Below are 72089 nucleotides of genomic sequence, written 5' to 3' on the forward strand. Positions count from 1 at the left end.
GTTTGATTTAACTAAGAGAATTGATTTTTTAAAGTTATCTTTTTATTGACATCCTTTGTTTTTACATTGCTTACAATTCCTGATTTATCTCTTCAGTGAATTCCTTCCAGAGAACAATGCCTTATTACAGAGAATAAAAAAGGGTGGTGGTAGAAATCAGTTCAATAAAACTTAGCAGTATATAAATACTGTCTGAACATATATGCAATGTAGACCTGGGGCCTGGAAGACCTAAGTTTAAATACAGTCTTGGACACTTACTAGCTGTGTGACCTTGGGCAAGTCATTAAACCCTGGTTGCTTCAATTTCCTTATCTATAAAATGAGCTAGAGAAGGAAATGCAAACCACTCCAATATATTTTCCATGAATATCCCAAATGGTGCCATGAAAAGTTAGATACTATAGAAATGACTAAATAAAAACCACCATACCTATAATCTAATCCCCTACAAAAAAAAAAAAAACAGACATGTCTTCTCATGTCTCTTCTTAGAGTTTAGTTATAAAGTCAAAGCAAAAAGTATCATTACTTTAATTTTGGGAGTTCCTTCTGTACTGGGAGACTTACCCCCTCTCATCCTGAGCCTATATGAAGTAAAGATCATGTGCCAAGTACAATACTGGCCAATGCACCCAATTTTTATGATTGGGTACAGAATTCTAGGCTGATACAATTATGTAGACATGGAGCTTAAGTAGACATTCTATAACTGGCTCTGATTTACTAATCACAAAGAGAATAGGATTCTCTTTGGATGCAACTGTATAAATGGTACTGGGGACATATTCAAAAGTAGTCTTCATCCTTTGTCTTCAGCTCACTTCCTGAATTCTGGTGAAAGAATAAAGAAACCTATATAGGGAAAAACCTTAATCCCTCCTCACCAAAGGGTAACTTGTGGTCCATAAATATGGACTTCATTTCTTTGTTTTAGTGCCTGTTCTGTATTTTTAGAGGAAGGATATTGGAATATACAGCCTTTTGAAAGTTCAAGAGAGTAAGCCAGGCAAGGTTTGGGAATGGAATCCATATTGGGCTTTGCAGCCAGGCAAGTACCAAAAATTGAGTAGCAACCAATAATAGAAATATTGACTTTTTCCTCCTTTTACTTTAGATAGTAATTTATGGTTATTTTCTTTCCTTTTTTATTTTTCCCCAATTATATGTAAAAACAATTTTCAACATTTAAAAAAAAATTTGAGTCTCAAATTCTCTCCCTTATTCCCTTCTCCCTAGTCATTCTAACATAGTAAGCAATTTGATATGGATTTTACATATATAATCACATAAAACACTTTCCCATATTAAACCTTTTGGATAGAAAAACTCAAAAAATTGTAATTTATTTTAATTTGTTTGCTCTGAATTCAGAATATACCAGTTCTTTCTCTAGAAGCATATGACATTTTCTTATCATGAGTCCTTTGGGACTGTTTTGGATTATTGTATTGCTGACAATAGCTCAGTTATTTTACAATTGTTCATTATACAATATTACTGTCACTGTATACAGTGTTCTCCTTGGTTCTCCTTACTTCACTCTGCTTCATTTTATGTAAATTTTTACAGGTTTTTCTGACTGCCTCCTGCTCATCATTTCTTATAGAACAATAATATTCTAATACAATAATATACTATATCTCCCTCATCCATTTCACAATTGAGGGGTATCCTCTCTCTTTCCATTTCTTTACCCTCTTAAAAAGAACTATTTTAAATATATATATATATATATATATGTGTGTGTGTGTATGTGTGTGTGTGTGTGTGTGTGTGTGTGTCCTCCCTATGTTTTGTTTTTTATCGCCTTGGGATACAAACCTAGTAAAATGGTATTGCTAGGTAAAAAGATATATACTGCTTTATAGCCCTTTTGTTATAAGTTCAAATTGGTCTCCATGATTGAATCAGTTCACACCTTTCCTAACAGTGTATTAGTGTTTCAAATTCCCACATTCCCTCTAAGTTTTTTTAAACCCTTACCTTCCATCTTGGAGCCAATTCTCATGAGAGTAAGATTCAAGCTCCCCTCCTCACCTCTCCCATCTTCTTTTCCACTGTAAAAAAAACAGTTTTTCAGTTCTATTAGGTGAAATAATTTACACTGTTCTTTTTCTCCATTCCCCCTTCACCCAATGCATTCCTTTTTCACGCACCTTAATTTTATTTATATCATTGCATTTTATTCAACTCACATCCTATCTCTGAATATGTATACTATTTCTTACTGTCCTGATAATTATGTTCTTAGAAGTTACAGAAATCATTTTCCCATGTATATTAACAGTTTAATTTTACTGAATGTCTTTTGATTTCTCTTTCCTGTTTACCTTTTTATGCTTCCCTTGAGAATTATATTTGAGAGGTAAATTTTTCAATTCCACCCTGGTCTTATAAACATGAATGTATGAATGTCTTCTATTTCATTGAAAACTAAATTTTACCCTAAATGATTATGTTCAATTTTGTTAGATAAATGATCCTTGGTTGAATCCCTAGATACTTTGCCCTCTGCAATATCATATTCCATGCCCTCCAATCCTTTAATGTAGAAGCTACTAAATATTGTGTTATTTGGCTGTGGCTTCATGATATTTGGTTTATTTCCTTTTGGCTACTTGCAATATTTTCTCTTTGACCTAGGACTTTTGGAATTTGGTTATAATAGTCCTCAGAGTCATCCTCTCAAAATTTCTTTCAAGAGGTGATCAGTGGATTCCTTCAAATTCTGTTTTGCCCTCTGGTTCTAGAATATAAGGGCATTTTTTCTTGATAATTTTTGAAAGATGATGTCAAAATTCCTCCCTTGATTATGACCTCCAGGTAGTTCATTAATTCTTAGATTATCTCTCCTGTATTATTTTCCACATCTGTTATTTTTTCAACAAGTTATTTCACATTTTCTACTATTTTTTTTAATTCTTGGATTGACTTTCATTGTTTTTTAATGTTTCGTGGTCTCATTAGCTTCCCCTTGCCCAATTCTAATTTTTGAAGCATTATTTTCTTCAACAAGTTTTCGTATCTTCTTTCCCATTAGGCCAAATTTACATTTCAAAGAGTTTCCCCTCTCCCCCATTGAATTTTTGTACTTCTTTTTCCACATGGCTGATTCTACTTTTTAATGAACTCTTCTCTTCAGTGCATTTTTTGAATATTTTCCCCCATTTGGACAATTCTGCTTTTTAAGAATTATTTTCAGTAAGTTTTTGTGCCTCTTTTACCAATTGGCCTATTCCTTTTACCAATTTTTGTTGTTGATTAAAAGATTTTTTATTTTCCCAATTGCATGTAACAATAATTTTCAACATTTTTTTTCCAAAATTATAAGATCCAAAGCATCTCCAACCCTTTTCTTTTCTCCCCCCACTCAGAGATGGTAGGCAATTTTTTTCTGGGCCACGTATTATCTTATAAACCATATGTCCATATTGGTCAGTGTTGTAAGAATATACTCATACAAAACTAAAATCCCAAAATAAAACCATAAATATACTTATGTTAAAGATGAGTAAGTTTTGATTTGCATCTACTTCCAACTGTTTTTTCCCTATTTTCCAATTTTCCCAGCAGTTTTTGTCAAATAATGAGTTCTTGTCCCAAAAGCAAGGGTCTTTGGGTTTATTGAATACTAGCTTACTGAGGTGATTTACCCATAGTCTATTCCCTTGATCCATCCTTCTATCTCTTAGCCAGTACCATATTGTTTTGATAACCACTGCTTTGTAGTACAGTTTAAGATCTGGTACTGCTAAGTTCCCATCCTTCACATTATTTTTCATTATTTTCCTTGATATTTTTGATCCCTTGCTCTTCCAGATGAACTTTGTTATAATTTTTTTCTAATTATATAAAATTTTTTTGGTAGTTTGATAGGTATGACACTGAATAAGTAAATTAATTTGGGTAGGATTGTGATTTTTATTATGTTAGCTTGTCCTACCTATGTAAAAATTAAATTATATATATAATAATAACAATATTATATTTTATGAGGTTTATTAAGGATCATTAAAAGTCAAGGAATAAAGAAGATACAGAATAAAAACCACATGCCCATGGCTGATTAGCCCATTCAAAACCCCCTGCTTAGCTTACCACTATACTTGCTACATCATTGCAATGGAAGAGAGGAGGGTGTGGGAGGCATTACTGCCACTTAAATACAAATTGTGATCTCACCAACATGGGGATTTAGGTGAGATTATAGGGAATTCTGGGAAATACCAAGGACTTCTGGGGATTGAAGTCTAGGGTTCAAAATCGCCATTTTTATACCTATAAGCAATTAATGTTTTTCCAGGTATTTAGATCTAGTTTTAATTGTGTGAAAAGTGTTTTGTAGTTGGGTTCACATATTTCCTGTGTAGATAGATAACTAAATATTTTATATTATTTAGAGTGATTTTAAATGGAATTTTTCTAACTCCTGCTGCTGAGTTTTGTTGGAAATATATAGAAATGCTGATGATTTATGTGGGTTCATTTTGTATTCCGCAAATGACTAAAGTTGTTAATTATTTCCAAATAGCTTTTTACTTGACTATCTAGGATTCTCTAAGTATATCATCATATCATCTGCAAAGAGTGACAGTTTAGTTACCTCATTGCCTGCTTTAATTTCTTCAATTTCTTTTTCTTCTCTGACTGCTCAATCTAGCATTTCTAATACATTGTTAAATAATAGTTGTGATAATCCTTGCTTCACCTCTGATCTTATTGGGGAGCTCTCAACTTATCCCCATTGAAGATGATACTTGCTGATGGTTTTAGGTAGATACTACTTATCATTTTGAGGAAAGGCCCATTTATTCGTATGTTTTCTAGTGTTTTTAACAGGAATGGGTTTTAATTTTGTTGATGGCTTTTTCTGCATATATTGAGGTTATCATGTGATTTCTGTCAGTGTGGTTATTGATATGGTCAATTATACTGATATTTTTCCTAATATTAAACTAGCTTTGTATTCCTGGTATAAATGCCACCTGGTCATAGTGAATGATCTTTGTAATATATTGTCATAGTCTCCTTGCTTATATTATTTTTAAAATGTTTGCATCTGTATTCATTAATGAAAATGGCCTATAATATTCTCCCTCTATTTTTGTTCTTCCTGATTTAGGTAACAGTACCATATTTGTGTCATAAAAAGAATTTGGTAGTATTCATTCTCTGCTTATTTTCCCAAATAATTCATAAAGTACTGGGATTAATTGTACTTTAAATGTTTGGTAGAATTCACTTGTGAATCCATCTGTTTCTGGGAACTTTTTCTTAGGGAGTTCTTGATGACTTGTTCAATTTCTTTTTTTGAGATGGGATTTTTTTTAAGTATTCTATTTCCTCTTTTGTTAATCTGAGCAACTTATATTTTTTGTAAATATTCTTTCATTTCACTTAGATTGTCAGATCTTATAACTGGGCAAAATAGCTCCTAATGATTGCTTTAATTTCCTCTTCATTGTTGATGAGTACACCATTTTCATTTTTGATTCTGATTTTCCTTTTCTCCATTTTGAATCAAATTAACCAATGTTCTATTTTTTATAAAACTGACTCCTATTCTTATTTATTAGTTCAATGGTTCTCTAGCTTTTAATTTTTGTCAATTTCTCCTTTAGTTTTTAGAATTTCCAATTTGATTTTTAATTAGGGATTTTTAATTTGTTCTTTTTCTATTATTTTTTAGATGCATGCTCAATTCATTGTTCTGCTTTCTATTTTATTGATATAAGTGTTTAGAGATATAAATTTTCTCTAAGTACTGTAATTCCTTCCTTATCTCTTATAATTAGGTCTATTTTCACTTTAACTTTGTTTTAGCAAATTATGCATAATAATTTCTGCTTCAGCCCCTTGCCTTTACTCTGTATGTGTCTCCCTGCCTCAGATGTGTTTCTTATAAAAACATATTAAAATTATCATAGGAATCTGGTTTTTAATGCACTCTACTAATCACTTCTGTTTTATGAATAAGTTCATCCCATTCATGTTCACAGTTATGATTATCAACTGTTGATCCTGCTCTTTTTCTTTTTACCCTGTTTCTCTTCAGAAATGTTTTATTTTTATTCATCAACCTCTAATTACTCCTCCCTTCTATTACTCCTTGTCTTATTCCCCTCCTACTTCTTTATAGAGTAAGGTAGGATTATATACCCAAATGAGTATGGTTGTTATTCCCTCTCTAACCAAATTACAATGAGAGTAAGATTTAAACAATGCTGGTCACCACTCTCATCCTTCCTTCCACTGTAATACTTTTTCATCCCATTTCAGGTGAGACAATTCACCCCATTCCACCTCTCCATTCTCTTTTTCTCTCAGTGCAATCCTCTTTTTCACTCCCCCCTCCAGATTCTTTTTTGCATATCATATCATACTAATCAGCTTACTCCCTCACCTTCTATCTACGTATACTTCCTCTAACTATTCTAACACTGATAAAAATTCTCATTACAAATTCCACAAAGGAATAAAGCAGGAGTGACAGCTGATGTTTAGGGTTGGCTCAGAGAGAGGAGAGGGGGTTTGAAGATTTTCCCCCTTCACCCTTCCTTCTTTAGCTATGGTTGCTCTCCCAGATTTGCCTCTTGTCCCCCCCCCCTCTACTAGAGACTAAGATGTTTCTTCTTAAGATGTCTATTCCCCTTGAAGCTGTTCACTCACACCTGATTCAAACTTTTGAGGAAAAGATAACTACTTTAATGTCAATTAACTCAATCAGGCTAATACAAAGGAATAACTGGCAGGGAAAGAATGGGACTGAAAAGGGATCCCTTTCTCTAGCTAAATCCCTTTTCCCTCCCTCCTCAAATGTGGGGGGAAGTCAGGATTTGGCAGCCTGAGTCCCCTGAGAGATAGTCAAGTTGACTAACCCTGGGTTTGGCCCCTTGGCCACATTTCAGACCCAGGGCAACAGAAGCTGAGGTAAACTCTGACAGAGAGCACAATGTCTTTCCTCAAGTTTCTCTTCAGTCATCTTTTCCAATTGGGAAATGTTGGGGGGAAGGATTTTCGGTCACAAGCAGGAAATGGTGGGTAACCATCAGGAGAAAATCATTTCCAGCCCTCCCTCTTCAGCTTCTCCAAACTGAGAGACCAACTGCTCTTCAGAAGGAACTTTCTGCTTCCTCAAGATTCTAGCCTCCTGGGGCCCCTCCTCCGACAAGGAGAAAGATCTATCCTCATTAGCTGGGCACTTTTCTCCTAGTGCCAGCCTCTATCATAAGAACCTGTAACAGTAGATGTGGTGACAGGAAGCTTGCTCTTGGCTTGCCCATACTCCTTGGAGTAGTCTTCTGCTGGCTGTGCCCCCTCTCTCATCCCAGTGAGCCAGACCCTGTCTGCCTACCTTTCAAGTTGTTCTCTGCATAAAAGTTACTTCACTCCATCTCCTTGTTGGTCCTTTCACTCTAGCTTTTGTTTTGAAGCATTATTTTAAGGTTGTTGGAGAGGACTCTCATGGTGGTTTAAAACTTTCCCTGCTTCTACTCTACCATCTTGACTCCATACACTATTCTGGTTTATAAGAAATTATTTTCTTCAGTATTTTTGTCTCCTTTAACAAGCTATTGGCTCTTTTTTCATGATTTTCCTGCAACATTTTCATTTATTTTCCCAATTTTTCTTCTATCTCTCTTATGTGATTTTTTAAATTCTTTTTGAGGTTCTCCATTGATTTTTTGGTGGTTTGAGGCCAATTCCCATTTTTCTTGGAGGCTTTGGATGCAACATTATTGACTTTCTGTTCTAAGTTTCTGTTTTGATCTTCCCTGTTCCCAAAATAATTTGCTATGTTGTTTTGTTGTTGTTATTTGCTCATTTTTAAGGCTTTTTTCCTTTCTTTCAATTAAAAATCTGTTAAAGTTAGGCTTTATTCCTGTGATGAAAGAAGCACTGTTCTAAACTTCAGATTCTTTGTGGATCTGTCTTTAGAGTCAGTTCTGATGATCTGTATGTTTTCAGTTATTCCAAGAGAGATATTTAAAATCCTCCCAACTTATGCTCTGGTCTATAAGCAACCATAAGTATACTTTTCTATATTAGAACTGTGACAAGGGTCTCCCTGTTCCTCTGCAGCCACAAATGCTGGTGCATGCCGGTGTTCCTCCTCACGCTGAGACAGTAAACCAGGACTAAAACTCAAATCTGCATGCACGCAATGCAAGAAGAGTCTTGCACTTCAAGCCAACAAAGGGTCTGGTGTAATCTCCTTCTAAGTAGTTGCCTAAATCGCCTTGTCATCAGTGCCCAAGCCTTCAAGAAACCTTTGCTGTTGATTCAGCCACCTCCAAGGCCTGTTGCCATGGTATGACCTGCATTAGTGTGTTGTTTTGTACTCCACTTCCACCCTGGTACAATAGATCTTTCCTTTTGGCCTTCTAAGTTGTTTGGGGCTGAAAAATTATTTCACCCTATCTTTCTGTGGGTTAAACTGCTCTAGAATTCATCTTGAGGCACTATAGTTGTTTTGAGGGTAATTTGGTAGAGATCAAGTGGGTCTGGGTACCTTCTCTGCCATCTTGGATCTATCTCTTTGTACAGTCATTTTCAAGTAAGTTTCCCTTAGTAGTCTTTCCTTTTGATATGTTATTTACAAATTTGTACAAGTGTTGTTCTTTTATGTTCTAATTCTCTAAGTCTAAGTATTGCTTATCATTTCTCAATTGTTGAACATTTATTTCATTATTAGATATATGCTATGACAAAACATGCTTCTATTAATGTTTTTGTGCAGGGGGAATCCTTCTTTTAGTGCTCAACCTTGTTGTATATGAACAGATTCTTTTTAATGACCCAACTTCTTGTTTGCTATTATTTTAGAAATTAAACAAGCAACAAACATTTAAAAATAAATTGGATTTATTTATTAAACAGATTCAAGAGCTAGTCTACATGGAAACACTGAATTAGCACGTAGATAGTTAAAAGCACTATAACTTCATTTACTATAAACCAATAAGATTTGACCAGTAGTGGAATGGTCATAATTGGGTAGAAGATAGTAAGTTCTGTTTCCTTAGAGTTCTTCATTCAAAGACTGGATGAGGAATTGTTGTATATTGTAGAAGATATATGTATTCAAGAATAAATTAGACTGGATTTCCTAAGAGGATTCTTCTCTCTGCCATTCTGCAATTCTTGCCAGACTCTTCCAAGAAGATCAGGAGTTCTCTTATAGTACTAATGTTTATGATGTGAAAGTCACTGATCTCATCCTTTATTTCCTGGATATATTAATATATTACTTAAGATATTGAAAAATCATTATTATGGATAATTTATGTATGTAGAGAACAATAACCTAATAAATCATTCTAGAGGGCTATTTTTTTTCATCTTATTATGCAGTCAGTTATTTAGTCCTTTGTTTGCTCGCTTGCTTATACAGCAAATAGGCAAATTGGATGATTTTCTATACCTATTGCCTTGCTGGTATAATATGAGCAGAGAAAATGAAAACACTATTGCCCTAAAGAGATTTGAGTTTTCTTCTTTGGAAAAAGTATGAGGAAGGAGAAGTGTGTTCCTATTTGAAGGAAAAAATAAGATAGTCAATTTTCACTCACTTGGGCTTGTGGAAGGAAAATTGAATTATAAATATCTATTGGTAGAGAATAATCCTTTCCCCCTTCTCATTCTGTGAGATTCTTATCCATCTTTGCCCATAAAGCCTCCATGGGGAGACTACTCAATATGTTCATAGCCCTTTTCTGTGTCTTTGAACAATCTGGATACCAATGTGACCCTCAGACTATTTATTACCTTTATTGCTATATGAACTCCCCACATACAATATCCTTTTCTAAATATATATTTTAATGAAACCTTTTATATCCCTTTTTAAATACAAATAAGCATTTTAATATGGTACGGTCTATATATTCTAACAAGACATCTTTCTATTGCCCTTGGAATATCCAATAATTTTGGAATTTATGATCCCCCATAAATCATTGCCATAGAGCATCATCAGGAGATATAGATAGATATATATAGATATATATATTTATCTTCATGCTAAAGAATAGCTTGGTATTGTGAATAGTCATTCATAGTTTTCTAAATAAAATGCATCCTGATCTTTCCTCTGTATTCAATTTAGAATGGCTTAAAATTATCATTCTGTCCACATTAATTCTTGATGGAATTATAGGGGGAAAGTAGCTGTATAGAGTGGTCCTATAAAGAATAAATTTCCTAGAGGACCTAAAATTCACCCTTGCAATTAGCAATGGCAGGAAGACTTCTCAGTTTCTAGAGGGATCACTTTAAGAAGAAAGTGATTTTTCACTCCTCCTGCTTAAGGGGCACACTGGGGCAATCCTATACTCTTCTATTCACTAATGCTTGCATATTTGTTCCTTTCTTGTAGGTTTTGGAGGCTCGGAGAAGAAAATAAACAGCAGAGAGAGAGATTCTGCTTTTGACTAATGATGTTGTTGAATAAGGTGGCCAACAGTAAGAATATAATTTGTAACTACCCAACAAGAGGAAGGTAATTGGCTCAGATGGAGATGGAGCTTCTAACAATGACCTAGTTAGAATCACTTTTTAACCACCGGCGCCACCCAATGGAAGGACATGTGAACTCTTTTATGTTGTGTATTGGAAAGAGCCCTGGCTCTGGGGTCAGAATACTGAGGTTCCAATTGCACCTTTGATGCTCACTATTTGGATGATCTTCAGCAAATTAGTTAACTCCTTGGGCCTCAGTTTCCTCATATGTAAAATGAGGGGCTTGGATTAGAATGCCTTTGACTCCTCTTCCAATATAGAGATTATGAATTTAACAAATGAACAGCAGAGGCAGAGACCCTATTATTTCTAGATATTTTCTAACATCTTCAGTAAAGGGATATAATAAGGAAGGAGCTTGCTGTGACTTTTACTCAGCTCTCATTTGTCTTACAGAATAATTATTACTTAATTGTTTTCTTCTATTTTCAGATTCACATACCTACCTAAATAGAATGGGTACATGAAGTTTACCAAGTGTTTACTTTTATAATTACTGAGTTAGATTTCTCTAAATACCTCTTAAAATGTTCACATTATTAAAATGGTTTATTTTTTAACATAAAACAGTATCCCTTTATTCCTGGAAATCATTAGTTGCCAAAATGTCATTTTGGATTTATAATAAGTAATAAGGCGTAAGGACAAGAGAGTCAGTAGATTGGTGAGAATGGGGGAGTAGAATGACGCACAGCCCCTTGGAGTGAAGGTTAGATCTAGAATCAGGCTCCCATTTAGTCACATCCTCTAAAGGTACAGGGTCACCCACTGACAATTTCAGAATTGGAAATGACTGCTGGGTCATCCAGTCCAAACCCTATCTGAACAATCATCCCTAGTAGAACATAATTTACAAGTGATCAGCTAGTCTTTTGCTTTACGACTTCCATTTCAGGCAAAGCATTCCACCATTTATTAACTTGAATGATTTGAAAATTCAGGTTTATATTTGTTTCCTTGACACATTTACCCATTTCAGCCTCCTTTCTTCTGGTTGTGTACTAGAGGTTGTGTACTGACTAGAGGAAATGCAACATGTTTTTCCCAACTCCATGAACCATGATTGTAAGTGGGCATGGATTCATCAAATATTCTGAAACTGGAAGAATTCTTTGGGAGGGGGCATGATTTATGAGAGGGACATGCTACAAGTGACACAGGAATAAAAAATTAGATAAATGGAAGACAAAATAAATGCCCCATTTATTAATAATGTCACCTTGTGTTTGTTGTTCCTGCTGAAATTGTGGCCTTTTCTACAGACATGATAAAGAAAGACTGAATAAAAAACACATACAACTTTCTGTTGTGTTTTTTAACCTTATTTTAGACTATAATATATAATCCATATATATATATAGTTTAGTAAGAGTATGATTTATGACTTTAAAAGTAGGCCCCGGTGACTTCCTGTGTCCAAAGAAGACCCCAGCATGCCTCACAATTAAAGTTTCTTCTCTTGTGATCTGGGAAATATTTTTTAAAATTATTTTGATCATTAAATTTCTGTACAGTTGGTTTACTTTCATATCATAGGTGTCTTATTTGAGACATTTAAAAACAAAAGGGTCCAGAAAGTGTCACCAGACTGTCAAACACATACACACACACACACACATGCTCACGCATGCACACACACACAGATGCCTAAGGTGAAGGAATCCTTCTCTAATTCCATTCTTCCTCTAAATTTCAGTTTCTATTGATAGAAATGTTTATGTTGCTGAGAGTATATCACATAGCAAGCAAACCACTTCACCTTTTTCATGAAATGAGTGTCTCAGTATGGAAAGAACACAATGTCTATGCACATTTGTCTTTGGTTCTATATTTATTCATTTACATACACACATATGTATATATGCATTCTACAGCCAGAGATTTTTTTTTTAAAAAAGGGTTCCCTTAGGGAGATGGCACATGAGTTGAGCTTTGACAAAACCTAGGAATACTAGGAGTACAAGCATCGCAGGTAGGACCACTTTGGATGGGGTGTCCAAATGAAGGAATATAGAATAAATCTGGAAGTGTATGCAGGAAGGATTGGGAAGGTTCTTTAATGCCTAGTTGCCAGGTTCATATTTTAACCTACAGTCAATGGGGAGCCAATTAATTTTCAGATTGAGTATAGTTTTGACATCTGCTTAGAGAATGAATGAGAGGAGAAGGGAGATTAGGAATGGCCTTGGTGATTGCCAGTCGGAACTCATGGTCAGAGTTGGCTGGACATAGATAAAGGCAGATTTACACTATTTAAAATGGAAGTTGGCCTTCATTTCCATGCCTTGAACTAAGTAATGTGCCCATATATTGCCAAGTGGATATATATAATGGTGTAATGGGCTGCCCATACCCTTGTATTAGAGAGGCCTGAGGACAATAACTAGCTTAACCTTATATAGCATGTGGGAGAGACATAGAATTATTAAATACTTTGGAATGCCCGTGGACTTTAATCTACCCTGCAGCTTCAAAAATAATGCAGATGTTAACATTTTTATCAAGTTTCAGTTCTAGAGCCATTCTAATTTGAGGTTGGCTTTAATAATTAATATGACTGCATGAATCTCACACATTAATAAAAAGCATTGCCAAATAACTCTCTAAACCAATTCATTTTTAAATCTACCCTTTTCTTCTCTTCAATATAACAAAAATAGCATAAATCTGTTACACGCCAGACATTGGGTAACACATTGCAGAATGAAAAAGACATAAAGAAGCAGGTTTTGCCTTCAAGAAGCTTATAGTTCGTGGGTCGATGGGGATATGATTGGGAATGTAGACTCTAAATGGTCACCCTAGCACAAATATCAATAATATGGAAATAGGTCTTGATCAATGACACATGTAAAACCCAATGGAATTGTGTCAGCTATGGGAGGGGGTTGGGGGGAGCAGAGGGAAAGAACATGAATCATTTAACCATTGAAAAATATTCTAAATTAACTAGATAAATAAAATCCCCCCAAAAAAGAAGCTTATAATTCAGTCGATTGAAGAAATATATTGTAGATATAACTATTTTTTATGTACCTATAGATCTCCCTATCTATATCTGTCTGTAGTTTGAGTTCTATATTTCTTTGTCTCTCTGTTTATATACATATATATGTATAACCTATATCTACTTATAGATTATATATTATATATATAATATCTAGATTTAGTTTGCAGCATACCAGGAATGCTAACATCTTGGAAGTATGATTGATGTATTGGTACTGTATCCTGTACATTCATTTGCCAGACACATGGTCAGATGGCTTGATGTTCATTGTATGGAAAGGGACAGTCCAAAGGACTATCTGTAGCCTATTATGTCCCTCATGTCTTCCTGAGTTACGCAGCGCAGCTGCCCCATACATCTCCCATTAATCTCTTGGCCGTGTGGCCCATGGGGGATGTCCCAGAGTTCTCAGCTCCATGCAGGTTCTCTTGGTCCTCATACTTATAATTTCTCCACTTGCTTTCTCTTTCTAGAGAGGTAATTATGGAGCTCGCATCTCCCCAGGTGTTTTAACTTGTGGTCTCAGGCTTTATTCCTGTGTCTCTTCCTCTGACAGCCTTATCTATTTTACATCCATATTCCTCTCACCTCCAATTTCCTTTTCAGGTCACCCACCCACAGATAAATAATATAGGACTCTGTAGTGGGTCTCTATATAGTTTTATATATGCATATATCTAGAGATCAGTAGATAGAGCTAGCTGGCAAGTTAGATAGGCAGACAAATAGATAGATGAAGTAGACATACAAAGCAATCACAGAGGAAAGAACACTTGAAGAATCAAGAAAGACCCCTTATAGGAGATACTATTGTAATGATGGGGAGTAGAAAAAAAAACCATTGGGGGAAATGGAATGTTGAAAACACTACAGTTGCATGAGGCACGAACAACAGTTAGAAACTGGACCAGGACTTCTGGGAAATTCTCCTGAGTAGGGGTTCTTGAGTGCTGAGAAACAGAAGGGAGTGGAAGGAGGATTTGTTTCTCTGGGATATTTCAAGACACCTTTGGGGATTTCTGTCACTGACAGAAATCTTAACATCACTGGTTCCTGTGAATCAACCAAATTTCTCTGAAGACTTTCATTTGATGAACTTTGAGATACTGGGCTCAATTTGGTGAGCAGTGCTCTCTCCCCTTTTCTATCTCTCCCCTGCATACAAGAATCACCTTTTACTTCAATAATTAGCTTATTTAGCAGAAGAATTAGGATGACCTACAAACTCTCTAACCTTCACCCACTTCTTCCTTTACTCCAATTACAATTAAATTTAATTTAACTAAATTTAATTTAATTGTACTTAGGGTGATTTCAACTTGTTTATCTGATTTAAGGGAATAAGTTCATTGGCAGACTCCATCTTTCTGCCAGTTTTCAATAAGACACTATGGTGAGGCTTGTGACTGCCCTAAAGTAGCTTAAAGTATGTGGGGTCTGACATACCTTTTCATGTAGAGAAGACTTCCCCACTGCCTTTGAGGGTCAGCACGGCCATCAAGGGGCAATCCTTCACTGAGGGGACATCTCCATTTTGTCTTCCTCGTGTAATTAAGGGACTCCGGGAGGGAGTAGTGAGGGAAGCCATTTCATCAACCCTTTCCTCACTGCCTTCAATGCATATTTCTTTATCTAAGGAGTGAGAGTCCCCACAAAATTACACTATCCAAGCGATTAGGGGCAGCTAGGTGGCACAATAGTATGCCAGGCCTACAATCAAGAAGACCACTCTTCATCATTTCAAATCTACCCTTAGAAACTTACTAACTGTGTAATCTTGACCAAGTCACTTAACCTTTTGCCTCAGTTTTCTTATCTGGAAAAAATCTGTAGAAAAACAGTAAACCACTCCAGTATCTTTGCCAAGAAAACACAAAGTGGGAGGTGGAGTCATGATGGCAGCTTAGAGGCAGTGAAAGTTCAGACCTCTGAAGACCCTTCCATACTGATTAATAAATAAATGCCCCTAGGGAACTGAAAACCAGACCTAACAACAGGACACACAAGGGACCCTCCTGCTAGACTCAATTTAAAAGGTATGCCCCCAAAAATGCTGAATTCAAGAACACTCTGGGTTAAAGGGTAGGAAGAAGAAAGGTCCCAGGACCCCTCCCGAACCTAGAGCAGTAATCCTCCAGCAGTGGCTGGAACCTCTGGGTGGGAAAGGATGCTGGTCTGGAGGGAGTACCTTGTGGGCAAAGCTGTGCGAGGCTCAGAGCATCGAACACAAGCAGTGGAGAAGCACTTGGAGAAGAAGTATAGAGCAAGAAGCCTAGTTGCTGCAGCAGAGACACTCCATATTTCTCCCCCCTCCCCTTCCTAAGGTTTTGGCCTCAGAACACATCCAGCTCTGCAACTTAGCTGGGCTTAATCTTATCAAAGCCCGCAGAGGGCTGGGAAACTCAAGCTCCAACACCCCTTCCTTACAGACTGCGCTGAAAGATTTGCCAATTAAGCTCCAAGGGTGAAGGCTGACAGAAAACCCCCAAACCACAGATCCAACACAAAATGAGAGGAGCAAAAGTGCAGGCAACTACAGGGAGTAAGAAGGGGTAAATATGAGCAAACAACAGAAAAAGAAAATAGAAATTACAATAAACAGCTTCTATCCAGGCAATGAACAAAGAGCAAATGGAACAGAGAAGGAGGAAGGAACACCAATCAAAAAAACAGAAACTCCAGCGAATTGCACACAGGCTTTGGAAAAACTCAAAATACAATTCAAAACACAACTAAGAGAGGCTGAAGACATCAGGGAAAAGAACTTAAAAAGTAAGATAAGTCATCTGGAAACAGAAAATAGCATCTTGAAAGCCAAAATTAATCAGCTGGAAAAGGAGGCTAAGAAAATGAAAGATGAGGGAAAGAAGATGAAAGTTGACCTCCAAAGAAAATCAGACTGGAAGGAGAAGGATGACCAAGAAGCCAGGGATGAAATCCAGTCTTTAAAAACCAGAACAAAACAATTAGAAGCAAGCGACTTCACAAGGCAGCAGGACACTATAAAACAAAATAAAAAGAATGAAAAAATTGAGGAAAATATGAAGCATCTCATTCACAAAAAAGAAGATTTAGAAAATCGTTCCAGGAGAGACAACTTAAGAATCATTGGTCTACCAGAAGACCATGACAAAAGAAAAAGCATGGACACCATACTACAGGAAATTATCCAAGAAAATTGCCTCGATATTCTAGAACAAGAAGGAAAAGTGCAGATTGAAAGAATCCACAGATCAACCCCTGTACTTAATCCCCAACTGACAACACCCAGGAATGTTATAGCCAAATTCAAGAACTATCAGACCAAGGGAACAAATATTACATACTGCTAAGAAAAAGTCATTCAGATAACATGGAACCACGGTGAGGATAACACTGGATCTGGCTGCATCTACACTGAAGGACCAAATGGCATGGAATATGATATTTCAGAAAGCAAGGGAACTAGGTCTACAACCAAAAATCAATTACCCAGCAAAACTGACTATATTCTTATAGGAGGAAGTATGGGCATTTAACAAAATAGAAGAATTCCAAGCATTTGTATAGAAAACACCAGACATGAACATAAAATTTGATGCCCAAACACAAAAGTCAAGAGAATCATCAAAAGGTAATTAAGAAAGAGGGAATAAAGAAAAACAAAACAATAAAAACTTTTTAAGAGATCCAATAAGTTAAAATATATGTATCCCTATAAAAAAAGAGGTCACTGGTAACTTAAAAATTGTTATTATCACCTGGGTAGCTAGAAGAACTATACTTAGAGGGAACAGTGACAAACTGTATAGGATGAAATGCCAAGACATAAATATGTATATAGATATATGTATGCATAAATACATATATATGTGTGTATATATATAACTAGAGTTTTTTTAAAAGAGGTTAATGCTAAGAGAAATGGGAAAAGAAACAAAATGGGGTAAATTTATATGCAACAAAGAAGTCCATGGTGGGAGGGGGCAAGAATATCAATATACTGGCAGGGTAAGGAGGTTGGAGATAAGAAATACTCAACTCTTACACGCATTGAAATTGACTCAAAGAGGGAAGAACAATCAAATACATTGGGGCAGAGAATTGATTTACACCCTATAGGGAAGTGGAAGGGTAACAAAAAGATGGTGGGGAGGGAAGCAATACAAGGGAGGGAGAGGGTGGGAGGTGGTTTAAAAAGACTGTAAAAAATAAGAGGGGGATAAGAAGTGAGGGGGTAGAAAGGGAAGTAAAATAATGGTGGGAATTAGGGGGACTGATTAAAAACAAAACAATGGTATAGAAGGAAAGAGTGAAAGTAGAGAGGGCAGGACTAGGAGTGGAAATCAAAATGCTGGGAAATGCACACCTGGTAATCATGACTCTGAATGTGAATGGAATGAAATCACCCATAAACACAAGCGAATAGCAGAGTGGATTAGAAACCAAAACCCTAACATATGCTGTATACAAGAAACACACATGAGGAAGGTAGACACACATAGGGTAAGAGTAAGAGGATGGAGCCAAATCAATTGAGCATCAATTGATAAAAAGAATGCAAGAGTCTCAATCATGATATCTGGCAAAACCAAAGTAAAATAGATCTAGTCAAAAAAGATAGGGAAGGTACATACATTCTGATCAATACATTCTGATAAAAGGCAGTATAGACAACGAGGAAATATCAGTATTCAACATGTGTGGACCAAATGGCATAGCATCCAAATTCCTAAAGGAGAAATTAGGGGAACTCAAGGATGAAATGGATAGATAATCTCTACTAGTGGGAGCCTGAATCTTCCTCTTTCAGAACTAGATAAATCAAAACAAAAAATAAATAACAAAGGTAATAGAAGTGAATGAAATCTTAGAAAAATTAGAGTTAGTAGATATGTGGAGAAAAATAAATAGGGACAAAAGGAATACATCTTCTTTTCAGTAGCACATGGTACATTCGCAAAGATTGATGATGTATTAGGGAATAAAAACATAGCAAACAAGTGCAAAAGAGCAGAAATAATAAATGCAACCTTCTCAGACCACAATGCAATGAAGATAATAATTAGTAAGGGTACATGGAGAGGCAAATCAAAAATTAATTGGAAATTAAACAGTACGATTCTCCAAAATCAGTTAGTTGAAGAACAAATCATAGAAACAATTAATAATTTCATTGAAGATAATGACAATGATGAGACATCCTTTCAAAATCTATGGGATGCATTCAAAGCAGTATTCAGGGGTAAATTTATATCCTTGAGTTCATATGTTAACAAATTCGGGAGGGCAGAGGTCAACAAATTGGGCATGCAAATTAAAAAAGTAGAAAGTGAACAAATTAAAAATCTTCAGATGAAGACTAAATTAGAGATCCTAAAAATCAAAAGAAAAATTAATAAAATTGAAAGTCAAAGAACTATTGATTTAATAAATAAGACTAGAAGCTGGTACTTTGAAAAAAAACAAACAAAATAGACAAAATACTGGTCAATCTAATTAAAAAAAAGGAAAGAAGAAAACCAAATTGACAGTATCCAAGATGAAAAGGGAGACCTCACCTCTAATGAAGAGGAAATTAAGGCAATCATTAAAAACTATTATGCCCAATTATATGGCAATAAATATGGAAAACTTGGTAAAATGGATGAATATTTTAAAAAATAAAATTGCCTAGACTAACAGAGGAAGAAATAGAATACTTAAACAACCACATATCTAAAAAGGAAATTGAACAAGCCATCAAAGAACTCTCTAAGAAAAAATACCCAGGACCAGATGGATTCACAAATGAATTCTATCAAACATTCAAAGAACAAATAATCCCAATATTATACAAATTATTTGAAAGTGTAAAAATTAAATTAACATCTCTACTAAAAGTATTATATTTTTAGAGGTTTATTAAAGATTATTAGAAATCAAAGATAAAGAAATACAAAATAAGAAAGCACATGCATAGGGCTGATAAACTCATTCAATTTCACTTACTACATCTTGAGAGATCCGTGTGCTTAGAAGCCGAAGCAGAGAGACCAAAGTAGGCGGTACAGTCAGTTTAAATACAAATTTTGTTCTTGGCCCAGGTGGGGATCTCGGGTGAGAGTATAGGGCATTCTGGGAAGTGCCAAGGACTTCTGGGGATTGAAGTCTGGGACTCAAATCTCCATTTTTGCAGCAGAATAAACAAAGGTGTTCTACCAAATTCATTTTATGATACAAATATGGTACTGATTCCAAAGCCAGGCAGGTCAAAAACAGAAAAAGAAAATGACAGACCAATCCCCCTAATGAATATAGATGCAAAAATCTCAAATAGGATACTATCAAAAAGACTCCAGCAAATCATCATGAAGGTTATTCACTATGATCAGGTGGGATATATACCAGGAATGCAAGGATGGTTCAATATTAGGAAAACCATCCACATAATTGACCATATTACAAGAAAACTGACAAAAATCATGTTATTATCTCAATACATGCAGAAAAAAAGCCTTGACAAAATACAACACTCATTCATATTGAAAACACTAGAAAGCATAGGAATAGAAGGGCCTTTCCTAAAAATAAAAAAAAAAACAGTATATATCTAAAACTATCAGGAAACATCATCTCCAATGGGGATAAACTGGAAGCCTTCCCAATAAGATCAGGAGTGAAACAAAGATGCCCATCATCACCTCTATTATTTAACATTGTACTAGAAACACTAGCAGTAGCAATTAGAGAAGAAAAAGAAATCAAAGGCATGAAAATAGGCAAGATGGAGACCAAGTTATTGCTCTTTGAGGTTGATATGTGGTCTACTTAAAGAATCCTAGAGAATCAACTAAAAAGTTAGTCAAAATAATCAAAAGCTTTAGCAAAGTTCCTGGATACAAAATAAACTCACATAAGTCATCAGCATTTCTATATATTTCCAACACATCTCAGCAGCAAGATTTAGAAAGACAAATTCCACTTAAAATCACCCGAGGCAATAAAAAATACTTAGGAATGTATGTGCCAAGACAAACACAGGAGCTATATGAACACAACTACAAAACACTACACACAATTAAAACTAGATCTAAACAATTGAAGAAACTTTGATTGCTCATGGTTAGGATGTGCTAACATAATAAAAATTACAATCCTACCCAAATTAATTTACTCATTTAGTGCCATACTCATTGAACTACCAAAAAACTTTTTTACTAAATTAGATAAAAACATAACAAATTTCAATTGGAAGAACAAAAGATCAAGGTTATCCAGGGAAATCATGAAAAAAAATGTGAAAGAAGGTAGTCTTGCAGTCCCAGGTCTCAAATTATATTATAAAGCAGTGGTTATCAAAACAATTTGGTACTGGCTAAGAGACAGAAAGGAGGATCAGTGGAACACACTTGTGGTAAATGACCTCAGCATGACAATCTTTGATAATCCCAAAGATAACAGTTTTGGGGACCAAAATCCACTATTTGATGAAAAAAACTGCTGGGAAAATTGGAAGTCAGTGTGGGAGAAATTAGGTTTGGATCAATATCTCACACCCTACACCAAGATAAACTCAGAATGGGTGAATAACTTGAATATAAAGAAGGAAACTATAAGTAAATTAAGTGAACACAGAATAGTATATATGTAAGATCTTTGGAAAAGGAAAGATTTTAGAACTAAGCAAGAACTAGAAAAAATCACAAAATGTAAAATAAATAATTTTGATTATATCAACTTAAAAATTTTTGTACAAACAAAACCAATTAAACCAGAATTAGAAGGGAAGCAACAAATTGGGAAACAATCTTCATTTAAAAAAAACCTCTGACGAGTCACAAAATGCAAAATAAATAATCTGGAATACATCAAATTAAAAAGGTTTTGTACAAACAAAACCAATGTAACTAAAATCAGAAGGGAAGCAACAAATTTGGAAACAATCTTCATAAAAACCTCTGACAAAGGTTTAATTACTCAAATTTACAAAGAGCTACAGCAATTGTACAAAAAATCAAGCCATTCTCCAATTGATAAATGGGCAAAGGACATGAACAGGCAGTTCTCAACCAAAGAAATCAAAACTATTAATAAGCACATGAAAAAGTGTTCTACATCTCTTATAATCAGAGAGATGCAAATCAAAACAACCCTGAGGTATCACCTCACACCTAGCAGATTGGCCAACATGACAGCAAAGGAAAGTAATGAATACTGGAGGGGATGTGGCAAAGTAGGGACATTAATTCATTGCTGGTGGAGTTGTGAATTGATCCAACCATTCTGGAGGGCAATTTGGAACTATGCCCAAAGGGCGATAAAAGACTGTCTGCCCTTTGATCCAGCTATAGCACTGCTGGGTTTATACCCCAAAGAGACAATAAGTAAAAAGACTTGTACAAGAATATTCATAGCTGCACTCTGTGGTGGCTAAAAATTGGGAAATGAGGGGATGCCCTTCAATTGGGGAATGGCTGAACAAATTGTGGTATATGTTGGTGATGGAATACTATTGTGCTAAAAGGAATAATAAAGTAGAGGAATTCCACGGAGACTGGAACGACCTCCAAGAAGTGATGCAGAGCGAAAGGAGCAGAACCAGGACAATATTATACACAGAGCCTGATACACTGTGGTACAATCGAAGGTGATGGACTTCTCCATTAGTGTCAATGCAGTGTCCCTGAACAATCTGCAGGGATCTAAAAATAATTATCCACAAGCAGAGGATAAACTGTGAGAGTACAAACACCGAGGAAAAGCAACTGCTTGACTACAGTGGGAAGGGGATACAACTGAGGAGAGACTCTAAATGAACACTCTAATGCAAATACCAACAACATGGAAATGGGTTCGAACCAGGAACATATGTGATACCCAGTGGAATCATGTGTTGGCTATGGGAGAGGTGGTGGGAAGGGGGTGGGGAAAGAAAAGAAAATGATCTTTGTTTCCAATGAATAATGTTGGAAATGACCAAATAAAATAATGTTTAAAGTGAAAAATAAAATAAAATAAAAAAATAAGCAAAAAATAAACAAACCAAAAATAAAAAAACAAAAAACCTCTGACAAAGGTCTAATTACTCAAACTTATAAAGAGCTAAACTAATTGTACAAAAAATCAAGCCATTCTCCAATTGATAAATGGGCAAGGGACATGAATAGGCAATTTTCAGTTAAAGAAATCAAAACTATTAATAAGCACATGAAAAAGTGTTCTAAATCTCTTATAATCAGAGAAATGCAAATCAAAACAACTCTGAGATATCACCTCATACCTAGAAGATTAGCTAACATGACAGCAATGAAAAATAATGGATGCTGGAGGGCATGTGGCAAAGTCAGGACATTAATTCATTGCTGGTAGAGTTGTGAATTGATCCAACCATTCTGGAGGGCAATTTGGAACTACGCTCAAAGGGCTTTAAAAGACCATTTGCCCTTTGATCCAGCCATACCACTGCTGGGTTTGTACCCCAAAGAGATAATAAGGGAAAATAAATGTACAAAAATATTCATAGCTGCGCTCTTTGTTGAGGCAAAAAATTGGAAAATGAGGGGATGCCCTCCAATTGGGGAATGGCTGAACAAATTGTGGTATATGTTGGTGATGGAATACTATTTAAAGTGGAGGAATTCCATGGGAACTGGAATGACCTTCAAGAGCTGATGCAGAGTGAAAGTTGCAGAACCAGGAGAACATTATACAGAGACTGATACACTGTGGTACAATCGAATGTAATGAACTTCTCCATTAGTGGTAATGCAGTGATCCTGAACAACCTGGAGGAATCTATGAGAAAGAACACTATATACATCCAGAAGAAAAATTGTGGGAGTAGAAACAGAAGAAAAGCAACTGTTTGATTATATGGGTCGAAGGGGATATGATTGGGGATATAGACTCTAAATGAACATCCTAATGCAAACACCAACAACATGGAAATAGGTTCTGATCAAGGACACATGTAATACCCAATGAAATTGAATGTTGGCTATGGGAAGGGGGAGGGGGAGGGAAGGGAAAGAGAGAATATGATTCTTGGAACCAAGGAATAATGTTCTAAATTGACTAAAAATTTTTAAAAAAGAAAATCTAAGAAAAAAAAAGAAAACTCCCAAATGGAGTCAAAATGAGTTGGACAGGTCTAAAGAACACCATCCACACTATTTCCCAGTGGAGCAGAGGCATCTATAGAGGAATGCAGGCTGCATAATGGATAGAATTCCAGGCTTGGAATTAGTAAGACTTCAGTTTGTATCTTCTTTCAGACATTAACTGGGTAGCTATAGAAACAATAATTTAACCTTTGTAAGTCTTAGTTTCCTCAGTTATAAAATGGAAGTAATATTAGCATCTATCTTTCATAATTGATGTGATGATCAAATGATTATGCTTATAAATTGTTTACAGGCCTCTAAAGCATTCTATAAATGCCGGCTATTCTTAATATGATTTTATTATAGTCACCATTATCAGACAGAGGAGAAGAAAGAGAACATTATGAGGGCAGCCTGGGATTTTAAGTGTAAACTTATAGCTTTGATTCTGTAGAAATAAAAAGGAGATAGACTCTCTATTACTTTCAGAATCAATGATAAAATCATAAAAAAGGAAGTTTTAAAGTCTTCCCCCAACTTATCTTCTTTCTACCCTTCCCATCTCCTTTACTTTTCTCCACTGCATTTAGATCCCATTTCCTTTGGCCCTCAGCCAATTTTCTTGGACACCAGGCTGTTCAGCCCACCTATTCCAATGTAAAATCACATCCAATATGCTTTTATGATCATGAAGTGATCTTCATGTCATGTACCCTTCTTATAGTTTTATTTTCAAAGGCTTCCCATGGCTGCCCATACAGTGTGCTGGCTAGTAAAGATATTATTTGAAAAGATGGTATAAATAATGAAAGTATAGGCCTTTCATTCTCAGTTGTACTCCTAAAGTGAACAAGCATAATCCTTAGGTTCTGTTAGTGCACTAACTTACTGTCCTTGGATCCTTTAAAAGCTTTGTTTCCCATGGCCTTGGTCTCAGCCCTAATTGGAAAGAGGACTTGTTCTGGAATCACATAAATCCCAATTCTGACATTTAGCAGCATAGTCATAGCTTGCTGAGCCTCGGTTTCCTCATCTATAAGGGAGTCAAGGTGGTAGAGTGGATGGAAGACCAGCTTTGGAGTCAAGGATATCTGGATTCAAATTCTTCCCCTACCACTTATCACTATGGGCAACTTGCTCAGTGTCTTTAAAACTCAATTCCCACATCAGCAAAATGAAGGGTTGGAACAAATGGCCCCTGAGCTCTCTTCCATCCACTCTAGTTCTAGGATTCTGTCTGTCCAGTAATATTATTTTTTCATACATTTATGTAACCTTCCCAAGTTGTAAGACTTTATAGACCTACATCTACCTGTATTGGCATCCACCAGAACCAGTCGAGGAAGCCACCAATGAGAAGTTGTGCTGACATAAGTGGTGATCTACACAGAGGATATCTCTTCTGGGTTTGACCCACACTGACCCAGGTAATTATAATTGCAGAGACTCAAATTTCTTCTGGTGGTTTTCCAATGATATTGTTGTAGTCCTGACATGCCTTTCAAATGTCCCTTTACATAATAGCCCTTCAAATACTTGATAACATCTCTCAGTCTCCTTCCCCATCCATTTCCAAGACTTTTATTCTTCAATTCCATACAGATTAAAAGAATACTAACCCAAGTAATACAGATACACTACAGAGTTGTACTGTCATTTATTATCCTGGCTACTGCCAAGACAACAATTCTGTACTAATTGCAACCACCAAATAAGGACAAGCTGATCCCTGCTGGCACAGGCAACAGAGCTATCCTTTAGATCTTCTCAGTCCTGGGCGACCATCCCAGCTATTCCAGCAAAACTTCTAGGTTACACAATGCTACTGGAAATGATCCCTTAAGATTCAATCAATGGCCTTGTTGGCCCAAATACAAGAGTTATGTTATTCCAGCAACAGGATTGGGATCTTAGAATATCAGAACTGAAAAGAATCTTACAAATTTAATCTAACACCAATTTAAGAATAGGGAAACTGAGACCAAAAAAGAGGAAGGTCAGAGGTTCCAAAGTGAATAGAACAAGGATAAGATTGGATCATACTTTAATATCAATAATAACTTTGGATAATACTTTAAGGTTTGTACATTGCTTTTCATATGCTATCTTATTGTAGCCCCACACTAGGGAATAGTTAGTATTATTCATTCCCATTTTACAGATATGGAAACTAAGGCATAAATGAATTAAGTGACTTCCCAGAATCCCATAACTAATAAGCACCTAATAGAATTTTAATACCGATTACCTGAATTCTGATCCCATACTCTCACTACTGTAAAAGAGACCTGCATTCTAGAACTAACCCCCTAGATAATTGTGCTTTCCAAAGTGCCTCAGGCTCATTTCTACTCCATTTAGCTTTGTAGACTGAACTCTCCTCTTTCTCTTACCACATGTGTGACTATGCAAAGTAAATAATTTCTTAGGTCCTCAGTTTTCTCATCTGTCAAATGAGAATGTTGGACTAGAAAATTCATGAGCTTCCTTATGGCCCTGCTTCTCCAAGCAGGCTGTTTTTCATATTTTCTGCACATTGACTAATCATAGTTCCCTATACTCTTACTTCAAAAAATGGCTTCAGTTTATAGGATGAGAGACATTATGGCATAGCAGAAAGGAATAAAATCTGGAGACAGGATCCCTGAACTTTATGCCTCCTTTTTTAGTGGTTTTAGTAGTTATGTCACCAATAGCAAGTGAATTAATTTCTCTGGGATACCTCAGGGTCTTAATTTTCTCACCTATGAAATGATATATTTTTGTCATTCAGTTATTTCAGTTGTGTGGGATTTTCTTGGCAAAGATACTAGAGTGGTTTGTCATTTCCTTATCCAGTTCATTTGATAGATGAAGAAACTGAGGCAAACAGAGTAAAAGTGACTTACCCAGCATGTGGAAGAAAGAAATTATAAGGCATGCAAAAGGACAGAAGCAGTGGCTGAGTGGTGACCTGACTGTCAATCAAATGAAGATTCTGATTTGGAATGTTACTGGGAAAGGCAGTTTGGAGCCAAACCAACTTCTGGCTGAATTCTGGGCTTGGCTGATGGTGGTTGCCTTCGAATCAGGGTCCTGACTGTTTTCCTGATTGCCTTTGAATCAGGGAAGGAAGAAGCTGGGTTTATCTCTGGGACTTGGGATAATCAAGCTGGAGGTGGCCTGGTGACTTTGAAGGCAGAAGAAGAAGGACAATAGTCCATATATCTCTCTGACTTTCTCTGTTGATGATAGTGACTGAAATATTAGACTTATCAACCATTTCTCTCAATATCCTCCAATCTAAGGCTAATTATAGAATTAGGGAAACCCCCAACTCTCTTACCTCCAACCACCATCTTTCCTATCTTCCCCAAATAAACCCTTACTTGAGATAAAAGAAGATAGAGAGTATTTTCATTTGAAACATCAGTAACTCACCCTGACTGATTTAGAAACCAGAAGAAGAATAAGGGAAGGGGAAGCTGAAGGGAAGAAGAGGGGAGGAAGGGAGGTTGGAAGAGGGAGGAAAACAAGAGGAAGGGAGGGTAGGCAAAACAAGAGAGCTACCTGATTTATTAGTTATCACTTGCCCATCAAATATACCCCTTCAATATTATCTATTACAAGGGCCATCCAGCTGGCAAGTGTCTGAGGCCAGATTTGAACTTAGGAAGATGAGTCTTCCTTGCTCCAAGACTGGCACTCTATCCACTGTGCCACCTAACTGCTGCAATAAAAAGTAGGTACTCGATGAGTTTCTGGAGATACCTTTCCAATTTAGTATTCTATACATTGAGCCCCTTGCCCATGGTCAAAGCCCTTTTATTGTTGTTGTTGTTGTTGTTAATATTAATGAAGAAACAGGGCATCTGATTTATGTGGAATCAGAAGACAAAAATCAAGGCCTACCTTTGATACACATCAGCTGTATAACTCTGGGGAAATCAATTAACCTTTTAGTGTCCCAGGCAATTACATAAGGCTATAAGCTCTGTTGCAAACAAGCTGGTGTCCTGCTATTCAGAACAGAAAAAACAACCAAACGTAATTTTGATTAAATTTATCAAAGTATCTGTTCTATACTGCCTCTCTTCCTTTGAAATGTAAGCTCCTCGAGGTCGGGGGCTTTTTCACTTTTGCTTTTGTATCTTTAAGACTTAGTATAGTGCCTGATGCATAGTAGGAACTTAAAAGCTCTTTGAATTCAAATGAAATGGAGTCAGAAACCAAACTCAAGAAACTCATTCAATTCCTAACAATATAAGGTTTCTTTAACCAAGTACAACTTCCCCAAATGTTATCTTAGCCCCCTACTCTTAGGGCAGTAGCATATTTGACTCTAGTGCTTAACTTTGGGTCTCCCACCCAGGGCAGCCCACCTTAGCAAGCTGCTTTCCTGATTAAGGAATGAATGAAGTTTCATATAGATCACTTCAATGACCCAGAATCAGTTCATATTTCATATGCTACCTACCCAACTCTCTGGTCCCAGCCATCTTCTTGTAATACATTCCACTATGTTCTTTTCCTCTTCTCCTATATGGGTATTCTTCTTCTTTCCTCACAGTCACCTCTAGGTCTAGGAATATTAATACAATTCATATTATCATTACTTCTAGAAAGAGCCACCATTGACTATGACTTCCCAACCAAAATGCTCTTCCCTGGCTCCCACTCCCCCATACGTACTTCCTCCCTCTATGCAATTACAAATTCACTGAATGCTGGAACTGTCTCCTTCCTTTTGTGTTTATATTCCAGTACTCAACACAGAGCCTATCACATGGCAAGTGTGTGTTATTAATAAATGCTTTTCATTCATTCAGTATTTTTGTAAGTGTGAACTCTCTCTCCAAGGCAAATCACATTTGATGAAGTACTTGTAGCTGAAAAAAAATTATCACTTGTTGGCCAAAATTGCATGATGACCCTCTTCAAACTAAGCTAGTCTGGTCCCCAGATGACCCACATCCAAATGATGTTGGGTCCATAACCAAAGTCTTTCAACTTGGTGGTGCTTTTCTGATCCTGTGCCCCGCTTGGATGGACTTCAAAAAGCCAAAGGAGAGGAGGAAATGGAACTCAGATCACAGTGTTTTGTACATTGCAAGAGCTTGCTAAATGTTTTTTTTTTCCATTCTCTCATTCAAGAGCATTCATGGTTTTGGAGTCAGGAAACTTGGGTTCAAATATCTCCTCCAATATTTCATTCTTATGTGAACCTGAGTAAGCCAACCCTTTGGAGCCATAGTATCCTTGTCTATAAAAACAAGAGGGTTGAATTAGATGGCCTATGAATTCCCTTTAAGCTCTAGGTCAATGATCTTAGAATGATCCTCTAATCTTATGTGATGCTTAATGGCACCATCTTTGGAAACTGAAACAGGTTTCTGTTTTCGAATACAGATGAAGTGTTTGCCTTTATTAAAGAGAAGGGAGTAAAATGAAAGGAATGTGTGTGTGTGTGTGTGTGTGTGTGAACCATGTGGCAAGCCAGGCCTTCCCTCAGAGGAGCTGAGAGGAGTGTGGCTTTTCGATTTGTTCTCTCTCAGCAGGCAATGGCATAAGAACCAGCACATATGTCCTTGAATGGTAGAGAGCAGGGGGAATCTGGCCTGGCTGCTATATGCCTGGAGAGGACAGAACCTGATGTCAGATTTAACATGAAGGTGAGAAGCCCCTCAGTTTCATGCAGGGAGGTTGATTTCCATCTGGGAAGGGAACTACAGAAGGCTGATCCTTGGTTTGAAAGGAGAAAAGCTGCAAAACCCAGGGAGCATCTGTTCCTTGTAAACCAGGCAACCACTGCCAGACAGGCTTCAGTTAATCAGCAAATTCTGCCCTAGCACTGGCCTCTTTCCACTAACAGAGCAGCTGGCTTGGGAGCTCTTGAGTTACCTTTCTTTGGGAAACATATCCATGATATTTTCTTTCTTCCTATCCCGCATGCTTAGCTCTGCTTTGAATTCTGTCTCCTTGTAAACAGCTCCAGGAAGAGGATAATGATTTACTAATAATTCTGTTAGGAGATGAATTCAGACAAAAGAAGGAATGAGAAATACCAAAAGAGCAACAGCCCTTCTGTGGCTTAGGGAAGATAGCTTGGCTTTCAAGAGCATGTCTGTGCAATGGATAAAATACTGTTGGATTTTGGAAGCTAAAGACTTAGATTAATTGTGATGAACAATGTCAGCTCAAAAAATCATAATTCACAGAATCAGACATTTCAAGGAAACTTAGAAATCATCTAGCCTGGTGGTATCAAAGTCCAAGAGAATCAGGAACCTCTAGAGTCTAGACTGTACATAAGGATCCTTTTGGGCTGCATGCTGTCTTAGAAAAACATATTAATATTATCTTTGTTTTTATTATATTTTATTTATGTTATTAAATATTTCCCAATTCATTTTCATCTGATCTGAGCGGTACTCAGGAGTTCGGTCCACTGATCTAGCCCAACCCTTCCTTTCTCAGATGAGGAACTCGAGCCCATAAAAGTCTAAGAGGCTTCCACAGTAGTTTATAGATAGATGGAAACTAGGATTTGGGACCATAAGCCATAGGTTCTAATCCCACCTTTACCACTTACTCCCTATGTGACCTTAGACAAGTTTACTCCATATTTTTGTCATCTGAAAAATGAGTGGGTTGAACTCAATTGCCTCTAAGTTATCCTCCAGCTCTAATCCACTGGGCCACCCTGTCCCAACCTGGATTCACATCCCAACCCTGCCTCTTATAATCTCTGTAACCTCAGATAAATCAAAATCACAACAATGATTTGTAAAATGAGGAGGGTGAATGACATGATCTCTGAGGTATCTTTCAGTTCTAAACATGTGACCCTATGGGCCTCGATAGCCTAATTCATGATCCTAAAAAAAGAAGAAAAAGGGGAAATTGTAAGGTTTTATATTTTTTTAACTTGACCTAGGATTTCACTGGCCTAGAGAATTTACAAATGCCTTCTCTTCATGTAAATCATCACTTGCTCAGCCCCTGAATGTCTTTGAGATGTGTTGGACCTGAGAGGTTAGCAAAGTGATTAGGATTACAATTATGGATCCGAGGTGGGATGGGGTCCCGGGCCCTCTTGGTTCTGAGGTTGGCTCTCTATTGTCTATACCACATTCTATGTTTTAACTTTCCTCTCCCTAAAAAGCCACTGAAATTCACAGCAAAGAATTATTCCTGAATCCCTATAATTGGGAATCTGCATACTCAGGTCAAAAGTGTGCTCCATATGGACTATTGTTTGCATAGCCCAAACTGGGGTGCATTAAAGAAGGCCACCAGAGGTTGCCCAGCTCATACCAAGTGAACTAGTTGGCTGGCACTGGCTCTTTCTGATCTGTCTGGTGTTGAATAAAGAGTAAAAGCTATTATGGCCCTTTGGGTGGGAAAGAAGCCTCAAATCATCTTTCACCTAGAGTCAGTGTCACTCCAAGAGCACACTGCCTTCCTCTGCCTCTTTGGTGTCTGTTGTTTTCCGCTTTGAAGTAAAAGACGAGATAGTTAAGACCTTGTGAAGTTTTGAAAAGTGAGGAAAGGGAGCCACCAGAAGTGGCTGCTGGGAGCTCGACTCCATCCCAGGATTGGTTAGAAGCCAGTCAGCGAGTTGTGCAGTCCAAAATGACTTGCCCAGATTAGTAGAGCAGTGGCAGGGAGTCTATTGACTCTGGCCCATTTGGAAGTGAACTTGGTGGAGGATGAAGGGTAGGCTATATGGAAATGGCATTGTCTGAGCTCACTCCCCACAGGGATAGATGGAGGTAGCCCAGGAGAGTGTGTCCCCAGCTGTCAGAAGGAAATGCTCCTAAATTATATTCTTACTCTGTCTACACAGTAAACATCACTTTGTAAAAGCGATTTGTAAATTGGTTAAATGAAACTTGGGCACTACTCACTGGTGGCTAACATTTGGAGGAACATACTGGAAGGGGCAGAACTTATAGATAGCCCTGGAACTAGCCATCCCACTTTCTCTGGTTGTGTCCCTGAGGGGCTGATGCAGTTGACCTTGTAACTAGCCTTTCTCTAGAACTGTAAGCTAGTTATGACTACACCCCCACCTGGGAAATCTCCCTGAGGGAAATCTCTTTGGCAGTAAGGAAGTGGTTGCTTGTAAAGGCCAACCCCCCATCTCTCTGCCAATAGCCATTCATTTTCTAAATAATATTGAAAAGAAGCTGTTTTACAAAGCCAGCCCAATTAAAAAAGCATTCTTGGGGGTGGGGGGCAGCTGGGTAGCTCAGTGGATTGAGATCCAGCCCTAGAGATGGGAGGTCCTAGGTTCAAATTTGACCTCAGACACTTCCCAGCTGTATGACCCTGGGCAAGTCACTTGACCCCCTTTGCCTAGCCCTTACCATTCTTCTGCCTTGGAGCCAATACACAGTATTGACTCCAAGACGGAAGGTAAGGGTTTAAAAAAAGCATTCTGGGAGTTCAGGCTGACCAGAAAGAAATTTTGCAAATTATGTTGGAGTCTGGAGATAAAATGCAGGAAATGAACATGACAATGGAAATATTGACTCAGCTGTTGACACAGCTCCCAGAGACCAGCTGACTCAGTCCTTCTGAAATGATTGTTTAGTCTCTGGACCATTCAATCCTATTCTAATCTGGGTTTAAAGAGTATCTGACCTGTTGTTTACTCACACTGAATATTCACTGAGGAACATATAGGGCTTTTGGAATTAGCCCGCAGAATCACCACAAACACTGGGCATTTATAAAGAATCAAGGTCATGTCTTGGGTCTTTGAACTAAGCTTGTTCATTGAAAGGCACTGGGGTGGAGGCAAAAGGATGATGGTTTAAAGGCAGGGTAGACTGGCCTTTGAGTCTTACCTCTGGTACTTTTTTGCTGGCCTTTCTGCCTCAATCTTCTCATTTGTAAAATGGGTTGAAATAGCTATCCCTACCTTACAGATTTGTCTTTGGTCAGAGGTGTGATTTCATCAGGGAAGAGAGCTCCTGGTAAGGAAATATATCCACCAATCTCGAGTAGCATTTTATATATCTAGGAATTGTAACAGCTTAGCCCTAAGATGTATATTATTGTTTCCTGTCTATACCCAATACTGGTAATAGCTAACATTTGTGTACCACCTTAAAAATTTGCAAATCACATTTAATATAATGTAACACACAATAAAAATCATCATCATAAAAACAGATAAAAACCATTAGAACCATTTTATAGGTAAGAAAACTGAGTCTCAGAAAAACTTAGTGACTTGCTCAGAGTATCTTTGAAGAGAGAAAAGAAAAGAAATTAGCTCTTTCTGATGCCAACTTCAACATTCTATCTATCCACTGCCTCTCTAAAATGATAATGATAATTTTAATTCATATTATATGTTTGTTTATCCCTCTCCTTCCTCTGTCTTCTTTCAGGTTGTAAGCTTCCTGAAGGCAGGGTTATATTGTTTGTCATCTTTTTATCCCCATCATCCAGTAGAGTATTTGAACTTAGCAGATTTTTAATACATGTTTATTGAATCAAAAATACATGAAGCAACAAATAAATAAACATAATGCATCATCATTCCATGCCTGGAATCTATTCAGGGATTTCTTAAAACTTGCCACTCTTTTTTTTATGGACTTAAAAGGATTCTAATTGCTTTTTAAAAAGATGCCTCTGAAGGAAGCTTATTATAATATATGTTCAATTGAGTAAAATGGACTATCAATATCCTTAGAAATTTCCAAGTAGCTGGTGAATAACAAAGGAAGAGGAGAAAAAGGATAAATTCTGACAAAGTGTAGTAGTTGAAAAGAAAAATCCTGACATTTCAGATTTCTGTATTCTAATTTTAATTCAGTTTAAGAAATAGATACTAACCATCTCAAAATGGTCAGTTCATTAGAAGACATTGTGGATATATAATAGACAATTCTTATTTCAACATTTCTAAGATCCTTGATTTAAAGTTGTGAAATTATATGAACAGTTTTCAAAGGTAGAAATGTACAAATGAATGGCCTTGTGAAAGAATACTCCAAGTCACTAATAATTAGAGAAATGCAAACAATTTTCTTCCTATTCCTCAGTAAGACATGGAAATAGTCAATGTTGAAGACTCGCGGTATAGAAAGAGACACACCAATCCACTTTGAATTAGTCTACCCATTATGCAAAATAAGTTGGAATTATGTAAGGAAAGTCAGAGAACAAGAGATCTGCCTACTGGGAAAATGTGCCAAGGAGGTCAGAGATAGGGGAGAGAATGCCATGTATACTAATATATTCATAGCAATAATTCTTGTAATTGCAACATATATTAAAATAACATATCTTCTACCACTTAGAAAAAATGCTTATCCTATGTGAATGCAGTGGAATAATAATGAGCTGTACAAAATTGTGAATATGAGGGATTTGGAGAGCCATGGGAAGGCAAATGAACTTTTTCAGAGTGAAGAGAGAAGAGACAGGAGAGCAACATAAACATCAACTACAACTACCCAGAACAAATAAAACAAAGAAACCCAAACCAGAGGATGACTGAACTCTGGCTAACTGTAAACACCAACAGCATTCCTTGGGGGAAGTACAGATGCAGTATGAGGCATTTCAAATGCTGGATAACATCTATATTATAAGGTAGCATTTCATATGAAGATATTTGGAATAATAAATAACTATAATATTAAAAATCAATATTTTTTTAGTCTTGGTTTAATCAATGTGGGCATTCTAGCAACACAAAAGTCAACCCTTCCATGTCAGTCTTCATAGTGGCTGTGCTCCAGAGTATCTGTCAACTGGCAGTTTATCTCTCAGGTTGAACATCTCTTCAGGTCCTTGAAGGATGGACAGGGATGATCTTATGTGGCCTTTGAATACCTTGCAGCTACTTAGGATGTTCTAGAGTTCATTACAGAAGCTTTTAACAACCCAGAGTCGTCATGCCATGACAAAGTCTCAGAGAGGGACTTCCAAAGAGAAAGAAAAACAATAACTATAATTTATATGAGATTTTATGGTTCCAAAGACCTGGTAAGATAGGAATATCTATTATCTTGTATACTCCTTCCACTAACTCTGTATGCCAAAAATGTTTATAGCCTCACTCTTTGTGGTCACAAAAAATTGGAAATGAGGGGATGGCCTTTGATTGGGGAATGGCTGAACAGATTGTGTTATCTGATGGTGATGGAATACTGTTGTGCTTAAAGGAATAATAAACTGGAGGAACTCCATGTGAACTGGAACAAACTCCAGGAATTGATGCAGAGTGAAAGGAGCAGAACCAGGAGAACATTATACACAGAGATGGATACACTGTGGCACAATTGAATGTAATGGACTTCTCTACTAGCAGTAATGCAGTAATCTAGGGCAATTCTGAGGGACTTATGATAAAGATGCTCTCCACATCCAGAGAAAGAACTATGGGAGTAGAAACACAAAAGAAAAACAACTGCTTGATCACATGGGTTAATGGGGATATGATTGGGGATGTAGACTCTAAATGATAACCCTAATGCAAATATCAATAATATGGAAGTAGGTCTTGTTCAATGACACAAGTAAAACCCAGTGGAATTGTGTGTTGACTATTGGGGGGGGGGGGGACAGGAGAGTGAAAGAACATGAATCATTTAACCATGGAAAAATATTCTAAATTAATTTAATAGTTTTTCAATTAAAAAAAGACAATTAGTGACAAGTAAAAAAATAACAGTATGGCAGTGATGATGATGATGATGATTATAATGATGATGATATTAATAATAGCTAGAATTCATATGTACTTTAAAGTTTGTGAAGTTTTTCATGAATATTACCTCATTTTATCCTAACAGTAATGCTGAGAGCAAAGCATTCTTATACTCATTTTGAAAACTGATGAAACTAAGCAGACAGAAGTTAAGAGACTTGCCCAGGGTCACACAGTTAATAAATGTCTGACTGGATTAAAACTCAAATCTTCCTGATTCTAGGAACGACATTCTATCTGCTGCACCACCAACTAACTCTGGAAGTCAGAGGGTAGGACCAGTAGCAATGGGTGAAAGGTACAAAGAAACTAATTCACCAACTTAATATTGGGAAAGAAATCCCTGACAATTAGATTTGTCCAAGAGTAGGAGCTAGATTTGGAAGGAAGCTTGAAGGTAATCTAGGCCAACTCACCAATTCTCTCACTTCATAGATGAGGTAACTTTATAGATTAGAGAAGTAATTTGACTGATGTCAAACAGGTAAGAAGTTTTTAGTCATTTTTAATTGAGTTCTACTGTAAATCTTGAAATCTCTCAGACTTGTGAATGTTAAAAATTTCCCAATTGGGGAATTCTTAATTGGAACAAATTCTGAGAAACATTCCCCATTTTGATGTGAGAACTCACCAGGATCAGAAATGGGAGGACCTCTACTCCAACCATATTTAAGACTGCTTTAGGAGAGAAAACTCCTTGCTAAACAATGAAAGTACTTGGACCCATGCTTATAATAAGGCAAGGAGTTCTTTGAGCCAGGCCTGTTTTTAGAATTGATACAATGGGATGCTAGGGACCTAAAAGGGTCGGGCAAGTTTTCTCTTGATGAGATTAGTTGACTCAGCTGTGTTTTCTCTCGTTCAGACTTACTGAGGAGATTGGTTGACTTAGCAGGAATTTAGATGGGCAGTCCTTTGGAAAGCGTCTACAGTGATTGGTAGATGTAGGGACTTAGGGGAGGTGACATGGGAGAAAAACCCCTATATAAGAAAAAGCAGAATCTCTTGAGAGATATATCCTTTTGGAGAAATCCTTTTGGAGGATCTCTGATGAGGATTGCTTGGGAAGAATCTCTTGAGAGAGGCTCTGGAGAAGGGAAGCTCTTGGAGGACAATCTCTAAGGAGGTCTAGCTGGAGCTCTCTCTGGTGAAGTCAGCTGACATGGAGCTGGCCTGGTGTCACTAGAATCCTTGTTTAGGCAGACCTTGTGGTGAGTGTTAAAAAACTGACTGACTGATTCTCTCTCTTAAGACTCAGGTCTAGGCCATATTGGCTTGAGGCCCTTCATAATTATTCCTTTCCTACTCTTTCTCTAATTCCTCATTATATTATTAATTTAAAATCTCTATAAAACCCAGTTGACTTGGGTATTTGAATAATTGGGAATGTTCCCCTGGTGACCACCTTATATTTGATTTAAAAACCAAGACACTATAGTGAAACATATTTTCTGCAGTCAAATTTACTCACCCTCTTTTATATCTATCACAATTTATATCTTCCACCATTTTAACTCACTACATTTTAAGACCTCAACCAATTTAAATCTCACACTACTCTTTATGACCAGACTGGAGAAGTTCACCATTTCCTTCTCTAGATCATTTTTCAGACAAGGAAATGGAGGCAAACAGAGTAAAGTGACTTGCCCAGGGTCATATAGCTAGTAAATGCCTTAGATTAGATTTGAGGCCTGGCACTCCATTCACTGCACCACTGAGCTGCATAAAAGTAGCCATAGCTGAAAATTAAACCAATGTTCTCTTAACATTCCCATGTCCAACACTCTTCAGTGCACAGAGAAGCATGGGAGACCATTAAAAAAATGAGTGCAGTATCTATGAGGGCCCATCCAACATTTCAACATTCTTCTCATCAAAAATTATGTTTAGCCTACTTCCTCATCTGTTGCCATTAATGATTACTTAGACATGAAGACACACAGTGTCTTCACTACAGTGAGGGCTTTCGAATAGAAAATGATGATATAACAGCATGAAATTCAAAGGGACCAAAAGTAATGTCTAACAATTAGGTTAAAAAATTATCTTCATGAGAATGTAGTGAGAGAAAACATGGTAAGAGAGCAGTTAAGGGGGGAAAACAGAATTTTTGTTGCTTCAAGACTAAACTAAAATCATCCATATAACGTGGCAATCAAAAAACTCATGTAATTTTTGGGCTTCATTAAATGATGATTAACATCAGGGAAAAGGAAATGATGGTTCTCTAGGAATAGGTGATCAGTGATGCACCCCACAGTTTGGGAAAGATATAATTCATCCAGAGAATATCTAGAAGAAAGCAATCAGGATGGTGAAAGGCCTTGAGTCCATGTTGCTTGAGCATCAGTTGAAGAACTCATTTTTAATGTAACAAACAAAATATACATTAAAAAATATAATGATGGAAGACATGCACCTTCCCCAATAAAGACAACAGGGTTAGCCTACAGCAGAGAAGACTGGAGGAAACATGAAAGCTGGGTTTAAGCAATAAAAGGACCAATCTAGACTTGAGGTCAAGAAATGCTTGCCAACAATTCCCATCCCGAAGACAGGCGGGGTTTCTTGTGAGAATGTGAGCTGGTTGTGTTGTTGGGCTTCAAGCAGAGCATGGGCAACTGATCATTCCCTATGTTGGAGTGGGGATTTTTGTATGGGTTAGATTAGGTAGCCACTGGGGTCACTTCCAGCTCTCAAATTCTCCAATTTGAATGTGAGCAACTGATATTGCCTTTACACCCTCAGCTTTCTCGTCTATTAAAATAGGCATGAAAACAGTATGGACTTTGCCACAGTGATCCAGTGATATAGCATAAGTAAAGTGCTTTACAAACCTCGACACACTGAATACATAGGAGTTATTATCATAAAACCTAAATTGAAATGACCTAGAAGTTTAATTTTGGCATCCACGTTTATGACAGGAGCTCAAATAGAGGTGGCTTTATTAGAAATGTGTTGCTTTTGCCATTCTCTAAATGGAGGAGGTAATTAAACATTTCCATTGATCACAGAAAATTAAGAGCATTCTATATATCCAGTTAATGCCCAGCTGGAAAATAAGGGAATATTATGAGTAAGAAAACTGACACTACAAATATGACAGCTAATTGATCACCGTCTGAACTGTGCAAGGGTAGGGTCAGGTAGACATGCGTGGAGCCACACAGCACCCCCCAAAATAAAGATGGATCAGAGAAGCCAGGCCATGCTAGGGCAATATCATGCTGGGCTTCATGAAATAAGCGAAGTATGAAGGATTGGTCACATGACAGCCTTCTAGTGCTGCAAAACTCTCTTGGGAAAAATGCTAAGAAAATCCATCAAATCACTTAGCATGTGCAGAATACTACGCTGTGTCTTGGCATGCAAAGTAAAAGGGAAAACAGACTAACAGGCTAAACAAGGAAACAAAAATGGACCTCAAGGAGCTCAGGATCTAATGGGGGAGAAGCTAACATACAGCAGCGCCCCCTGGTGTTTGTAACAGGAAGGACTTTGACTAGTGTTTGTAGCAAAATCCTGGGAATAAATTCCACAGAGTTGATTGTTTGAGAAGCAAAAAGGTTAAAAGAAGGAGAATTTTTTCCATAAAGTGTAACTGTTGTTCTTAGATTTTCAGAAGATCTTTGCTTAGAGCTAAGAACTGTGCACAATTGGGGGCTACTCCAAAGAGCCTATAATGTAAGAAGGTGCAAGAAGGAAGTCCTAACACAAAACCACATGTTGGGGAACTACTGCTTAAAACAAACAAACAAACAAACAAAAGATCCTCATCTCCTGTCTTAAAATTTATCGTCAGTATCAAGTCTAAGGCAAATAAGTGGTAAGAGCTAAATAATTGGGGTAAGTGATTTGCCCAGGGTCACACAGCTAGGATTTGTCTGACACCAGATTTGAACCCAGGGCCACCCATCTCCAGGTCTGGCTCTCTATCCTCTGAGCCACCTAGCTGCCCCACTAGGATAACTATTAGCAGAAATATTTATAACTGTGATAGGCAGAACCTAAAATAGTTTGTAGCTATCCAATTTGAAGATTGATGTATATCCCCACAGCCAGGTACATGTATCCCGAAGGCAATCTTTGGTCCCTTCTATGTACTCCATCTAGACATAGCTCTGTCTACATGACTAACAGTGATGTGGCTGTCTGGGTAATGCAACATACAAATCAACTGCAAGAACAACTGCAAGAAATCCCTTTGAGGATTGGCCTATATTCTCTCCTATGGTTCCCAAAGCTCACAGAAGAGATGATTCCACTGTGCAGTTAAGGACACTGAGGTTCAGGGAGCTTTGGAGATCTCTCAATGCTCGTGGTCAATCAGATATTTAATATTAGAGTCAGCAACTGAACTTGGGTTTCTACTGACTCTACTGTCAGTAATCTTTCCATTATACCATCCTGTGGAAGCAGATCAGTCTAATTTAAGAGACAATATCTGGATCAGAAATGTATTGGGGTGACAGAGACGATTTAGAGCCAGGCCTAGATATAGAAGGACCTGGGTTCAATGTTCTCATGTTCTTTTTAAAAATATTATATCATTTAATAGTGTATGATATTGATACTATTAAAACACATCAAATATTTGATTGGCTGTATTTGAGAGAATAAAATTGAAGACATCTGCTTAAATCTTGTTTCTTTGTGAGCTATAAGAGCAAATGAAATTCTTATCTCCTTCTCCATTATAATTACTCTCTGATTAGAGGGAAAGTAATTATCAGAGGGAAGAGTAATTAGAACTTTGTTCATCTTATAGAAATGTTTTATTGCTTACCATTCAGATTTTAATGAATAAAAAAAACATGAGGCCATTTCTTCGAGGATAATATGGTTTCTCAGTGGGGGCATGAGATTCCCTTGAGTAAAAAATGAGACTCCTTCACAATCGTCCCCAGAAAAGGATGTGTCTTACCTCTTGCTTATAAAGGGAGTTATGTTTTGTTATTCTTTTATAAACTTTCTACCTGTATAACCCAGGGCAAGTCACTTAATCCCTACTGCCTACACCTCATCATTCTTCTGTCTTAGAACCAATATGTAGTAGCAATTATATGACAGAAGGTAAGGATTTTAAAAATATGTTTTGAACTCTGTGGTACCAGCTCACACCTAGCAGATTGACCAATATGGCAGCAAAGGAAAGTAATGAATGCTGGAGGGGTTGTGGCAAAATTGGGACACTAATATACTGCTGGTGGAGTTGTGAATTGATCCAATCATTCTGGAAGGTAATTTGGAACTATGCCCAAAGGGCACTAAAAGACCCTTTGATCCAGCCATAGCACTGCTGGGTTTGTACCCCAAAGAGATAATGAGGAAAATAACTTGTACAAGAATATTCATAGCTGCGCTCTTTGTGGTGGCCAAAAATTGGAAAACGAGGGGATGCCCATCAATTGGGGAATGGCTGAACGAATTGTGGTGTCTGTTGGTGATGGAATACTGTTGTGCTCAAAGAAATAATGAACTGGAGGGATTCCATGTGAACTGGAACAAACTCCAGGAATTGATGCAGAGTGAAAGGAGCAGAACCAGGAGAACATTGTACACAGAGACTGATACACTGTGGCACAATCCAATGTAACAGACTTTTCTACTAGAATCAATGCAATGATCCAGGACAATTCAGAGGAACTTTTGAGAAAGATGCTATCCACACCCAGAGAAAGAACTGTAGGAATGTAAAATGATGAGATAACAGCATGAAATTCACTGAAACTCATGGTCCTCCACTGTACTGCATCACACACACACACACACCAACACACACATTCCCAGTCAAAGCAATTCCAATGATACATGTGTCATTGTTCAAAACCTATTTCCTTGTTGTTCTGTAATAATGTTACAGATCTAGTACACAGAATACATAATTGACAGTACTCTGTAACATTCTAGACTGGGCATTAGCTTTGTACCTACTCTGTTTTATTAATTACTTATCTTGCTCTTAGAAATAATTACCTATAGTACAATAGTAATTGTTTCAATTCATTTAAAACTACTGATTTTATTGTTAATGTTTAATCGATGCTAACTAGTGAGAAATGTAAGATTTCAGAGTATGAGGGTCCCATTCTTGTTACTTTTCTTCACATTAGAAACAACCAAAAATATATTTTTCTTTTTCTTATTATTTATTTTTTTGAATATTTTTCCATGGTTACATGGATTCATGATTTTTCCCACCCCTCTTCCTTCCCCACCCTGAGCTGACAAGCAATTCCACATTCCCTGTCTAGAAGAGCTGCAAGACCTCTCCTACATTGACAAATGATGGCAAAGTGGACAATGGAAAAACATGGAACCTGTGCATTGGGGACTCTGGCATTCTAGAAGAATCCCCCACTCTTATGCATGCTCCTTATTCCCTATGGCAACAAACACAAAAATATACGTCCACCTGAGTTTGGAAAGGGAAATGCTAAACTACCAGACGCCAGTAAGTATTCCAACCCTGATCCCCCGGGTATGGAAGTTGCCACTCCACGATAGAAGATGACACTCTACAGCAGAGCTGTTACTCCATAATATCAGCTCCAAAGAGGCTACTCTACTAGCCCTTGGGCATATCCACCAGCCCTAAAGCTACCTGATTAGCCCCTAGACTATTCTGCCAATTATTAGGCTTACTACCAAAAAGAATAGAACTAGCAATGTTGCTCAAAGCTGAATGCATGGGCTAGGTTTGATAAACACATGCAGAACAAAGGGGAACATGTAGCCACATACATTGACTGACTTTCAGAAATGGCAGAATCAATATTGGGTCCAGAGGCTAATAGTGAAGAGTCTTCTAATGACGTAAGAAGACAGTTTTTGAGGGACTGCTCACCTCATTTAAGGAACTTCTTTAAGCACTATTTTCCTAAATATGACAAGGTCAGTTTCAAAATTACATGAAACAGCTAGTTAAATCCATGATAATCACACAGAACAGCACAAACAAATGCAAGACTTGAAAGATAAACCAGAAGTAACAGAGAAAATCTTAGCGAAAAAGAGATAGAGGAAATCAAGAAACTCAACACAGTTAGGACTTACACAAAACCAAAACCAGCGCAGAGAGAAACTAGAGAGACTAAGCAATGCTTCTTCTGTCACAAGAGAGGACACTTTATAAAAAAATGTAAAGAAATATGAAGTGAAAGACAAGACCATACAAAATAGATACACAAAAAAGGCAAAATTCCACTTTCTGTTCTCATTACAAGCTAAAATTCTCAAAGCAAGCAAATGATTTGGAAGAGATGCAAAAAGCTATTGACTAGAGCCAAACCTAAGTATTCAGACATGGTTAGGAAAGAATTATGAAGTCAGGCCTATAAGTTAAGTGTGACACACAGAGATAGAAGAAATACAAAAATGAGGCTGCTGTTAAAATTAGGAAAAAGAGTAAACAATGAAAAATTTGTGCAAGAAAGTGAATCTATGAGTGATAGCTATTGCAATAAATCAAGAGAAAGGCCGAAACAAGTAATACAGACAGATGTAGAAATAAAGGAAATAATTTCTCAAATTGCAACTGACATAAGAGACTCAGAGAAATCCTGCATAGTAGCTACACAAGAAAAACGTACAAATGAAGTCAAATCATTATTAGAGAACTTTTTCCAGTGCAGAGTGGGCTCTGGGATTGAATTTTGTAAAAGACAAAGTCACAAAAACTCAAGCAAGAGTTAGTGAGAGATACAGAGAAACAAAATTTCAATTCCCCACAAGTTACTGTTGCTAGAGATGAAAACGCTTTGAAACCATTCCCAGATTTGCATGACATCCCACCAAACTCAGTTAATTTGTCCAATAGCTTTATGGCACAAAACCCCTTAGAAAAAAACATCTAATTTGAATCCAGACACAGAAACTTTCCATCCATCAATGATTGATTTAGATAAGACAAAATTCACTGAAAATGAAGCTGAAATTACATTTGAAAACAATAATCCTATTCAACGTAATACGGGTGACATTACAGTTGAATTTGAAATGGGGAATGGAATGGAAATCTTAGTAACTGAAAGAGCAACCAAGGATTCAAATGGCATACTAGAAGCCAAAATTCTAAGTGGCAGAGGGGAATCTGGCCAAACAATCATATCTCTCCATAGATCATACCTTCTTGTTAATTCCCTCATGTCCAGATAACCTTTTAGGATGAGATTTTTTGTGTAAGATTCAAGCGACTTTACAATGTGAAAAATCTGGGAAATTTTATTTGCATTTACCCAAGAATTCACTGAAACACTACCCATTGTTATACTTAGAACAACTAGAAGAAGAACCTGAAAAAATTCAAGTTGTTACATCTATGTATGACATACCAAAAGATATGCTACAAGGGGTGTTTGCAAAACATCAAAATGATGTGGGTAGTATCAAGTCGATTACTCCAGTCAGGATTGAGGTCAGGGAAGGGATACCACCTACAATACTGTAATACAGATTGAGTAGAGAAGCTAAAGAAGGGATAACACCTATCATAAATAGTTTGCTTGAGCGAGGCATATTGAGACCTATGGTATCTGAATACAATAGCCCAATTCTAGCTATTAAAAAGAATAAGCTAAATGAAGATGGCACTCCCATCTGGAGATTTTTCATGGATCTGAGGGCTGTGAATAATTTTTAAGGAAAAGACACACTGTCACACCTTCACTAATTGATATCATAACCCAAATACCTGCAGAAGCTAGGTGGTACACAGTGTTAGATCTGAGCAATGCTTACTTTACTATACTGTTGCACCCTGATTCTCAAAACATTTTTGCTTTCCAATGGGAACAAACTCAGCTGTGCTATACTAGATTAGTGCAAGGATATTGCGAGTCTGCTTCAATATTTTGCCAACTTTTGCAAAGAGATCTAGCCACCATAACTTTCAAACATAGCAGATTAATACCCTACATGGATGATTTGCTGCTAGCATCTTCTGACCCAAAAACATGTTTGGAGGATTCAAAGAAGTTATTGATAGAACTTCATGAGAAAGGACATAAAGTTTCAAAAAAGAAGATTCAGTGGGTCCTTCCAACAGTGGAATATTTAGGATTTGTCTTGGAGGGGGGCACCAGGAAAATCTCTAATAAAAGAATAGCAGACATATAGAAGCTAAGCATCCCTAGAACTAAGAAAGGACTTAGAGCTTTTCTAGGGGTTGCTGGTTTCTTGAGACAGTACATAGTGGAATATTCTCATATTTCCAAATGTTTAACTGATTTGACAAAGAAGGACATCAAAGAACCATTAAAATTGAACAAAGTACATTTGCATGCTTTGTCACAGTTGAAAGGAACTATTCTATCAGCTCCAGCTTTCGGAATACCTGATTATAAGAAAGAATTCCACTTGTATGTCCATGAAGCAAAAGGCATTGCTTCTGCAATTCTAGCAGAGTATTTTGGGTTAAATCTAAGGGCTATTGTGTTTTACAGTTCTATTCTCGACTCAATTGCACAAGGAATGGTACACTGCCTCAGGAGTGTAGTACCTACAGCTCTAATGGTCAAGAAATCATATGATATAGTACTGGGATGTAAATTGCGTGTGTATTCTGCACACCAAATTGAAAAATTGTTACGGTTGCAGAATATGCATTCATTCACCAATGCAAGAATATCCCAGTATGAATTCATTCTGTTCGGCAATGATAACATCACAATTCATAGATATACACCATTGAACCCAGTGACTCTGATTCCTGATCTGCCAATGGGTGGAGAAGTAGTGCATGATTGTGGTCAAATAGTTGAACTCATGCACAAGCCAAATGAATGCCTTAAAGACACACCTCCTATTGATCCAGAAATAGAATTATACACATATGGATCCTCCTGTGTTCTCAATGGGAGAAAATTCACAGGGGAAGCTGTAGTTGACAATGACACAACATTTTGGCATGCATCACTACCAAGTCATGTCAGCGACCAAGGAGCCAAGCTCAAGGCTCTGCTTATGGCCTTAGAATTAGCTAGAGGGAAAAGAGCTAATATTTTTCTGGACTCACACTATGCTTTCTCCACTGTACATTGGTCATCATACATATGGAAAAACAGAGGGTATAAAACTTCAGCTGGGAAACCAATTGCATATGGCAACCTAATCGATCATATTATAAGTGCTGTAGACTTTCCTAACCCACAATGCGTCCCTGTTCACTGTGTCGAATGCCTTTGTCAGGTCTATGAAGACAATGTAGAGACTCAGGTTCTGCTCAAGGTATTTTTCCTGCATTTGCCTCACTGTGCAGACCATGTTGATGGTGCTGCGATCTGGTCGGAAGCCTCATTGTGATTCAGGCAGGTTCTGCTCTGAAACAGATGACAGGAGTCTGTTGAGTATAACACGGGCGAGGATCTTTCTGGCAGTGGAGAGTAGTGAGATGCCTCTGTAGTTGTCACAGGCTGCTTGTGAGCCTTTGTTCTTGTAGAGTACTAGGATAGAGGTATCTCTGAGTTCTGGGGGCATGTCTTCCTCTTCCCATATGCTGGTCAGCACTATGTGGAATGCCTGGAGCGCCTTTCCATTTAAGGCCTTGTACACCTCGGTTGGGATCCCGTCTTTACCGGGTGCCTTGCCTGAACTCATTTGTTTAATGGCTTTTTGGACTTCCTCTATTGAAGGAGGGACATCAAGTTGTTTAATGGTGCAGTTTTGGGGGATCTGGTCAAGAGCGCTTTGGTCAACTAAAGAGGGTCGGTTGAGAAGCTGACTGAAGTGTTCTTTCCACCTGTTGATGATGCCTTTTTAATCTTTTATGAGAGTGTCACCGTCAGAGGATAGCAAGGGAGTGGCGGTGGGTTTTAATGGTCCATAGACAATCTTAAGGGCACTGAAAAATTGTTTGTAGTTTTTCATATCAGCAAACCGCTGGATTTCTTCTGCCTTTTTTTCCCACCATCGGTCTTGCATCTTCCTGATCTCACACTGCGCTGTGGCTTGGAGAGACTTGAATCTGTCCTTTTTAGGAGCAGAGTTTGGGTTATTTTGCCACTCCATAAAGGCTTTGTTCTTCTTGCTCAATAGGTCTTCAATAGCAGTGTTGTTCTCGTCAAACCAGTCCTGGTGGTTGTCCTGGTGGTTTTGCCCAGCAAAATTCGTCAAACTGATCCAGTTCTTTCATGTCGACATGACAGGGGAAGTCCTATCTGGTGGAGAGACTTCTGATCGCTTCAACATCTCCAATGGTGTGAAACAAGGCTGTGTCCTCACTCAGGTACTATTCAACCTATTTTTCACCCAAATATTACGACATGCTGTGATGGATCTAGACCTAGGTGTCTACATCAAATACCAACTGGATGGCTCACTATTTGACCTTTGCCGCCTAACTGAAAAAAACAAAGACAACAGAGAGACTCATCCTGGAAGCTCTCTTTGCAGATGACTGTTCTCTCATGGCCCACCAAGAAAATCATCTCCAAACCATTGTGGACAGATTCTCCACCGCAACAAAACTGTTTGGCCTGACTATCAGCCTCAGCAAAACAGAGGTGCTGTTCCAACCTGCACCAGGGAGGCCAACGAACCAGCCGTGCATTACAATCGACAGCAGGCAACTTTCTAACGTCAACACTTTCAAGTACCTGGGCAGCACCATCGCCAACGACGGGTCCCTAGACCACGAGATTAATGCCAGGATCCAAAAGGCCAGCCAGGCACTCGGGCAGCTGCGCTGCAAAGTCCTCCAACACAGAGGTGTAAGCACTGCGACGAAGCTCAAAGTGTATAACGCAGTGGTCCTCAGCTCGCTCCTGTACAGTTGTGAAACATGGACACTGTACCGGAAGCACATGAAACAGCTGGAGCAATTCCACCAATGCTCTCTCCGGTCAATCATGAGGATCCAATGGCAGGACCGAATCACCAACCAGGAAGTCCTCGACAGAGCCAACTCCACCAGCATCGAAGTCATGGTCCTCAAAACCCAGCTACGATGGTCTGGACACTTCATCCGCATGGACCCACAGCGAATACCAAGACAGGTATTCTATGGTGAACTGTCAGCTGGACTCAGGAAACAAGGTTGACCAAAGAAAAGATTCAAGGATGAGCTAAAGTCCAACTTGAAGTGGGCTGGCATCACACCAAAGCAACTAGAACTCGCTGCCTCTGACAGAAGCAGCTGGCGAACCCACATTAACCATGCCGCCACCACCTTTGAAGATGAGCAACGTCAACGTCTTGCCGCTGTGCATGAACGCCGACACCAGGCCACAACCACACCTCCCGTAACAACTGGAGTCCCATGCCCCATGTGCCACAAACTGTGCGCCTCAGTCTTTGGACTCCAAAGCCACATGAGAGTTCACCGTAGATGAAACTGCACAAAGACAATAGTCATTCTAGATCACTGAGAGACTACTACTACTACTAGACTTTCTTAAAGAGGTGGCCATAACCCATTGTAAGGCACATACTCATGGAAAGGACAGGGTATCCCTAGGGAATGACAGAGCAGATATAACATCAAAATATGCTGCAAGGTTCAGATCCCCCCATGTGCTGAATTTCTGTCTGATTGAAAGGCATAATCTCACTGAAGTATACGATGGAGAAGAAATACATACAGTCATGGAAAGGGCAGCTAGGTGCTAAACTGATCAAAGGCATCTGGATTGCTCAAGGGGGTAAACCTATTCTCCCTAAAAAGTTGTATCAACATCTATGCACTGTAATTCATGAAAAGGGACATTATGGAGTGCAAAGGATTCTGGATGCCATACAGAGGCATTGGACAGCACCAGGAATAACAACAAATGCTATTAGAACTTGTCAGGCATGTGAAACATGCAGAAGGTATAATCACGGACATTTGAAGAGCATAGCATTGGAAGGCAGACCACTCAGCTATATATCTTTCCAGTGCATTCAAACTGATTATATCAACATGCCTAAAGACAAAGGATACAAATATGCATTGGTGATTGTGGATAGACTGACTAGATGGGTTGAAGCATGTCCATCCAAGAAAAATAATACTGTGACAGTAGTGAGATTTCTATTAAAGTAGATTATACCCAGACATGGCATTCCCGATACCATAGATTCAGACAAGGGGTCCCACTTCACTGCCCAGGTTCTACAAGAAATCTACAAGAACGTGGGGATTAAGTGTAGCTACCATTCAGTTTATTGGCCCCAAAGTTCCGGTCAGATCAAGCATATGAACAAAGAATTGAAGACACAGATAGGTAAACTCTGTTCAGAAACACACTTCAAATGGACAGATGTTTTGCCTCTTGCTTTGTTCAACATAAGAACCAGGCCTAGGACTGACCTGCATATATCACCATTTGAAATGCTATATGGTCAGCCACTTTGACATAGTAGGACAGTAAAGCCACCTTAAAAGGGAAATGTGTTCTTCATGAATATTTAAAACAGATACAACATAGAATTGAAGGACTAAGGAAACTGGATCTGCTTGTGCAAAGAATACCACAAGAGTTTTCATTACATAAGATAAAACCAGGTGATAAGGTATATGTCAAGAACTTTAATAATCTCCTACAGAACCAAGATGGATTGGTCCAATGACAGTCGTAATGACAACCCCAACATCTTTAAAGGTTGATCAAAGAGATCCATGGTTCACATGTAAAATTGCATCACACCCATAATGTTGAGTAGCACTAGGAAAATAATCAACATTCAATAACAGTCCCTAATGAAAATAAAGGAAAGCATGCATGAAAGTACATATCAACAGATAGTACAGAAAAGAGAGCATTGCACATGTTAAAATGATAAGAGGAAAGCACCCCTATAGCAAATAATACAATTCCAAAGAGAAATACAGCCAGTAACACAGAGCAAAAGGGAAACATGCATTTAAAAGTTTAGCAGCCAAAGAAAATCTCTTCATACTCTATCTGCCTATATTAGTCACAGAAAAGAAAGAAACAATGTTATCTCAAATGAATACATAACTCCATGACCAAAAAGAAAATATATTATATCTAAATGCTATCTCCAGGACACAGTTAAACATATAATGAACCTTTGTGAAAGAAGTCAAACATCTAAAAGATTAGCAAACTTCAAATCATATATGACAAAATTCTAAGAACTTATGCACAATGCTTACACCCACCCATGAAGATGTACATATGCAAAGTCTACTTACATGCATGACGATGTACATGAGTAAAGCTTACTCCCATGCATGAAGATAAACACATGTAATGCTTAATTCCACACATAAAGAATAACTGATAAATTCTGACAAGCATTCATGAAGAACTCAGCTTACTTCCATGCACATGAGAATTTCAATCTTACACACATGAACATGTAAAAACCTTACACACATGCATGTTCTGGATTGTTCCTGAGTTTGTTCCTGAATTGAAGAACCCAGGTCTACAATCAAGAGTGAAAGAAGATGACTGGCATGCAGATCAGATGACAAGAGATGAAGGACCAGATGATGAAGACAGAGTTTATACAAGCAACATAAAAGGACATGGAAAGACTTTGATATTTTGGACTTGGGATCATGAGGATATGTAAGAATGCATCATACATGTTAACATGACACATAAGCATGCACATCCTACATAGAAAAGGAAGATATCTCATGGAATGGGTAAGTATACAACGTACAGGATAGCTGCAAAACAAGAGTCACACTGATAAAATTTCTGTGGAAAATTCAAACAGACACGATATTTCTTATCTGCACAAGTCTGCACAGAAATCATGAACAATAAATATGGATGTACATATTTAAATTTGTAATAAGTACAACTTATGTACACCTGTACATGGTAATTTACTAACAAGCTAACTATATTAGAATAGTTTATTAATATTCTAATGACTAACAATAGTGACAGCTTAGTGAATTTGTTCAAGTCTTAGGAAAGTAGAGACAGACATAGAACCACTTAAGTTTAGAAGTAGATTGCATTATGATTTTGGTTAGCAATTGTTAGTGATAGAATATTTTTCTTAGTTGAATTTATAGTCATTAGGAGATAAGACAGTTTCATATTCAAAATGTTATGGATATTGTTGGAATGGTTTGAAAATTGTTACGTGATTTATTATGTAATAACCATGTTCATGTAAATCCCTATTACCTAAACCATTTTTCTATACCCAAACTTATCATAGACCTAGGTAGACAGAATAGCTAAGATAAGTTAGGATTTGTTATTTTGGGAGGGTAAAGGAATATTTTAATATAGTATAGGGTAAGAATAGATAGCTACAAATATCCAAAAGGTGAGTAGCATTAAAATTTGCAGCTGCAAAAATTTTTTAAGACAAAAAAGGGAGGGATGTAAAAGAGAGAATATACATGCATGCAAAGGACATCATCTATCAGTCAAAAGGAACATTCCATTTGTAATGCTACCGGGAAAAATAGTTGAAGCCAATCCAGGCTGAATGGGGCGGAGAGGCTTCTGAAATGGGCTGAGAGGCTTGGTGGACTAACCCTTTGGCTTCTGACAGGGTGGTGGAGAAGAAGTTTTTGGCTGCTGTGACTGATGGTGGTGAAGAAGCTAATTTGAATCTCTAATACTTATCTGGCTGATTGACAGAGAAGAAGAAGCTCATGTCCTACCTCCTATAATATACATGTAATTGGGACATCTAGGTGGTTCAGTGGATAGAGCACCAGGCCTAGAAATGGGAGGTCCTGGGTTCAAATCTGACCTTAGATACTTCCTAGATGGATGACCCTAGGCAAGTCACTTACCCCAATTGCCTAGCCCTTACCACTCTTCTGCCTTGGAACTGATACTTAGTATTAATTCTAAAACAGAAAATAAGGGTTTAAAAAAGATCCATTTAATTGTTAGTAATCATTTCCCTTCTCAAACTGTCTTGGATTTGTTTACCTACAAACATTTTATATCTCTACAGTAGAAAGTATTTTCTTTGAGACATTTTTCTTTCATTTTTGTCTTTGAATCTCTGGTCTCTAGCAGAGGTCCTGGCATACAGTTGAAACTGTTGAAATGTAACAAAAGAGCCTCCAAATCTTTGAAAATGCTTACTATTTAATTATAATGCCCTATGGAGTCAGAGAACAATTGAGAAAACATTTCTCCCTCCCTTCTTTGCAGATGTGGGAGTCTAAGATCATGAAACAGGACATATTCCATCAAACTAGATTGATATGTTGGCCAGTTTTGCTAGCTGCTTTTTCTTTTCTTTTTAATTTTTAATTCTTTGTTACAAGAAACGGCTCCTTGAAGAGGAGATGAGGAGATATATTTGGAAATGAAAGTGATAGAGAAACAAAAGCTATCAATAAAATACTTTTTTAAATGCCAGTTGAGTTGAATTTAGTTGTGGAATTTTGTCACCAGACTAACACTGCTCAGACCTGTCCTTGCTATCCTTTACTGCATATTAGAAAGAAGTAATCTCTCTCTTTTGAAGAAAAATTACCAAAGAAGGGATTCATAAGAAAAGAATCTTCTAGGAAAAATAGCTCAGAAGCCACATTTGCGAACATAAAGTGTTCACTGACAAGGCCTGAACTAGTTTCCACACGGGATAAAATTCATTATCTGTGAACATTTTTGTCCTGGAGCAAATCTTATGCATTGAAGCTTTAGAAAATATAGACCTCTAACAGAATAATGAATTGATATACCTTCCAACATTTTGGACGTGTCCATTACACTAATTAAAATCTAGTGTGCCCACAGCTTTTTAATTACCTTTCATCATTGAGATAGTCAATGAAGCTGGCTTTATTACCTGCTGTAATAATAAATCATCTTCAGCCCAGAAAGGGTTTCTCACTCTAAAATACCAATGGTGGTTTGCTTCTCTCCAGCTGAAGAAGAGGAGGGCTTATAATTGGACTTATTTTTTTATGGCCCATAAATTCAAGGAGAAAATGATGGAGACTTCCCTACTCTTTAGGGTATCTATCTTTGCATCCCTTTTACACACTTTTCCTTTTTCAGTAGATAAATTTTTGCAACCCTGGACAGAGAAATTGAAACAAGAGTCAACTTGCCAGAATGAATGAATCATTACAAAAAGACATTTTAAAAAAGGACAAGTGAGTTAATAGAGGTAAAATATATTAAGCTGGATTGCCATGACCGAATACCCATGGATCTTTCATAGGATCATAGATTTAGAGCTAGAAGGGACGTTAGAAATCCCTGTGTCCAATATCTTCATGTCACCCTCCAAGATTAAGTGACTTACCCAAGGTCACACAGTTGTTGTTGTTCAGTCATTTTTCAGTTGTTTCTGACTCTTCATGATCTCATTTGGGGTTTTCTTAGTGGAGATACTGGAATGGTTTTCCATTTCCATCTCCAAATGAGGAAACTGAGGCTGTGGTTCTGTGAATTGCCTAGGGTCACACAGCTAGTAAGTGTCTGAGACCATATTTGAACTCAGAAAGACTCTAGGCGCAGCACTCTACCCTCTGTCACCTAGCTGCAAAATTAATAAGTGGCAGAGCTGGGATTTAAAACCAAATGCTCTATTTGCAAAACAAGAGTTTGGTTTTTGTTCATTTTGCTCTTCTGTTTCACCAGGCTGTCTCTCATTTAAAGTCCCCAAGTGGAACAATGGCTAGAGGGCTCAGAGATAGGAAGATTCAAGTTCAAATCCCATGCTTAGCTACTTCCTAGCCTGTTAAATTGGATAAGACCCTTTACCTCTTCTAGCCTCAGTTTCCTCATCTGCAAAATGAGGCATCTTGCCTCAATGCCCTCTGTGGTATGGTAGTCACATACCTCTAAATCTATAATCCAATCTCCTATCACCAGTCTAGCCCCTGAGCTCTAAAGAATTTCATTGGCCAGGTCTGGTAATCTGTTTGCCTTAATAAGGTAAGGACAAGGAGGAGGCATCTTCTGATGTTTGACCTTAGAAGCTTAGAATTTATGGAAAAATTGGAAGCTGACAACTGGTGTCTTCAATATGTCTAGACAACAGCCCTAATCTGAAATGTTTATACCTGGGGTAAGTGCCACCGACCAGCTTAGGAAGGGGATATGGGAAGTGGGAAAGGCTGACAGTGTAAAGGCATATTCATTTGTGTAGAAGCAGGGTCAATACTGCCCTGTGGGGAGAAGTGGAGACCTGAAGTCAGCAAGAGGCTTCTGCTGCCCACCCCTATTCCTATACCCTTTCCCCCTTGAGAGGCAGCCCTTTCAATGGCTTCTTATTTTAACAGATTCTTTTTGATAAGAAGAATCTAGCTTCAGTTCTTTCTTCACATTTGAAAACTGCGAGGATGGTCACTGGGAAGGGGAACAGGGAAAAGATTGCTAATCCTTATAACAAAGGGTAGGTGCTTTAGAAGAAGAGAATGAAAGAGAATTCAATCTCCCAGCAATGGATATATATATATATATATATATAATAAAACCCTTACCTTCTATCTTAGGATCAATACTGTTTATTGGTTCCAATGTATCAGATCAGTAAAGGTTAGGCAATGGGGATTAATAGACTCACTCGGGGTCATATAGCTAGGAAGAATCTGAGGTTATATTTGAACCCAAGACCTCCTCTATCTAGTGCTAAGGGGTAAAATTTGGGGTTATGACTGAATATATTATATTAGTGGTCGCCAGGGACTTGAATTCAATCCCAATGAAATACTCAAGTCAGTATGGGATTTTATGGTGGTCTATTTACAATAGAAGGAAGGAAGTAAGAAGGAAAAGAGGGAAAGGGTAGAAGATCTACTCCTGCCTGGCCTAAGCCAAGGGGAGTTCAGAGGCCTCAGCCAATGGGCCCTCTCAGAAGATTAAATCTAGCTCAACTTCCAGCCAGGAGGCCTCCTCCAAGACAAGGGGCCTCCTCTGAGGATAGTGCCTTCAGAAGGTCAAAGAAAAGGGGAGTCAGTGTTATCCCTCACCAAGGCTGATTCAGGGAAACTGCCTTACCTAATCCATGCTACAGAGCTCCTCCCAGGAAAACCTCAAGCACGCCAAATGCCACTAAAAGTTCCCCAGTGAGAGAGAGAGAAAGAGAAAGAGAGAGAGAGAGACAGAGAGAGAGAGAGAGAGAGAGAGAGAGAGAGAGAGAGAGAGAGAGAGAGAGACAGAGAGACAGAGAGACAGAGAGACAGAGACAGAGAGAGACAGAGAGACAGAGAGAGAGACAGAGAGAGAGAGAGACAGAGATAGAGAGAGAGAGAGAGAGAGAGAGAGAGAGAGAGAGAGAGAGAGAGAGAGAGAGAGAGAGAGAGAGAGAAACTATCACAGGAAATGATGCAAAATATATAGGCAGTTCTTTACCTCACTTCCTGTGTCTCACATGTACCAATTGTGGCTTAAGCTTGGCTTAGGACAGCCCAGGGGGTCAGTCAGTTGTTTCTGATTTGTCACTTGTTAGCACATGCTGGTCATAGGCCATCCTCCCCTACAGTTAATCCTTAAGTGAGGGTGTATACATTCTTGATTGCTATAATTCTAAAGACTAAGCAGGGTGGAGTAAATCTAGAATTCAAACTAGGCCTAGCTCTCAACCCCCTGAGCCACCTAGCTGCCCCCAGCAATGGATTTTTAAAGTTAAAAGGGACCTTAGGAACCATCTAGACCAGCATTTGTAAAAGTTTTTAAGTTCATGTGCCCAAACTGAAACTTCAAGCTGAGTGTGAGCCGCCTGTATTACCCAGAGAGCAGAGGGAGGATGTGTTTGCTTTGGGTGGCTGGACAGAGGGGTAGGGCATGCAAAAAATGTCCTTGGGCACTGGGAAGAGGGAGAATGGAGCAGCTCCCCCCATGTCAGCTGTGCCAATACTTCATCAATGCTAATCTAGACCAATAATAATGAACTTTTTTGAGGGAAGGTGATATGAGAAATATCCTTAGGCATACTCTGGAGAACTCTGTGCTGGGACGACAGCATGTGTGCCCACAAACAGGGCTCTGAGAGCCCCCGTCTGGCACACATGTGATAGGTTCATTACCACAGATTTAGATCAACTCTAGATTTATAGAGAAGAAAACTGAGTCAAAAGAGATCAAATTATTTGTCCATAGAACTATGTTCACATCTAACTGATATGAATTGAACTGAGATAGTCAAATAAATGGAACCCACATCTCATAAACTTACAGAACTAGAAGAAATCTTGGAGTCTATCATGTCCAATCCTCCCATTACAAAAAGGAAAAAAATTGAGACTAATAGTTAATGCCAAAGCACGGCCTAGAATTCAGGTCTTCTCACTTCTACACCAATGCTCTTCTGAGCAGGTTACCAATGTTTAGGTTTCCTTGGGGTAGAGCAGAATTGGCCCTTCAAGAGCAGTAGCCTATGGTCTCATTAATCAATATAAAGGAGCCAAGAAGGAAAATGGTTTCTTGGTCCTCCAGGCTGAACCTGGTCTTAACAAAATTATCTTTCACCTCTACCATAATTCCTTATAGATGATTAGCCCAAAGCTTTTCCAAGAAAAGACCAGCAGATCAAGAAGGCAGAGGTATTCCTCAGAAGATATGATCCCCCAGAGGGGTCAAAAGCTCTCTCTCTTCCTTGTCTTTCTTGAAAGAACCATCCTCCCCAACTTCCACAATTGTCACACTCCCTAGGTAGATTTTTCCCAGTCAGTAAATTCCTAGTCCGGAAAATAAAACAAAATAAGGGGAAAGACAGATTTCTCCTTGTCCCCTGGAGGATTCTGAAGTGCCACAACCTTGCTAAGAAGTCATGCAATTCACAGTATCATCACATTTATTCCAGTTTATCATTGCCCTCCTGCTTGGCCCAGGGCCTTAGTCAAAGATTGATGAATGGTGAAAGGATTCTTCCATCATTTCACTTTTGCCATTCCATTGTTTCCAGCTTGAATCCCTATAGCACCAGTCACAGCAGAGGAGCTGCTTAAAATTCCATTTTTTTTTTTGGCCCTTGTTCTCTGTCTTTACTGAGGCCATGTGCATCTTTTTCTTTTGGGGCCACATTCTTATCTGAATGAGGCTTTGCTTTCTCGTAATACTACTCTCCATTCTCCTTCTAACAATCTAATCACTCTTCCGTCTCCTTTGCCAGACCTTCATCCAGTTCACAGCCATTCATGACTAGAGTATTTCAAGGCTCTACACTCTTCTCTAATATAATATCTTACTTAGTGATTCTATTAGTCCCCTTCTATTCAGATATTATTCGTATGGGAATAATTCACAGATCATTTCATCAAACCCTAAATTCTGACCTTGGAGATCTCAAATCTCCAATTAGTGATTATAATTGTTCGTCTTGAACTGAGTCCCATTGACACACAAAACCCAATATGTCTCAAACTGATTGCATTATCTATCCCACAAGACCTTCTTCTCTTCCCAATTTCCCTCTCACTATTGACAACACTGCTATTCTAGGCTTGAAACCTGTGTGTCATTCTCAACTCCTCACTGCCTGATCTCCCTTACCAGGATTGTCATGTATTGCTGATTCGATAGTCACACCTCTCATATGTACCCCTTCGCTTCTTCCAGCACCACCATCTCCCTGGCACACATCCTTATCACCTCATTCTTAAACCACAACAGCAACTAGTTGGTTGCTTTCCCTTTCTCAGCTTTCATCCCACTCTAGTCCTCCCTCCACTCAGCTGTCAAATTGATCTGCCTAAAGTGACCACCTGCCTATATCACCCCTTATTCAATAAACATCAGTGACTTGCTATTACCTCTCGTTTCAAAAATAAAATCCTCTTGTTTGGTTTTTCAAGCCCTTCATGTCCTGGTCCCTTCCCGCCTTCCCAGTCTTCTCACATTGTACTCTCCTGCTGGACCTCACATAAAATACTCCATATGCTGGAGTAAGATTCTCCCTCACTCCCTCCCATCCACCTTCTTTGAGAAGACAAGCAATTTGATATAGATTATACATGTGAGGTCATATAAAACCAATTTCCATATTAGCAATGTTGCAAAAGAAAAGAAAGATAAAAAAAACCAAGAAAAATAAAGTATAAAAAAGGATAGGGCATGTAGGTATTGCAGTAGATAAGGTACCAGGCCTGGCATCAGTAAGACACCTCTTCCTTATTTTAAATCTGGTCTCAGACTAGCTGTGTGGCCCTGGGAAAGTCACTTAACCCTCTTAGTCTCAGGTTTCTCACCTGGAAAATGAGCTGTAAAAGGATGGAAAACCATACCAGTATCATGGCCAAGAAGACCCCAAATGGGTTCCTAAAGAGTAAGACACAACTGGAAAACGGTTAATCAATAACAAAAAAAGTATGTACTAATACATTCAGACTCCATCAGTTTTTTCTGTGGAAAAAAGAGCAATTTTCATTGTGAATTTGGAATTGTCTTGAATTGTATTACTGAAAATAATTGCTATTTATAAATATTCATCATAAAATTGCTGTTACTGTGTACAATGTTCTCCTGGTTCTGGTTATTTCACTTTGTATTAATTCATATAAATCTCTCCATGTTGTTGTGTTTTTTTTTAAAGAGACTGTTGTTAATGCCTGACATTTCCCCTATCTCTGACTTACTTGGTTTTCTTCAGATCTCAGCTGAAACTCCACCTTTTATAAGATGCTCAATCTCCCCTAATGCTACTACCTTTCCTCTAAGAATATTTCCAACTTTCTTGTTTGTTCATATTTATTTGTATGTTTCTTCTCCCATTAGTCTGTGAGCTTTTTAAGAGCAAAGCAATTTTGTCTTTATTTGTATTTTGTTTTCTTTTATTCTCCTTTACCCTCAAGGCTTAACATAGTGCCTGATACAAAACAGGCATTTATCAAATGCTTGTTGACTTGACTTAACTTGATTCAATGTGACTATACCAGATTTCCTTTATGTAACTTAGAATTCTGTCTAAATAACTTCTCTAGCCCTCTCAGCTCTCTCCTCTCTCCATGCATTTGCACTCCCCTAGTGAAAGGCCAAGTCTAAGGCCCTTTTCTGGTACATAAGAAGCCAGGGCTCTGGAGGGTTTTAGTTATTGTTTTTCTGCAAAGAATACCAGATCTTTACAGTTAGATAATTCTCTCCTGAAACCCAGTCCAGGATCACCTACTGCCTATTGGATATTTCCAACTGTGTGGCCTTTAGGCATCTCAAATCTGGGGTGTCCAATAGAGAATACATTGTGTTTTCCCTAAATATGCTACTCCTCTGAATATGACACCACAATCTGGCCTTCATCACTGCCCACTCCCATAAATAATCAATTACTAACTTTTACAATATTCACATGACCACCATTTTAGTTCAGAAACCTAATTACCTCTTTCCTGGACAGTCACAATAAATTTTAATTAGATTATCACCATCCAACCTACTACCATCTACAATCTGTCCATCTGTACATCTATCAAAATTATCTTCCAAAAGCAAAGAATGACCATATCCCTCTCCTCATCAAGAGTGATTTTAAAAAGCTAAAAACAAGGGGAAGATAATTGAGAATATTAGATCTCCATTTGAGATACCTTTAGGGCATGGAGAAACAGAAAGGGAACAGCTTTGGACTGGTTCTTCTCTCTGAGTGTATGTCCTAGAATGAAAATATATTTTAAAATTTGCTTCCATATTGGACCAGTAGATGTCCTAGGCACATGCTTATTTGAGCTCAATAGTATTAGCCATACTGGTACAGTTTGGCATTCTGGGTCTTTCTGTAAGTATAGAAAATATCTATTTATTTGGGGGAAGCATTTGTCTTTTTAGTGTGATTATCAAATATTAGGAGGTCGAGTATCAAAGTCTTCCTAAAGACTTCCTTTATTGAGGGCAGGAACTGGACTTCCAGTCCATTCCATTTTCCAACTGCCATTCTACTTGTTTCCAAATCCAAAGAATAAGATGCTCCTGGTTTCCACCCCCAACCCTTCCAATTTCCCTTTGTGTGTTACCTTTCCCCATTGGATTGTAAATTCATTGAGGGCAGGGAATGTCTTACCTTTTCTTATTTTTTATCACTAGCACTTAGCATAGGGCTAGCATAAGTATTTATTGAATTGAATTGAGATTTTCTTTTAGCATGATGATGCCTTAATTGGATCTTGTGCCAAATTTTCTGCTAAATATTTTGTTCCTTCCATTGCGCTTGGATATTTTATAATGGAATCCTATTTCTAATCTGTCACTTTCACCTTCTTTAGGATTTTCAAGTTGTGAATCATAGAAGGGCAGCTGTAACTTTCTTCTGTTCTGAGTATTGACATCATTCCCTTACTCCAGTAGCAGATGTTTTTACAAAAAGTTCACATTGTAGACTGAGTGAATATTATAAAAATGAAAAATCTACCTAAATTAATTTATTTGCTCAGTACTGTATCAAACTATGAAAAAATATATTTTGCAGAGCTAGCAAAATAATAACAAAAGTAATCTGTAAGAACAAAAGATAAAAAATATCAAGGAAATTAATGAAAAAAAATGTGAAAAAAGGTAGTATAACCTAAATCACAAGCTGTATTATAAAGTGGAATTCATCAAAACAATCTAGCACTGGATAAGAAAGAGGGGTGGGTTAATGGTTAATAGATTATATATGCAATGCACAATAGTAAATCAACATAGTAATCTAGTGTTTGATGAACACAAAGATCCAAGATTTTGGAACAAGAATCTATAGATAAAGGAAAAATAGATGATCAAACAAAAGATTCAGAACATTATAGATATAAAATGGATATTTCAATTATATTAAATTTTAAAAGTTTTTCACAAATAAAACCAATGCAGCCAAAGAGAACAAAACAGGAAACTGGATGTATGGCTGTGAATTCCTTTGTAAAATAGCCAAGAGCAATGGAAGGAAAACAATTATTTAGCAGAGAAGGAAGTTACAGCACACTTTTTCTGATAAAGGCTTCATTTCTCAAATATAAACTAAACTGAGCCAAATTTATAAAAATAAGACTTATCCCAAACTGATAAATGGTCAAAAGATCTGAACAGGTAGTTTTAAGAAGAAACCAAGGTACTATAGTCATTCAAAAATGTTTTAAATCACTATTTATTAAAGAAATACAAATTCAATTTGTATTGGTTGGGTACACCTATCAAATTGACTAAGATGACAAAAAAGGAAAATGATGAATGTTGGTGGTGGTGTAGGAAAATCAGTACATGTGCATTGCTGATGGAGTTGTGAACTGATCTAATCATACTGGAAAGCAATTTGGAATCATGCCAGGGGGCCATACAACTATAATCTAGCAATGCTACTACTAGATCTGTATCCTAAAGAGATCCAAAAGATAGGGAAATGGCCTGTTTGTACAAAAATGCTTACAACTCTTTTGTAGTGGCAAAGAATTAAAAAATGAGAAGGTGTCCATCACTTGGGGAACTGTTGAACAAGTTATGGTATATGATTATAATGGAATACTATTGGTCTATAAGGAATGATGAAAAAGATGATTTAAGAAAAATTGGAAAGATCTACATGAACTGAAGCAAAGTAAAGGGAACAAAACCAGGAGGACATGGTACACAGTAACAAAAAATATTATATGGTAAGCATTTATGAATGACAGTTATTCTCTGAAATACAATGACCCAAGATAATTCCAAAAATTCATGATGAAAAATGTTACACACTTCCAGAGAAAGACCTGATGGAATCTAAATACACCTAGATCAAAGTGTACTCTTTTTGGCTTTATTTTCTTCTTTTTTATATATCTTCTTCTAAAATGTGACTAAAAAGGAAATGTTTTGCATGTTCACACATATACAACCTATATCAAATTGCTTACTGTTTCAGGTAGGAGAGGGGAGGGACAATTGTGAAATCTTAATATTAATCGATATCCCTTTCTAGTCCCCAAAACAACCTTTTGGTTTTAAAACAAACAAAAAAAAAAATCTTAGACCTGAAGCTCTGAACTGTATCTCCCTGAGGCTATGGATAAAGTACTCCCTCCTTTTGTCTACCCTGCTAGGATACTCTGTAATGCCTTGGGTGGTCATTCAAAATACCATGTGGCTACTCCTAGTGTCTGGAAGACCCATCTCTTGTTCAGACTGAGGTCTGAGTTTTCTAATCAGAGATGTTCAGGAAAGAGACATCACAGCATGCATAAATTGGTGGAGGGGACAAGAAATCACTCTTTTAACTGGAAATACAGAATTAGGAGGCTCTGGATGGACTAACTCAGACTGCTTGCAGAAGAGATGGCTGAAAGAGCTAGCAGGCCACATGTGGCTCGGGGTTCTCTCTTTCACTGGCCCACTTTTTGCTATATAATAAATAATTATACAATTAAGATGCAGTCTCCAGAGAATTTTAATCATAACATACTGATGATAATTAACATTTCTTTAGTGCCTTAAGGCTTGCAAAGAGCTTTACATGTGTTATGTCATTTGATCCTCACAAAAATCTTGAATGAGATATGGACACGATTATTATTCCAATTTTACAAATAAAAAAGTGAGACAGAGGTGAAGTTACTTGTTTAGAGTAAGTATCTGAGGTGGTATTTGAACTCAGGTCTTCCTGACAGGAAGTCAACATGCTCTCCAGTGCCACATGGCTGCCAATTAATATTTACAGATAACCTAAGAATTGTGTGATTCCCTGGCATCACCTACTCTCTCTTCTGCCTCTGTGCTACCATCACCATATTAGCAGAAAAGGTTCCTACAAGGCAAAAGTCAGAAGACCATTGCAATTATTTGGTGAAGACCCTCTATTCCTTGGCTGGTCCTTAGCTAGCATACTTGATCTCTTGCTAAATCCTCTTTCAGAATTTTGCTTTTGGTTAGATATTTTGAGAGTTGGTGGTCTTTGAAAGCCCAGTGTCACTTTTATGCCCTGAAGGTCATCCTAAATGTTGTGAAAATTGTTTCTATCTGGTCATTTTTTATAATTTACTTACTATACATAATGTATATGTATCCTCTTCGATGTGGATACTCCCTCTCAGGGATGTTTACTGAAGTGAATTATCACCACCCCCACCCCCAACACACGCACACACACACACACACACACTCATTTTTTCTGCCAAATTGGCAGGCTTAGTGTCCTCATATGATGCAACACCTCCCACCTCTTGGCTTTTTCACAATATATTAATCATAGATTGAATGCTCTCTCCCTTCTCAATTTTACTTCTTAGAATACCCAGTTCTCTTCAAGGTTCGTCAGAGGACACTAGTACCCAAATGAGACATTTTTGTGTCCCCTATTGTTAGTAATCTTTTCCATAAATTTAGTTGGTGTTTACTTCTTTTTATTTTATTAATAACTTTTAAATACACATAGTCTTTATTTTCCAACATATCTCACCCTCTTTTCCTCTCAGAGAGCTATAATTTGAAGGAAAGAAGGAAGGAAGGAAGGAAGGAAGGAAGGAAGGAAGGAAGGAAGGAAGGAAGGAAGGAAGGAAGGAAGGAAGGAAGGAAGGAAGGAGGGAAGGAGGGAAGAAGGAAGGGATGAGGGAAGGAAGGGAAACGAGGAGAAGAGAGGGAGGGAGGAATCAGCTAAAACTAATTAACATATAAGTTAATCTCAACAGTATTCTTGGAGACCAAGCTTCTATCTACTTTGTGTGTGCATAATATATGCATCCATGTATATTTCTATAGCTACATGTCTATATATATATACATATATATAATACATGTATATATCTATCTATATGTATCTATATATGTATAAATATGAAAATAGATAGGTAGATAGATTGACAGACAGGCAAGTGGACAGACAGACATACAGATAGACACATAGAGAGACACATAGAGAGATGCATACATACATAGACATGTATGCCTGCATAAATACATAGATGTTAAGTTAGATATTAGATATTTCCTGTTGCTGCACACCTTGAACTTGTCCTAAATAATTTGTGTCTCCATGATCAGAGTTTTTTTATTTTTGGCATTGTGCCTCCAGAGTTGAACACATATATACCTGTCCATACTTTATTGAACTGAGATTCATTTGAATCATTAATGCTTAATTAAGATTGTCTCAGCCCCTGGAGCACAATAAAATGTTTGTATTATTGAAATAAATAGCAGAATAATGAGCAGAATAATTTCATATATAGTATATACAAAGCAACCTATGCAAAGTGTCTAACAAAAATTAAAGAACCATATATGTCAAGTCATCAAGCATTGGGGCTGCTCCCACTACTTGTAGGCATTGTGCTAAGTGCTATTATTGTGACCATCACTTTTGATGTTGCTATAGTAGAACTTCTTCTGGTGATGATCTGATTCTTCTTAGTGACCTCAGTATTTGTTCTTCTCTATCATATCTGATGGAAGCAGTCAAAGCCATTGACAGAACAATAAGTCTGAGCAGAGCTTTTCCCTAGTGCTTTCATTTGCCAGCTCTTTTTCCTCTTGTCAGATTTACTTCCCTGGAGAAACACATCTCCACAGGGTTTCTGGCTGAGTGTATTAGTTATGAGAAGATAGTATTTACTCAAAAGACAAAAGCATTGGGAATATTTTATCCCCAAAGGCCCAGGAGTATAGTTGGCATGATTCATGACTCTACACAGTGAAGTTGGGAAGAATGGGAGTTCCAAGACCTCTTGAATGTAGCTACATATTTGTACTATCAATATTACAGAATCATCATGATGGAAAGTCCTCTTTGAGGCTTAAAGAGACAATTAAAAGTAAATTACTAGGTGGCGAGGTAGGTGTATCAGTGGATTGAGATTCAAGTCTAAAGATGAGAAGTCCTAAGTTCAAATTTGACCTCACATACTTCCTAGCAGTGTAACCCTGGGCAAGTCACTTTAACCCCCATCGCTTAGCCCTTGCCCCTCTTCTGCCTTGGAACCACTACATAGTATTGATTCTAACATGGAAGGTAAGTTTTTTTTTTAAGTAGACTATTAGGGAATTGAAGAATTGATATATGTGGCATAATGTTTCTTTCCACATAGAAGGGTCTGGAGAACCTGCTTCTGGGAGACTGTGATGATTTACAATGTAAATGCCTTGGAGATACTTTTAAGTATCTCCATTTAACTGGTTCTGATCTGCTAAGTATGTTTCTTTGGTTGGCTATAATTAGACAAGATGAGAAACCTCCTCCTGGACTTATTAAGGAAGATGAGACTAAGCCAGAAGACTGTATCCCAGATGTACCAGGCAATGAACATGCCAGAGAATTTCTGGCTCATGCTCCATCTAAAGGACTCTGGATGCCCCTGGGGAAAGAAGTCAAGGTTATGCAATGCTGGCGCTGTAAACGGTATGGACACAGAGCAGGTGACAAAGAATGTCCATTCTTTATCAAAGGCAATCAGAAATCAGAACAATTCAGAGTGGCACATGAAGATCCCATGTATGACATCATAAGAGAGAATAAGCCGTATGAAAAGGATGTGAGGATACAGCAATTAAAGAAGCTACTAGAAGATTCTACCTCAGATGAAGATGGCACTAGTTCCAGCTCCTCAGAATGTAAGGAGAAGCATAAGAGAAATAAGAAGAAAGAGAAACATAAGAAAAGGAAAAAGGAGAAGAAAAAGAGGAAGAAAAAGAAAAAACAAGCACAAATCTAAATCAAATGAGAGTTCAGACTCTGACTAAAAAGTCACATTCTTTGAATCCATCTTGTCACTCCAGAATCATAGCTGAATGTCAGAGGTAAAGAAGAAGTAGCCACAAAAGGGCCTCAGTTGACAGAGAAAAAGGAACCAAAAATCTTGCATAGTTAGCATCCCCCCCGTGGCATTTTGCCCTCACTGCTAACAGTGATGAATTCACCGTGATATTGAGTTTCTTATATGCCACACTGCTGGATTCTCATCCTCCTCCTCCCTGTGTACTGTAGTTTGTGATTAGTTTTGAAAAAAAAATCAAGCGTAAGATACGAAAATATTCTAGGTGTTTCCAAGAGAGATTCCCCTAGAAGATCAGAGGGTTAATGGAGTAGTAGGATGACTTGAGAAGTTGAGATCTTCAGCAGTTACAAGTGCATTCTATTGAGTGATGAATAATAAAACTCCATTATTTCTCACTTAAAAGTGAAAAAAAATGTATCACTTAGTCACATCAGTTAATTAACCAATTGGATTGGCCATTTTAATACAACTAGAACTCTGAGATCAAACTATCAGACTGAGTTGAGAGTAGAGTTATTAAATAGACATCGTAGTTCTTGAATATCTAGCTGCTGATTACTACTAATGGACTTTTTCAGATGCCTATAACTATAGGAAAGTAGTTGGTTCTGCTAGAAAAAAGGCTCATTATTTGTAGTGACCTTTTTTTCTTATAGATTTTTACAGTTTCCAAGGGATGCTTATATTCATTGTCTCATTTGATCCTCACAAGAATCCGATGAAGTAGATAAGGAATGGACCATTCATTATCTCTGATGAGGCAGGTAGGCGACACAGCAGATAAGAATCCTAGAATCAGGCCATTGGTCCTATAGTCAGGGGACCTAAGTTCAAATTAGAACTCAGATACTTATTAACTGTGTGACACTGGACTGCATTTCCTCAAATGTAAAAATGGAGATAATAAAAGAACCTCCTTGAAGGGTTGTTGTGAATATCAAATGAGATCATGTTTGTAAACTGTCTAGCACATAGTAGGTATTTAATAATTCTTTCTTTCTTTAAACCCTTATTTTCTGTCTAAGAGACAAGGGATAGGCAACTAGGGTTAAACAATTTGCCCAGAGACACACAGCTAAGAAAAAGCTGAAGCCACATGGGTCCTTCTGACTTCAGTCACTTTCTCCACTGATTCCTCTTAAATGTTTGTTCCTGTTCTATCATCTCCTACCCCCCCCCCAATATATCAATGAGAACCTAAAACTAGATAGATTAATCAGCTGTTCTAAAATCACATAAGTAATTACAAGGATCCCTTCAAAGTGGAGTCAAGGGATACAGTGCCTACACCATCTGGAAAATCTTCATAAAAGTTTTTGGCCCTCCCATCACACCAGAGAAGTCTGAATTTTTTTTCTTTTATGGAGAGTTTATATTACCTTGTGTAAAATTTAAGTGAAGTATTTCATCATAGGCTATACATAAGTCAATGTTTAAGTAAAAAGACAATTAAAAGAAATGTAAAATATAAGAAATATGAATTTTTTAAAACAAAACAAATTTGAGAATATTGAACATGCTGCATGTATAACAGAAGACGTTTAAAATCATGTGTATGTTCATTTTTAAATTAAATAATACATTAAAAATATATACAGTCATCCCTCTCTATATCATGGTCCACTTACTGTGGCTTTACTGTATTGTGGGTTTTAGAAATAGATTTATATGTAATTCTACATCCCAGAGTTTTTGCTATATCATGGGATTTTGCAGATAAATACTCTACTGTAACAATGAAAATGCAGTAAGCCACTACCACTTGTACAAGTTTACCAATTTGAGACTGTAAAGGCACACTATTGGTTGATGGAATAAAGGCAACCATTCACAGCCCTGTGTTCTGTGTTCTGGACACTGATTGGCTCTGTGACTGTAGCATTGGTCTGTTTGCTCCTCTCACTGTTTCCATACATTCAGAAAGTGTTTAAGAGCATATGACATATTTATAAGAGTATGAGAAAAGTTAATAAGAGTTTTTAAAATGTTTATAGGAGAGTGGGAAGGTTTTATAAAACCTTAAAATATATATAAATAATAAAACAAATATAATGCCTCCATGACAGATTTTCACCTATCTTAGAGGTCTCTGGAATGTAACTCCCATGATAGGTGAGGGATCACTGTGTTATAAATATAAATACAACAAAATATATACTGTAAAGGTAACATTATATATAAATATATATATATATATATGACAGTTCATTCATTTTATGCATCACTACATTTCTAGCCTTTGTATGTCATCTGCTGACTTTCATATTCTTTTCACAATCTGTAACTTTTTACTTATTTTTACTTTAAAAAGAAATGGTATGTATACATATATATCTATGGCTTTAAAAGATAAAATATGTTGGTATTCTACAATACTATTCATATATTTTATATAATTCTGGGTTTCTAAACTTATTCTATATGTTTATAGAATTTATATTCTATATTCTAAACTTATTCATCTATGTAGTCTATGGCTTCTGCAAAACTCCCCCCCCAAAAAATTCCTATTTTATTTCTTATGGTAATCCATGAAATATTGAAACCATGATGGGAGAAACAGAGATTTGAAGTGACACCTGCAATGGTAGGGCCAAAACTACAAATTCAGTCTCCTAATTCCCACCTCCAGACTCTTGCCAGGAATTCACATCCCCCTCCCTTATTTGCCAACTCTCATTTTCAAAGAAAATTTGCCAAGGAAAAAATGGAGCTCAATGAACTGATTGAATGTCAGGACTTGGAATAATGGGCAGGAGCTAAAATGTCAGCCACACTCAATCATCCACTGTGAAGGGGTTTTGTTTGTTTTTGTTTTTATGAAATAAAATTATTTAGAAGATTTTTAAAGCTCTAGTTAGCAACTTGTAAGAGACTTTCAGTCACAAGCCTCAGTCAGTCATTCAGCAAGCAGCTACCATGTGCTGACTATGTACCCGGCAATATGCTAAGCCCTAGGGAAACAGATAAACAGAAGCAGAGACAGAGGCAGAGAGAGCTACCGACAGAGAAACAGAGACAGAGGGAGAGAGAGAGAAGCAGAGACAGAGAGACAGAGGGAGAGAGAGAAGGAGAGACAGAGAGGGGGAGAGAGAGAGAGAGAGAGAGAGAGAGAGAGAGAGAGAGAGAGAGAGAGAGAGAGAGAGAGAGAGAGGGAGAGGAGAGAGAGAGAGAGAGAGAGAGAGAGAGAGAGAGAGAGAGAGAGAGAGAGAGAGAGAGAGAGAGAGAGAGAGAGAGAGAGAGGGAGAGAGAGAGGGAGAGAGAGAGAGAGAGGGAGAGAGAGAGAGAGAGAGAGAGAGAGAGAGAGAGAGAGAGAGAGAGGAGAGAGAGAGAGAGAGAAAGGGGAGAGAGAGAAAGAGAGAGGAGAGAGACAAGAAGAAAGAAAGGGAGGGAGAGGGAGAGAGAAGGAGAGAGGGGGGAGAGAGAGAAAGAGAGAGAGGGAGAGAGATAGAAATAGAGAGACAGAGGAGAGAGGGAAGAGGAAGAGGAGAAGAAATAGAGATACAGAGAGAAGCATTCCTACATATTTTGTGTATACATGTTATTATATATATGTGTGTGTGTGTGTGTGTGTGTGTGTGTGTATACATATTAGAGACAGATATGAAAAAAGAGAGAGGATCCCATTCTCAATGAGCTTACATTGCAACAGGGAAGCCAACATAAAAAACTAATAAAATATAATAGGTATACAGAGTGAATGGAAGAACATCAGATAGGGCAAGGTGCTAGCAACTGGCGAGACTGGGACTGGGAATGACCCTTTCCGGTGGGTGGGTTTTGGCTGAGATTTGAAGGAAGCTAAGGAAGCCAGTTAGGTAGAGGTGAAGAGGGAGAAGATTTTAAGTGTGGGTAAGAGCCAAAAAATAGTGTGTCAGGATTATATATGATTGCAATATGAAAACATATCTAGCTATGTCTCCTCTTGAGTTCTGCTCTGATGCTATATCATGGCCTGGAGGCAGCCCTGAGTTCTTGCTGGCTAAGCCATCCATTGGAGTAGGATGTTGTAGCAGAGATGCTCAGACAGGCTTACAGGCTTAGTTTGGACTAGATAACCCCTAAGGTCCCTTTTAATTGGGAGAAGGTGACACTGTTTTCTTTTCTTTTTTTTTTTTGAAGTGGGTCTCCATGTCTGCTGAGTCATTCTCCTGAGGAGTCTTTCTGTAAGCTCTGAGGCTCCTGGGTTGCTTTCCATGTATTTCAGCCCTCAGGGAGATCTCGCTCTAATGCCCTGTAGGGTAAACTACTGCTAAACAGAAGGCATGGCTCAGTTTCTTTCAAAGGAAACATAACAATGATTCTTGGAGTGAATTTGGTCTAGTTTTTCAGGTTTAGAAAAATTCCATAAAATGGAATTTTCAGAATGGTCCAATATTCATGTGATGCTCACTTTGGGGTATGTGCACAGGGCACAAGCCATACTTCTCAGAGGCAAACATGCCAGTCTCTCCCACTGAGTCCTCAGTCTGCTCCTGGCACACTGATGGTGCAAATACATTAAAGATTTTTCTCAAAAAATTTAAGTTGGTGACTCCAGATTGAAAGAGAAGCTAGAAAATAAATTCTGTCTTCTAGATAGATGGCAGAAGTACCTACCTAGGGAAAAATTGAGAAACTATTTCTTGGATTTGCTGAGGTTGCGGCAATTAGAATTTTTTCCCCTGTATTCTTGGTAATTTCTGAGAATATTCATAGTAATAGAATGAGCAGTAATAGGTACCTGGGGGAGCACATAAGTGTTTGGTTTGTTCATCTCCAAGAGCAACAAAAGAGTTCAGCCCTAGGAATCAGAAAGACATGAGTTTGAATCCTGTATCAATACTGTGTAGCTATAGTGCCCTGAGCAAGTTACCTATCCTTTCACTGCCTTAGTTTCCTCATCTATAAAATGGGTATAATTATAGCACTTAGTTCCCAAATCTGGTGTAAGGAGCAATGAGTTAATATTTCTAAAACATTTTGCAAACTTATTATAAATATCTTAAAAGCACCACAGAAGTATTACTCAGACACTGGCAATTTTTTACACTAGAAATAGAAACTAAAAATAATAATAAAATAAAAAAGAAAGTTTATAGTTACTCTAGTCTGCCACAAACAGACCAGTTTTGGACATGCTGGCCCTATCCATTCTCTTCCTCAGATAAACTAGATGACCGACTCTGGCTATCTAGACTGTAGACTCCAAAATGATTTTTCTCTATCACCTAATAAAAAGCTTTTGAGATGCAATGTGTATCTGTAGAAGAGAAAATTTATCTGGACAGTGCTCAATTATCTATATAAAACTAAAAATAATGACATTGATTTGATTAGGACCCAGTTCTTCATAGATCATAGGCACATATATCAATAGTTAGCAACATGAAGCATTGGAGAGAATGCTGAACTTGGAGGCAAGAATAACTGAGTTCAAATCCTACCTCACACATGTGCTTATCTATATGACTGGACAACTCATATAATCTCACAGGTTCTTTATCTGTAAAATGAAAATAATAAAACATCTCTCTGGCCCAGTATTTTTGAAGCTCATATGAAATAACACAAACCAAATAACATTCAAACCATGAATCACTAAATTAATGCAACTAAGGATCAATGTAGGAGGACAGCTAGATAGAAGGACAGACTTAGAATCAAGAAGACTCATCTTCCTGAGTAAAACTATGGCCCTATTTGCCTCAGTTTCCTCACCTATAAAATGAGCTGGAAAAGGAAAAGGAAAACCACTCCAGTGAAAGAAACCCTTATGGGGACAATGGAGACACACTGAGTCAGACAGAAATGAAAGGATTGAACAACAAATCATCTGTGGAAGAAAGAATGGAGACCATCTCATCCAATCCCTTTGTTTTGAATTTGAGGACATTAAAGATCAATGATGTTAGATGAATTATGAATGATTAGAATTAGAGAACCAGAGGCAGTATTTGAAACAAGTTCTTCAATTTTATGACTCAGGATTGTGTCCCTGCCTCTCATAATCAAATAAGCCAGGAAGCATGTATTTAGTCTAAACAGTGCCTGGCACTGTGTTAGATGCTAGATATAATGATAACAATAATAATAATTAAAGTCTCATAATGAGATAAAAATTATACATAACAAGGGTCCATAGAAATTCAATTTTAAAATTAGTTGGAGACTAAATAATCTAATTCTTCAAAATTGGTGGCTCAAAAATGAAATCATAGAAACAATTATGGAATTCATTAAAAAGAATGACAATAAAGAGACATCATATAAAAACCTATGGGATACAGTTAAAGCAGTACTCAGGGGAAATTTTATATCTCAGAGTGCCTATAGCAACAAAATAGAGGGGGAGAAGATCAATGAATTGGGCTTACAATTTAAAAAATTATAAAAAGAACAAATTAAAAATCTCCAGTTAAAAAAATTAAATTGGACATTCTAAAAATTAAAGGATAAATCAATCTAATTGAAAATAAAAGAATTATTGAACTAATAAATAAGACTAAGAGCTGATACTTAAAAAAAAACAAATAAATACTGGTTAATATAATCAAAAAAGAAAGAAGAGAATCAAATTAAGAGTATCAAAGATGAAAAGGGTGATCTCATATCCAATGAAGAGGAAGTTAAGGTAATTATTAAGAACTATTTTGCCCAATTACATGGCAATAAATATAACAATTTAGGTGAAATGAGTGAATATTTACAAAAATATAAAGTGCCTAGATTAACAAATGAGGAAATAGGATACTTAAATAATCCCATCTCAGAAAAAAAAAAGAAATTGAACAAGCCATCAAAGAACTTCCTAAGAAAAAATCCCCAGGGCCAGATGAATTCACAAGTGAATTCTATTGAACATTTAAAGAACCACTAACCCCAATACTATACAAATTATTTGACAAAATAAGAAAAGAAAGAGTCTAACCAAACTCTTCTTATGACATAAATATGGTATTGATTCCAAAGCCAGGCAGACCAAAAACAGAAAAAAAAAAACTACAGACCAATCTCCTTAATGAATATAGATGAAAAAATCTTAAATAAAATACTAGCAAAAAGATTACAGCAAGTGATGACAAGGATTATCCACTCTGATCAGGTGGGATTTATATCAGAATGCAAAGATGATTTAATATTTTGGCAAACCATCCACATATTTGACCATATAAGTAATAAAACTAACAAGAGTCACATGATTATTTCAATAGATGCAGAAAAAGCCTTTGACAAATATAACACCCATTC

General features: G+C 37.5%; 1 long non-coding RNA gene and 1 pseudogene across 1 annotated transcript; one reads left to right on the plus strand and one right to left on the minus strand.

Annotated features, from left to right (window-relative positions):
* Positions 1-27899: 27899 nt before the first annotated feature.
* On the minus strand, positions 27900-54506 carry LOC103095574 (uncharacterized). The gene is made up of 3 exons (XR_470625.2): positions 54214-54506; positions 29479-29599; positions 27900-28159 (listed from the first exon to the last, which is right to left on the minus strand). It is a non-coding gene; the product is annotated as an uncharacterized LOC103095574 (long non-coding RNA).
* Positions 54507-64277: 9771 nt separating this feature from the next.
* On the plus strand, positions 64278-64824 carry LOC100017964 (retinitis pigmentosa 9 protein-like; annotated as a pseudogene).
* The last annotated feature ends 7265 nt before the right edge of the window (positions 64825-72089 follow it).

The sequence above is a fragment of the Monodelphis domestica genome, chromosome 7 (genome assembly GCF_027887165.1).
Source record: "Monodelphis domestica isolate mMonDom1 chromosome 7, mMonDom1.pri, whole genome shotgun sequence".
Lineage (NCBI taxonomy): Eukaryota > Metazoa > Chordata > Mammalia > Didelphimorphia > Didelphidae > Monodelphis > Monodelphis domestica.